The sequence below is a fragment of the Medicago sativa genome, chromosome 7 (assembly GCF_051527215.1).
Source record: "Medicago sativa cultivar Bolivia chromosome 7, Bolivia_mono, whole genome shotgun sequence".
Lineage (NCBI taxonomy): Eukaryota > Viridiplantae > Streptophyta > Magnoliopsida > Fabales > Fabaceae > Medicago > Medicago sativa.
In genome coordinates, this window is record NC_140755.1 from 69,004,273 (window position 1) to 69,076,361 (window position 72,089).

At 32.5% G+C, this 72,089-nt stretch overlaps 3 protein-coding genes across 3 annotated transcripts in view; 1 reads left to right on the forward strand and 2 right to left on the reverse strand.

Annotated features, from left to right (window-relative positions):
* Positions 1–22,276: 22,276 nt before the first annotated feature.
* LOC146908025 (trihelix transcription factor GT-3b-like) lies at positions 22,277–24,235 on the forward strand. The gene is made up of 2 exons (XM_085726742.1): positions 22,277–22,831; positions 23,329–24,235. The coding sequence occupies exons 1-2, from the start codon at positions 22,499–22,501 to the stop codon at positions 23,866–23,868; spliced, it is 873 nt and encodes a 290-aa protein (XP_085582868.1). The 5' UTR covers positions 22,277–22,498; the 3' UTR covers positions 23,869–24,235.
* Positions 24,236–33,757: 9,522 nt separating this feature from the next.
* LOC146908026 (omega-3 fatty acid desaturase, chloroplastic-like) lies at positions 33,758–37,100 on the reverse strand. The gene is made up of 8 exons (XM_085726743.1): positions 36,368–37,100; positions 35,946–36,035; positions 35,776–35,842; positions 35,403–35,495; positions 35,118–35,303; positions 34,939–35,019; positions 34,287–34,424; positions 33,758–34,190 (listed from the first exon to the last, which is right to left on the reverse strand). The coding sequence occupies exons 1-8, from the start codon at positions 36,859–36,861 to the stop codon at positions 34,005–34,007; spliced, it is 1,335 nt and encodes a 444-aa protein (XP_085582869.1). The 5' UTR covers positions 36,862–37,100; the 3' UTR covers positions 33,758–34,004.
* Positions 37,101–66,194: 29,094 nt separating this feature from the next.
* The window catches only part of LOC146908027 (uncharacterized), a 9,730-nt gene continuing 3,835 nt past the window's right edge, over positions 66,195–72,089 (reverse strand). The window contains exons 8-24 of the mRNA XM_085726744.1: positions 71,869–72,089; positions 71,350–71,688; positions 71,052–71,258; positions 70,717–70,815; positions 70,557–70,629; positions 70,180–70,307; positions 69,777–70,065; positions 69,272–69,513; positions 69,063–69,187; positions 68,680–68,797; positions 68,545–68,600; positions 68,354–68,447; positions 68,074–68,266; positions 67,886–67,957; positions 67,704–67,813; positions 67,550–67,612; positions 66,195–66,496 (exon numbers count right to left, since the gene is read on the reverse strand). The exon at positions 71,869–72,089 is cut by the window's right edge and continues 233 nt beyond it. Of these exons, the coding sequence (XP_085582870.1) occupies positions 66,389–66,496; positions 67,550–67,612; positions 67,704–67,813; positions 67,886–67,957; positions 68,074–68,266; positions 68,354–68,447; positions 68,545–68,600; positions 68,680–68,797; positions 69,063–69,187; positions 69,272–69,513; positions 69,777–70,065; positions 70,180–70,307; positions 70,557–70,629; positions 70,717–70,815; positions 71,052–71,258; positions 71,350–71,688; positions 71,869–72,089 (2,537 nt within the window). The 3' untranslated portion in view covers positions 66,195–66,388. The remainder of the gene's footprint in view (positions 66,497–67,549; positions 67,613–67,703; positions 67,814–67,885; positions 67,958–68,073; positions 68,267–68,353; positions 68,448–68,544; positions 68,601–68,679; positions 68,798–69,062; positions 69,188–69,271; positions 69,514–69,776; positions 70,066–70,179; positions 70,308–70,556; positions 70,630–70,716; positions 70,816–71,051; positions 71,259–71,349; positions 71,689–71,868) is intronic.

Sequence of the window (72,089 nt, forward strand, 5' to 3'; positions counted from 1 at the left end):
GTTGATTCAAATTCAATTCTTCATTTCTACCTTTCTTCTCAATTCCATAGACAATATGTATCTCAATTCTTCATTTCTACCTTTCATTTGAATCTCACACGACAATTTTCTACTTCCAAACTAAATTTCTTAACCCTAATTCTTTCTATATCTATGCTATGGTTGGTCATTATGCAATCAACTTGATGAAATTTACTAAAAATCGTTGGTCATTGTGAGAAAAGATCGACAAAAAGATAATTGGAACTCGCAGAATGATGTGTGGATGATGGTGATTCTTCTTTTGCTTTATGTTATAGCTCCATTTATTTTTAGGTTTCATCTTAAAACTTTGATTTTCATTTGTGTGTTGATGGTTTGAGAAATTATGTTGTGTTCTTAAGAGACACAAGGACACGCTAAATTAGTGTTTGTTTTTATTGATGTTTTTTTTTTATGTTAATCAATGATGGCTGTTTTCGTAAGCAATTTAAACTAATAGTAATTTTTTGTTTTGTTATTTGGTGTAGTTTCAAGGAGGATGTGTAGACACTGAAACATTGAGGACAATGGATCCTCATGCTAGACCGGTTACAAATTTTGATAATTCACTGTCTGCGATAGACTTCTAAGACAACACAACCCAAATCATCCATTATGTGTGTACTCCCAATGAAGATGGACTTTGTTTAACAGTTCAGTAATCTCAAAGTCTTGCTACTAATATGAGATGACTGGTGTTTCCAATTTGTGATCAAAGTTTGATGTTCGATAAGTCTTGAATCCATGATACCTATGTTATAGAAGTTTTTTGGTTACATGTAACAGTGTAATATACTCCAGGAGTAGTTAAATATGTAATACCAAAACTGCAGCTATTGCATCGCATCTGAACAATCTGTGATGCTAATTCAACAATCCAACATAATTTATTTATTTTGGTGTATTTTAGTTTATTTACAATTTTTCTATTGTGGGTTTGCTTTTAAATGAAACATGTGTAACTCAAAAAGTGCAACAATTATCAACATATGAAGATCGTGTATGATAATATCTATATTGATAGTTTAGATTACTTTTCATTTTGCGTTTAATACATCCAATATTGAACATGTGGGCAAATGGATTTTTTTTTTTTTTAAAGCGGGTGAAATAGTGCTTCATCAGTTCAATACTGGTGAAAATGTGATGTAATTGATATTCGATAATGGTATATAATTGAAATTCGTTATCCCAATATTTTGTCTCTGCTATTGTTTCATGTGCAATACGTTTGTACATTTTATACATTAATTTTAAGAAAAATAGGTCAGCTTTATTATTTTATTTTTTTGGTTTCAATGGTAGTTCTTTTGAAAGTAATTTTATAGACCATACTTCCTTTTCTTTTTGTCATCAAAGCAAGCTAATGAATGTAGTTTTTTTTAAAGTTTTTTTACAGAGCATACTTTTTTTTTATTTATCAAATTATGTCTCTTTTATATCAATGTCTTTGCCTTTTGCCGTTTGATTTGTCTAATTTCTTAGTATGCGATAAATAATTTTCACAGTGTATTTTCATTAACTTTGTTGTCTATATTATTTATTACCTTTGTTGTTTAAACTCTAATATAATTACTTTAAAACTTTTATACAATTTTTTCTTCAAAAATAAAATACTTTTATACAGTTTTGGTTGATAAATAAATAATAAATCTAACCATTAAAGCTTTTATGTTGTGATTAACCAAGCTATGTTGTGAAACGTGATACATTATACATGCTTGAACATTGAAAAACATTAAATAAGGCCATTGCACTGCCACGTTGAAAACCAAACAACTATCCATCTTGAAAACAATTCAACTATAGAATTTTGTAGGCTTTATGACTTTGTCTCTCACCTTCAAAATTTTCTTCTTTTTCCAAAGAAACAAATTAAGTCTCCACTTTCTCTTTCATTTCCTCACATAAATCAATTCAGTCAACACTCTTTCATTTGTTGATTCAAATTCAATTCTTCATTTCTACCTTTCTTCTCAATTCCATAGACAATATGTATCTCAATTCTTCATTTCTACCTTTCATTTGAATCTCACACGACAATTTTCTACTTCCAAACTAAATTTCTTAACCCTAATTCTTTCTATATCTATGCTATGGTTGGTCATTATGCAATCAACTTGATGAAATTTACTAAAAATCGTTGGTCATTGTGAGAAAAGATCGACAAAAAGATAATTGGAACTCGCAGAATGATGTGTGGATGATGGTGATTCTTCTTTTGCTTTATGTTATAGCTCCATTTATTTTTAGGTTTCATCTTAAAACTTTGATTTTCATTTGTGTGTTGATGGTTTGAGAAATTATGTTGTGTTCTTAAGAGACACAAGGACACGCTAAATTAGTGTTTGTTTTTATTGATGTTTTTTTTTTATGTTAATCAATGATGGCTGTTTTCGTAAGCAATTTAAACTAATAGTAATTTTTTGTTTTGTTATTTGGTGTAGTTTCAAGGAGGATGTGTAGACACTGAAACATTGAGGACAATGGATCCTCATGCTAGACCGGTTACAAATTTTGATAATTCACTGTCTGCGATAGACTTCTAAGACAACACAACCCAAATCATCCATTATGTGTGTACTCCCAATGAAGATGGACTTTGTTTAACAGTTCAGTAATCTCAAAGTCTTGCTACTAATATGAGATGACTGGTGTTTCCAATTTGTGATCAAAGTTTGATGTTCGATAAGTCTTGAATCCATGATACCTATGTTATAGAAGTTTTTTGGTTACATGTAACAGTGTAATATACTCCAGGAGTAGTTAAATATGTAATACCAAAACTGCAGCTATTGCATCGCATCTGAACAATCTGTGATGCTAATTCAACAATCCAACATAATTTATTTATTTTGGTGTATTTTAGTTTATTTACAATTTTTCTATTGTGGGTTTGCTTTTAAATGAAACATGTGTAACTCAAAAAGTGCAACAATTATCAACATATGAAGATCGTGTATGATAATATCTATATTGATAGTTTAGATTACTTTTCATTTTGCGTTTAATACATCCAATATTGAACATGTGGGCAAATGGATTTTTTTTTTTTTTAAAGCAGGTGAAATAGTGCTTCATCAGTTCAATACTGGTGAAAATGTGATGTAATTGATATTCGATAATGGTATATAATTGAAATTCGTTATCCCAATATTTTGTCTCTGCTATTGTTTCATGTGCAATACGTTTGTACATTTTATACATTAATTTTAAGAAAAATAGGTCAGCTTTATTATTTTATTTTTTTGGTTTCAATGGTAGTTCTTTTGAAAGTAATTTTATAGACCATACTTCCTTTTCTTTTTGTCATCAAAGCAAGCTAATGAATGTAGTTTTTTTTAAAGTTTTTTTACAGAGCATACTTTTTTTTTATTTATCAAATTATGTCTCTTTTATATCAATGTCTTTGCCTTTTGCCGTTTGATTTGTCTAATTTCTTAGTATGCGATAAATAATTTTCACAGTGTATTTTCATTAACTTTGTTGTCTATATTATTTATTACCTTTGTTGTTTAAACTCTAATATAATTACTTTAAAACTTTTATACAATTTTTTCTTCAAAAATAAAATACTTTTATACAGTTTTGGTTGATAAATAAATAATAAATCTAACCATTAAAGCTTTTATGTTGTGATTAACCAAGCTATGTTGTGAAACGTGATACATTATACATGCTTGAACATTGAAAAACATTAAATAAGGCCATTGCACTGCCACGTTGAAAACCAAACAACTATCCATCTTGAAAACAATTCAACTATAGAATTTTGTAGGCTTTATGACTTTGTCTCTCACCTTCAAAATTTTCTTCTTTTTCCAAAGAAACAAATTAAGTCTCCACTTTCTCTTTCATTTCCTCACATAAATCAATTCAGTCAACACTCTTTCATTTGTTGATTCAAATTCAATTCTTCATTTCTACCTTTCTTCTCAATTCCATAGACAATATGTATCTCAATTCTTCATTTCTACCTTTCATTTGAATCTCACACGACAATTTTCTACTTCCAAACTAAATTTCTTAACCCTAATTCTTTCTATATCTATGCTATGGTTGGTCATTATGCAATCAACTTGATGAAATTTACTAAAAATCGTTGGTCATTGTGAGAAAAGATCGACAAAAAGATAATTGGAACTCGCGGAATGATGTGTGGATGATGGTGATTCTTCTTTTGCTTTATGTTATAGCTCCATTTATTTTTAGGTTTCATCTTAAAACTTTGATTTTCATTTGTGTGTTGATGGTTTGAGAAATTATGTTGTGTTTTTAAGAGACACAAGGACACGCTAAATTAGTGTTTGTTTTTATTGATGTTTTTTTTTTATGTTAATCAATGATGGCTGTTTTCGTAAGCAATTTAAACTAATAGTAATTTTTTGTTTTGTTATTTGGTGTAGTTTCAAGGAGGATGTGTAGAAACTGAAACATTGAGGACAATGGATCCTCATGCTAGACCGGTTACAAATTTTGATAATTCACTGTCTGCGATAGACTTCTAAGACAACACAACCCAAATCATCCATTATGTGTGTACTCTCAATGAAGATGGACTTTGTTTAACAGTTCAGTAATCTCAAAGTCTTGCTACTAATATGAGATGACTGGTGTTTCCAATTTGTGATCAAAGTTTGATGTTCGATAAGTCTTGAATCCATGATACCTATGTTATAGAAGTTTTTTGGTTACATGTAACAGTGTAATATACTCCAGGAGTAGTTAAATATGTAATACCAAAACTGCAGCTATTGCATCGCATCTGAACAATCTGTGATGCTAATTCAACAATCCAACATAATTTATTTATTTTGGTGTATTTTAGTTTATTTACAATTTTTCTATTGTGGGTTTGCTTTTAAATGAAACATGTGTAACTCAAAAAGTGCAACAATTATCAACATATGAAGATCGTGTATGATAATATCTATATTGATAGTTTAGATTACTTTTCATTTTGCGTTTAATACATCCAATATTGAACATGTGGGCAAATGGATTTTTTTTTTTTAAAGCGGGTGAAATAGTGCTTCATCAGTTCAATACTGGTGAAAATGTGATGTAATTGATATTCGATAATGGTATATAATTGAAATTCGTTATCCCAATATTTTGTCTCTGCTATTGTTTCATGTGCAATACGTTTGTACATTTTATACATTAATTTTAAGAAAAATAGGTCAGCTTTATTATTTTATTTTTTTGGTTTCAATGGTAGTTCTTTTGAAAGTAATTTTATAGACCATACTTCCTTTTCTTTTTGTCATCAAAGCAAGCTAATGAATGTAGTTTTTTTTAAAGTTTTTTTACAGAGCATACTTTTTTTTTTATTTATCAAATTATGTCTCTTTTATATCAATGTCTTTGCCTTTTGCCGTTTGATTTGTCTAATTTCTTAGTATGCGATAAATAATTTTCACAGTGTATTTTCATTAACTTTGTTGTCTATATTATTTATTACCTTTGTTGTTTAAACTCTAATATAATTACTTTAAAACTTTTATACAATTTTTTCTTCAAAAATAAAATACTTTTATACAGTTTTGGTTGATAAATAAATAATAAATCTAACCATTAAAGCTTTTATGTTGTGATTAACCAAGCTATGTTGTGAAACGTGATACATTATACATGCTTGAACATTGAAAAACATTAAATAAGGCCATTGCACTGCCACGTTGAAAACCAAACAACTATCCATCTTGAAAACAATTCAACTATAGAATTTTGTAGGCTTTATGACTTTGTCTCTCACCTTCAAAATTTTCTTCTTTTTCCAAAGAAACAAATTAAGTCTCCACTTTCTCTTTCATTTCCTCACATAAATCAATTCAGTCAACACTCTTTCATTTGTTGATTCAAATTCAATTCTTCATTTCTACCTTTCTTCTCAATTCCATAGACAATATGTATCTCAATTCTTCATTTCTACCTTTCATTTGAATCTCACACGACAATTTTCTACTTCCAAACTAAATTTCTTAACCCTAATTCTTTCTATATCTATGCTATGGTTGGTCATTATGCAATCAACTTGATGAAATTTACTAAAAATCGTTGGTCATTGTGAGAAAAGATCGACAAAAAGATAATTGGAACTCGCAGAATGATGTGTGGATGATGGTGATTCTTCTTTTGCTTTATGTTATAGCTCCATTTATTTTTAGGTTTCATCTTAAAACTTTGATTTTCATTTGTGTGTTGATGGTTTGAGAAATTATGTTGTGTTCTTAAGAGACACAAGGACACGCTAAATTAGTGTTTGTTTTTATTGATGTTTTTTTTTTATGTTAATCAATGATGGCTGTTTTCGTAAGCAATTTAAACTAATAGTAATTTTTTGTTTTGTTATTTGGTGTAGTTTCAAGGAGGATGTGTAGACACTGAAACATTGAGGACAATGGATCCTCATGCTAGACCGGTTACAAATTTTGATAATTCACTGTCTGCGATAGACTTCTAAGACAACACAACCCAAATCATCCATTATGTGTGTACTCCCAATGAAGATGGACTTTGTTTAACAGTTCAGTAATCTCAAAGTCTTGCTACTAATATGAGATGACTGGTGTTTCCAATTTGTGATCAAAGTTTGATGTTCGATAAGTCTTGAATCCATGATACCTATGTTATAGAAGTTTTTTGGTTACATGTAACAGTGTAATATACTCCAGGAGTAGTTAAATATGTAATACCAAAACTGCAGCTATTGCATCGCATCTGAACAATCTGTGATGCTAATTCAACAATCCAACATAATTTATTTATTTTGGTATATTTTAGTTTATTTACAATTTTTCTATTGTGGGTTTGCTTTTAAATGAAACATGTGTAACTCAAAAAGTGCAACAATTATCAACATATGAAGATCGTGTATGATAATATCTATATTGATAGTTTAGATTACTTTTCATTTTGCGTTTAATACATCCAATATTGAACATGTGGGCAAATGGATTTTTTTTTTTTTAAAGCGGGTGAAATAGTGCTTCATCAGTTCAATACTGGTGAAAATGTGATGTAATTGATATTCGATAATGGTATATAATTGAAATTCGTTATCCCAATATTTTGTCTCGGCTATTGTTTCATGTGCAATACGTTTGTACATTTTATACATTAATTTTAAGAAAAATAGGTCAGCTTTATTATTTTATTTTTTTGGTTTCAATGGTAGTTCTTTTGAAAGTAATTTTATAGACCATACTTCCTTTTCTTTTTGTCATCAAAGCAAGCTAATGAATGTAGTTTTTTTTAAAGTTTTTTTACAGAGCATACTTTTTTTTTTATTTATCAAATTATGTCTCTTTTATATCAATGTCTTTGCCTTTTGCCGTTTGATTTGTCTAATTTCTTAGTATGCGATAAATAATTTTCACAGTGTATTTTCATTAACTTTGTTGTCTATATTATTTATTACCTTTGTTGTTTAAACTCTAATATAATTACTTTAAAACTTTTATACAATTTTTTCTTCAAAAATAAAATACTTTTATACAGTTTTGGTTGATAAATAAATAATAAATCTAACCATTAAAGCTTTTATGTTGTGATTAACCAAGCTATGTTGTGAAACGTGATACATTATACATGCTTGAACATTGAAAAACATTAAATAAGGCCATAGCACTGCCACGTTGAAAACCAAACAACTATCCATCTTGAAAACAATTCAACTATAGAATTTTGTAGGCTTTATGACTTTGTCTCTCACCTTCAAAATTTTCTTCTTTTTCCAAAGAAACAAATTAAGTCTCCACTTTCTCTTTCATTTCCTGACATAAATCAATTCAGTCAACACTCTTTCATTTGTTGATTCAAATTCAATTCTTCATTTCTACCTTTCTTCTCAATTCCATAGACAATATGTATCTCAATTCTTCATTTCTACCTTTCATTTGAATCTCACACGACAATTTTCTACTTCCAAACTAAATTTCTTAACCCTAATTCTTTCTATATCTATGCTATGGTTGGTCATTATGCAATCAACTTGATGAAATTTACTAAAAATCGTTGGTCATTGTGAGAAAAGATCGACAAAAAGATAATTGGAACTCACAGAATGATGTGTGGATGATGGTGATTCTTCTTTTGCTTTATGTTATAGCTCCATTTATTTTTAGGTTTCATCTTAAAACTTTGATTTTCATTTGTGTGTTGATGGTTTGAGAAATTATGTTGTGTTTTTAAGAGACACAAGGACACGCTAAATTAGTGTTTGTTTTTATTGATGTTTTTTTTTTTATGTTAATCAATGATGGCTGTTTTCGTAAGCAATTTAAACTAATAGTAATTTTTTGTTTTGTTATTTGGTGTAGTTTCAAGGAGGATGTGTAGACACTGAAACATTGAGGACAATGGATCCTCATGCTAGACCGGTTACAAATTTTGATAATTCACTGTCTGCGATAGACTTCTAAGACAACACAACCCAAATCATCCATTATGTGTGTACTCCCAATGAAGATGGACTTTGTTTAACAGTTCAGTAATCTCAAAGTCTTGCTACTAATATGAGATGACTGGTGTTTCCAATTTGTGATCAAAGTTTGATGTTCGATAAGTCTTGAATCCATGATACCTATGTTATAGAAGTTTTTTGGTTACATGTAACAGTGTAATATACTCCAGGAGTAGTTAAATATGTAATACCAAAACTGCAGCTATTGCATCGCATCTGAACAATCTGTGATGCTAATTCAACAATCCAACATAATTTATTTATTTTGGTGTATTTTAGTTTATTTACAATTTTTCTATTGTGGGTTTGCTTTTAAATGAAACATGTGTAACTCAAAAAGTGCAACAATTATCAACATATGAAGATCGTGTATGATAATATCTATATTGATAGTTTAGATTACTTTTGATTTTGCGTTTAATACATCCAATATTGAACATGTGGGCAAATGGATTTTTTTTTTTAAAGCGGGTGAAATAGTGCTTCATCAGTTCAATACTGGTGAAAATGTGATGTAATTGATATTCGATAATGGTATATAACTGAAATTCGTTATCCCAATATTTTGTCTCTGCTATTGTTTCATGTGCAATACGTTTGTACATTTTATACATTAATTTTAAGAAAAATAGGTCAGCTTTATTATTTTATTTTTTTGGTTTCAATGGTAGTTCTTTTGAAAGTAATTTTATAGACCATACTTCCTTTTCTTTTTGTCATCAAAGCAAGCTAATGAATGTAGTTTTTTTTAAAGTTTTTTTACAGAGCATACTTTTTTTTTTATTTATCAAATTATGTCTCTTTTATATCAATGTCTTTGCCTTTTGCCGTTTGATTTGTCTAATTTCTTAGTATGCGATAAATAATTTTCACAGTGTATTTTCATTAACTTTGTTGTCTATATTATTTATTACCTTTGTTGTTTAAACTCTAATATAATTACTTTAAAACTTTTATACAATTTTTTCTTCAAAAATAAAATACTTTTATACAGTTTTGGTTGATAAATAAATAATAAATCTAACCATTAAAGCTTTTATGTTGTGATTAACCAAGCTATGTTGTGAAACGTGATACATTATACATGCTTGAACATTGAAAAACATTAAATAAGGCCATAGCACTGCCACGTTGAAAACCAAACAACTATCCATCTTGAAAACAATTCAACTATAGAATTTTGTAGGCTTTATGACTTTGTCTCTCACCTTCAAAATTTTCTTCTTTTTCCAAAGAAACAAATTAAGTCTCCACTTTCTCTTTCATTTCCTGACATAAATCAATTCAGTCAACACTCTTTCATTTGTTGATTCAAATTCAATTCTTCATTTCTACCTTTCTTCTCAATTCCATAGACAATATGTATCTCAATTCTTCATTTCTACCTTTCATTTGAATCTCACACGACAATTTTCTACTTCCAAACTAAATTTCTTAACCCTAATTCTTTCTATATCTATGCTATGGTTGGTCATTATGCAATCAACTTGATGAAATTTACTAAAAATCGTTGGTCATTGTGAGAAAAGATCGACAAAAAGATAATTGGAACTCACAGAATGATGTGTGGATGATGGTGATTCTTCTTTTGCTTTATGTTATAGCTCCATTTATTTTTAGGTTTCATCTTAAAACTTTGATTTTCATTTGTGTGTTGATGGTTTGAGAAATTATGTTGTGTTTTTAAGAGACACAAGGACACGCTAAATTAGTGTTTGTTTTTATTGATGTTTTTTTTTTTATGTTAATCAATGATGGCTGTTTTCGTAAGCAATTTAAACTAATAGTAATTTTTTGTTTTGTTATTTGGTGTAGTTTCAAGGAGGATGTGTAGACACTGAAACATTGAGGACAATGGATCCTCATGCTAGACCGGTTACAAATTTTGATAATTCACTGTCTGCGATAGACTTCTAAGACAACACAACCCAAATCATCCATTATGTGTGTACTCCCAATGAAGATGGACTTTGTTTAACAGTTCAGTAATCTCAAAGTCTTGCTACTAATATGAGATGACTGGTGTTTCCAATTTGTGATCAAAGTTTGATGTTCGATAAGTCTTGAATCCATGATACCTATGTTATAGAAGTTTTTTGGTTACATGTAACAGTGTAATATACTCCAGGAGTAGTTAAATATGTAATACCAAAACTGCAGCTATTGCATCGCATCTGAACAATCTGTGATGCTAATTCAACAATCCAACATAATTTATTTATTTTGGTGTATTTTAGTTTATTTACAATTTTTCTATTGTGGGTTTGCTTTTAAATGAAACATGTGTAACTCAAAAAGTGCAACAATTATCAACATATGAAGATCGTGTATGATAATATCTATATTGATAGTTTAGATTACTTTTCATTTTGCGTTTAATACATCCAATATTGAACATGTGGGCAAATGGATTTTTTTTTTTTTTAAAGCGGGTGAAATAGTGCTTCATCAGTTCAATACTGGTGAAAATGTGATGTAATTGATATTCGATAATGGTATATAATTGAAATTCGTTATCCCAATATTTTGTCTCTGCTATTGTTTCATGTGCAATACGTTTGTACATTTTATACATTAATTTTAAGAAAAATAGGTCAGCTTTATTATTTTATTTTTTTGGTTTCAATGGTAGTTCTTTTGAAAGTAATTTTATAGACCATACTTCCTTTTCTTTTTGTCATCAAAGCAAGCTAATGAATGTAGTTTTTTTTAAAGTTTTTTTACAGAGCATACTTTTTTTTTTATTTATCAAATTATGTCTCTTTTATATCAATGTCTTTGCCTTTTGCCGTTTGATTTGTCTAATTTCTTAGTATGCGATAAATAATTTTCACAGTGTATTTTCATTAACTTTGTTGTCTATATTATTTATTACCTTTGTTGTTTAAACTCTAATATAATTACTTTAAAACTTTTATACAATTTTTTCTTCAAAAATAAAATACTTTTATACAGTTTTGGTTGATAAATAAATAATAAATCTAACCATTAAAGCTTTTATGTTGTGATTAACCAAGCTATGTTGTGAAACGTGATACATTATACATGCTTGAACATTGAAAAACATTAAATAAGGCCATTGCACTGCCACGTTGAAAACCAAACAACTATCCATCTTGAAAACAATTCAACTATAGAATTTTGTAGGCTTTATGACTTTGTCTCTCACCTTCAAAATTTTCTTCTTTTTCCAAAGAAACAAATTAAGTCTCCACTTTCTCTTTCATTTCCTCACATAAATCAATTCAGTCAACACTCTTTCATTTGTTGATTCAAATTCAATTCTTCATTTCTACCTTTCTTCTCAATTCCATAGACAATATGTATCTCAATTCTTCATTTCTACCTTTCATTTGAATCTCACACGACAATTTTCTACTTCCAAACTAAATTTCTTAACCCTAATTCTTTCTATATCTATGCTATGGTTGGTCATTATGCAATCAACTTGATGAAATTTACTAAAAATCGTTGGTCATTGTGAGAAAATATCGACAAAAAGATAATTGGAACTCGCAGAATGATGTGTGGATGATGGTGATTCTTCTTTTGCTTTATGTTATAGCTCCATTTATTTTTAGGTTTCATCTTAAAACTTTGATTTTCATTTGTGTGTTGATGGTTTGAGAAATTATGTTGTGTTTTTAAGAGACACAAGGACACGCTAAATTAGTGTTTGTTTTTATTGATGTTTTTTTTTTATGTTAATCAATGATGGCTGTTTTCGTAAGCAATTTAAACTAATAGTAATTTTTTGTTTTGTTATTTGGTGTAGTTTCAAGGAGGATGTGTAGACACTGAAACATTGAGGACAATGGATCCTCATGCTAGACCGGTTACAAATTTTGATAATTCACTGTCTGCGATAGACTTCTAAGACAACACAACCCAAATCATCCATTATGTGTGTACTCCTAATGAAGATGGACTTTGTTTAACAGTTCAGTAATCTCAAAGTCTTGCTACTAATATGAGATGACTGGTGTTTCCAATTTGTGATCAAAGTTTGATGTTCGATAAGTCTTGAATCCATGATACCTATGTTATAGAAGTTTTTTGGTTACATGTAACAGTGTAATATACTCCAGGAGTAGTTAAATATGTAGTACCAAAACTGCAGCTATTGCATCGCATCTGAACAATCTGTGATGCTAATTCAACAATCCAACATAATTTATTTGTTTTGGTGTATTTTAGTTTAGTTACAATTTTTCTATTGTGGGTTTGCTTTTAAATGAAACATGTGTAACTCAAAAAGTGCAACAATTATCAACATATGAAGATCGTGTATGATAATATCTATATTGATAGTTTAGATTACTTTTCATTTTGCGTTTAATACATCCAATATTGAACATGTGGGCAAATGGAATTTTTTTTTTTAAAGCAGGTGAAATAGTGCTTCATCAGTTCAATACTGGTGAAAATGTGATGTAATTGATATTCGATAATGGTATATAATTGAAATTCGTTATCCCAATATTTTGTCTCTGCTATTGTTTCATGTGCAATACGTTTGTACATTTTATACATTAATTTTAAGAAAAATAGGTCAGCTTTATTATTTTATTTTTTTGGTTTCAATGGTAGTTCTTTTGAAAGTAATTTTATAGACCATACTTCCTTTTCTTTTTGTCATCAAAGCAAGCTAATGAATGTAGTTTTTTTAAAGTTTTTTTACATAGCATACTTTTTTTTTTATTTATCAAATTATGTCTCTTTTATATCAATGTCTTTGCCTTTTGCCGTTTGATTTGTCTAATTTCTTAGTATGCGATAAATAATTTTCACAGTGTATTTTCATTAACTTTGTTGTCTATATTATTTATTACCTTTGTTGTTTAAACTCTAATATAATTACTTTAAAACTTTTATACAATTTTTTCTTCAAAAATAAAATACATTTATACAGTTTTGGTTGATAAATAAATAATAAATCTAACCATTAAATTTAATCGTAATATAGACCCATGCGATGCACGGGTCAAATATCTAGTTAAGACAATTAGAGACTTAGCCAAATTATGTGGTGACTATTTAAACACAACCCTTGTGAGAAAATTAGGTCATTACATTCATTCATTTTACAAACATTTTCAAAGAGGTGGAGAGAGAAAGTGAATCAAGAGGAGATAGAAGAGGAGCTAGAGAGAGAGAGAGAGAGAGAGAGAGAGAGAGAGAGAGCACTTGAGAGGAGGCTAGGAGCTAAAGTGAAGCTAGGGTTTGGATTCTTGAAGATTCGAGGTAAGGGGGATGGTTTCTTTTCATTAATTAAGTCATAATCTATTATTTTCAATTATGAGTTTAAGTGCTTTTGTGATATTTGTGACTTTTTGGTGGTTTTGAATGATGAAATTCATTCTCCTATTTCATGTGAAATTGTGGGTATGATAAACTTCATGAAATTGTTCTGTTAAGAGCTTAAACATCATAGTTGTTGTTGTTGTTGAGTTGTTTTGATGATTTTTGATTAATTAAGTATAAATCATGAATTGGTGAGTGATTGTTGTTGAAACATGTTTGAATTATCTTTATAAATGTTTGTTTATGTTTGTATGTTGATGGGATTTGAATTGGTGTAGTTGTTTATGAAGTTTGAATGAAAATGAGAAAAATGGTGGTTTTTGGTGAAAATGAACTAGATGATGAATTTGAGTTGAATTGATGTTACAATTCGATGTTTGTTGTTGTTTTGAATGTCTTTTGATGTTTATGAACTAGTGTACAAGTCTTGCTTTCGAATTTGGGATCAAGGGGATCAAAAATGAGGATTTTGAGTGAAAATTTGGAAGTTCCCGAGAGGGAACAACCAAAACAGGGTTGCCTGTCCTTGGTAACTCGCTGTGGCGAGTTGCACAGGAACAGAACCCCATGTTTTGGATGTTTGGGTATTAAGGGATCGATCCGGACCGTCCAAACTGATTCCTTTTACGTATTTAGCTGTATTTGAATTTTCTAAACCTTTGGGAACGTCAATTGAGTTAGATCGAACTTGGATTCGTGAAACCTTATCAAACTTTGTGAAAAATGTCAAGAACACAGAATTTTCCGAAAAACTCTTTTTCTCATGGAATAAAGGGTAGCACTAGGTTTGTCTACTGTGGTTTGATTTTTAAAAATATTTTGGATGGCAATCATGAACTTTAACTTAGTTTTACTTTGAAAACTAAAATTCTTTGGAAAATTTCAAAAAGATACGAACTTTGTGAAATTTTGGAATTTATCGGAATTGGCATATGAAACGTATATGTATATGCTACTGCACTCATATGTGAATTGTGTGTATACATGGTTGAGCCAATTGAACTTGTTTACTTTGATTTTGGTGGAACAATAGGAAAACGCTAATTTTCATGAACTTAGACGAACTTTATAGGAATGAGTTTTCTTGATCTAGTAACTTGCAATTTGCTTTATATTCGTGATGTTAGTATAGAATAAAAATGAATGATGATGAAATTGATGGTTAATGCATGTATGCCTAATGAAGGTGAAAAATGACGATGAATTTGTTGTTGAACATGTGCAAAGTGAGTCATATGTTCATGCATCATAAGTTTAGGATATTTATATCCAATGAAGATGTTTAGGATATTTATATCCAATGAAGATGACCGAATACTTTGTATTCAAAATGAAGATGATTATGATACATATGTATCTAAGGTGACGACCTTCAGTGTCTAGGCGCATAACATACATTTGATATTTGGTTAAATGTGTCATGTTGCTTATGTGCTTGATGAATAGTTGAATTGGTGAAACTTGGTGAAATTTGGCGAATTAGTGAAGTGTGGAAACGTACTTGTATTCCGTTATGCATGTATGTTTGTTGATTTGATAATGATGTTGAGATACTTTAGTGTTGTTTAATCAATGGAATTTAATTATGTCGTTATGTTTCATTTGATTATGTTTAATTGTGGATTGTAAACTAACCCTCAGTGGTCGTTTTTTTGACCGCCTACCTTATTTGTATGGATGGGTAGACAGCGTGCAGGACTAGTTTGCTTTCCTTTGGTGAGCCGCTTGAGGATAGCTTGGATGCTACCTCGTTTTACTGCTTTTGGTGTCTTAGATTTTAGGGCTCTAATTAGAGGTCGATCTTTGATGTTATCTTTATTATGTCTGTTGGAGATTTTAAGATTATGTATTGATGATGATACATGTAGTATGTTGACATGGTTATTTGGAGACTTATTTTATTATGGATGGTTGTTCAGATGATCAACTTAAATGTTGATGTAATGATGTTTTTATTCCGCTGCTATGTTTGAGAAAATTATTTATGCATGTTTGGTGAATTATTGAAGAAGTAACATCTAGATTCTTTATATGACTGTATCAAATGTGTTATAAGTACCAAATGTATTTTGTTGTGTTCAGAACCTGGTGTTCCGAAACCAACAAGTTGATTTCAGAGTCAGAATTTTACTTTTATGATCCTAAACACTTGAACAAACATTATAGTATCCAATTGTTCTTTCATACATTGTTATCATCAAAACCTTAGACACATTGCTCTAAAACTCATATCAACAGGGTCTACGGCCTAGCCTACGATACAATTGAGTTGAATTTGAGTTGAATTGATGTTACAATTCGATGTTTGTTGTTGTTTTGAATGTCTTTTGATGTTTATGAACTAGTGTACAAGTCTTGCTTTTGAATTTGGGATCAAGGGGATCAAAAATGAGGATTTTGAGTGAAAATTTGGAAGTTCCCGAGAGGGAACAACCAAAACAGGGTTGCCTGTCCTTGGTAACTCGCTGTGGCGAGTTGCACAGGAACAAAACCCCATGTTTTGGATGTTTGGGTATTAGGGGATCGATCCGGACCGTCCAAACTGATTCCTTTTACGTATTTAGCTGTATTTGAATTTTCTAAACCTTTGGGAACGTCAATTGAGTTAGATCGAACTTGGATTCGTGAAACCTTATCAAACTTTGTGAAAAATGTCAAGAACACATAATTTTCCGAAAAAACTCTTTTTCTCATGGAATAAAGGGTAGCACTAGGTTTGTCTACTGTGGTTTGATTTTTAAAAATATTTTGGATGGCAATCATGAACTTTAACTTAGTTTTACTTTGAAAACTAAAATTCTTTGGAAAATTTCAAAAAGATACGAACTTTGTGAAATTTCGAAATTTATCGAAATTGGCATATGAAACGTATATGTATACGCTACTGCACTCATATGTGAATTGTGTGTATACATGGTTGAGACAATTGAACTTGTTTACTTTGATTTTGGTGGAACAATAGGAAAACGCTAATTTTCATGAACTTAGACGAACTTTATAGGAATGAGTTTTCTTGATCTAGTAACTTGCAATTTGCTTTATATTCATGATGTTAGTATAGAATAAAAATGAATGATGATGAAATTGATGGTTAATGCATGTATGCCTAATGAAGGTGAAAAATGACGATGAATTTGTTGTTGAACATGTGCAAAGTGAGTCATATGTTCATGCATCATAAGTTTAGGATATTTATATCCAATGAAGATGTTTAGGATATTTATATCCAATGAAGATGACCGAATACTTTGTATTCAAAATGAAGATGATTATGATACATATGTATCTAAGGTGACGACCTTCAGTGTCTAGGCGCATAACATACATTTGATATTTGGTTAAATGTGTCATGTTGCTTATGTGCTTGATGAATAGTTGAATTGGTGAAACTTGGTGAAATTTGGCGAATTAGTGAAGTGTGGAAACGTACTTGTATTCCGTTATGCATGTATGTTTGTTGATTTGATAATGATGTTGAGATACTTTAGTGTTGTTTAATCAATGGAACTTAATTATGTCGTTATGTTTCATTTGATTATGTTTAATTGTGGATTGTAAACTAACCCTCAATGGTCGTTTTGTTGACCGCCTACCTTATTTGTATGGATGGGTAGACAGCGTGCAGGACTAGTTTGCTTTCCTTTGGTGAGCCGCTTGAGGATAGCTTGGATGCTACCTCGTTTTACTGCTTTTGGTGTCTTAGACTTTAGGGCTCTAATTAGGGGTCGGTCTTTGATGTTATCTTTATTATGTCTGTTGGAGGTTTTAAGATTATGTATTGATGATGATACATGTAGTATGTTGACATGGTTATTTGGAGACTTATTTTATTATGGATGGTTGTTGAGATGATCAACTTAAATGTTGATGTAATGATGTTTTTATTCCGCTGCTATGTTTGAGAAAATTATTTATGCATGTTTGGTGAATTATTGAAGAAGTAACATCTAGATTCTTTATATGACTGTATCAAATGTGTTATAAGTACCAAATGTATTTTGTTGTGTTCAGAACCTGGTGTTCCGGAACCAACAAGTTGATTTCAGAGTCAGAATTTTACTTTTATGATCCTACACACTTGAACAAACATTATAGTATCCAATTGTTCTTTCATACATTGTTATCATCAAAACCTTAGACACATTGCTCTAAAACTCATATCAAAACCTTAGACACATTGATCTTTTAGTTCGCTAGTTTATTTTATACTTAGATCATATTATCTTACGTTCATATGAAATATGATTTTAAACATGCTAGCATGTTTTGTCAAGCTTTTAAAATGTTAGTTGGTTTAGGCCTAAAGAATAAGCATATGAAAGGCAACATGCTTAGGCCATGAATTTTTTGACAGACCAGACTTAATTAGACCTTGCAAAGACTAACTCAATCTAACCTATTTTCCCCCTTACTCGGAAATACATAGCCTAAGTATCTTATGTTTTATTTCTAGCACAAAAGAAGTGCCTTACCTACTTAAATTCATATTCTCGTGGTTTCTTTGTTGGCTTGACCCATTAAACTGGATTACTCATTTCATCTCAAAATTTCATAGTTTATTCTCATACTTCCTTACCTTTGTTTAGTCTTGTATATCCAGCAACCTATTTGTCTCTTGACTAAAGTGGTTTCCTAATGTTTTTCTTAAGGTTTAATTAATGATTTGGTCCCTTAAGTTATTTGTTGGTTACATTTTGGTCCCATAAGTTATTAACGTTCCAATTTGGTCCCTTAAGTTACTTTTTGGTTTCGTTTTGGTCCCTTAACTATTAAAAGTTTCGTTTTGGTCCCTTAACTTAATTTTTGGTTTCGTTTTGGTCCCTTAACTCTTCCTCCGTCAACCACTTTGGTCCTTTACGTTAGGATGAATGTATTTGCGTTAAGGGACCAGAACGAAACCAAAAAATAAGTTAAGGGACCAAAACGAAACCAAAAAATAAGTTAAGGGACAAAGACGAAACAAAAAAATAAGTTAAAGGACCAAAACGAAACTTTTAATAGTTAAGGGACCAAAACGAAACCAAAAAGTAACTTAAGGGACCAAATTGTAACGTTAATAACTTATGGGACCAAAATGTAACCAACAAATAACTTAAGGGACCAAAAGAGTAATTAAGCCTTTTCTTAAATATACTAAAGCTGAATTAGGGTTTTGAATTCCCTTAACAAAAGAAAATAGAGGATTATTAAAAGCTCATCATAGGACTACTTTCGATGATCTTAAGACAGAGAGATTACTCACTCCTCATAGTAATAAACTTCATAATAAAAATAAAAATAAAAACGAATAAATTAAATCAAAGAAACTTTTATTGAAAACAAGAGCACAATATTATATTTCTATGTAGGCATGACAATGGAGCAAGGTAGGGATGGGTTTTACCTTCCTCGTTTCCATACCGTACTCCTAAATATTTACCCATTACCCTGCCTGTACCCAATGAGGATGAAAAATAAATTGATTTTTTTACATTCGGGACATGTTTCGGGTATGAATTCGGGGTAGATACTTATATCCTATTACCCGTCCTATACCCGTGTTTTGAAATTGGGGAAAACCCAAACACATACCCAAACTCAGTCAAAGCAGGGAAAACCCGTCAATTTAGGTTTGGTTCGGGCAAGTACCCACGTGTATGAACTTTGTTGCCATGTCTATTTCTATGGTGCAAAATGGTGAGTAATAAACCTTAGCCTTATCCTATTTATAGTATAAGCTCTCTAATATCATACATAGTCAGAAATTACAAGGTTTCAAGGATGATATTAACACAAAATCATCCAATTTCTACACAGAAAAACCAATAAATTTAATTTCACATGCTGTTACGGTCGTAGCCAAGCATAATGAGTGATCGAAATAGCCATTGTTTCATTGCTTTGATCTTTTGGCTTTCTTGCTTCTTTGGGGGACGGTTTTGGGACTGGCCACAAATTTTAATGTGTTAGTGAGAAATTTTTCACTTCTCTTGGTCATTGAAAGAGATCTACTTTGCTCCATGATTTTCCTTGATCAACAAGTCTTCAATCTTTGAAGTGTTTCACATCTTTATGCTCCATTTCCTCATATTCCTCTGGGGTTATATTTTTATTCAAAACACTAAGAATATTTTGCAAAATACAAATAAAATTAAATAAAAACATTAATTTATTAAATAAAACATAACTAAAAATATAGTAAGATATCATGTTACCAGAAAGAGAGGAAATAATTTTTTTTGATATACGTATTGTTAATTCTTGGAGTGACACAATGACAACGAAAGAGGTATAGAGAAATATTAATTATTGCTCCATCAGTTCTAAAATAAGTTCTTAGCGACCACTTCACACATATTAGGAAAAGAAGATAAATGAAGAAAAAAAGAATGATGATTTTATCGAATTGTCCACATTAACTATTGATGTATTTTTATGATCATAAATGGAAAGTGAAAGAAAAATAATTTCGAACTGATACACATAACATTAATTAGATGGTACAATAAGAAAACAAACAATTAAAGTTACAATAAAAACTTTTTTTTTTTTTAAAGAATGTTACATTGAAAACCTAAGATGACATTCTCTTTGGAACAAATTATTTTTACAATTACCTATCTTAAAACGGAGAGAATGACATTTAATATTTATTCTTTAAATAAAAAATTGATATTTCTCTATTCTCTATTAAAATTATATATGACATTAAAGTTTGTTTAATATGAAACTCTAAAAATTGGTCCAAATATATATATATATATATATATATATATATATATATATATATATTTTTTTTTTTTTTTAAAAGAGATGGTCCAAAGTTGAAAGCCTATTACATTTAATAAAAACTATTTTTGTATATAAAATTGTAAAATCCCATTTCTAGATGAGATTTATATTAGACAACCTTGAAAATTTATTAAGAACTTTAAATTTTGATCAAAAAATAGTAAGAACTTCAAATTCGTAAAAATATATTGAAAGGAAAAAAAAAAAAAAAAAAAGGAATGATTGGTATCCAGGTGGGGGGGATTGGTTATACGTAATTTCGTACGTGTACAGATAAGTACAAAAACGAACCGCGGGGTTAGACTTTTGACGTCAGCATGATGGTATAATGACGCAATGGGAACACAATAAATAAATAATTTGAAGAGAGAGAAACTGAGAGCGAGAGTGTTTCCGCGTAGAAAGATGAGACTATGGGTCTCGCTGGTTTTTTTAAAATATATTTAAAAAGTTGATTAATGATAGTTTTGTTTTCTCTAAATAAAAAACAGCAATTTATTATGGCTTATAATCCTTCCCTTTTAAAATAATTGTCATTTCTTTTATACATAGAAAAAATATCAATACTATGAAAATTCATAAACTTAAATTTTAAAGTTTAAGTTTAAACTCATATTACAATGCTCGATTTAACAATTTCTGCATTCCAACAATTATTAATATTAGTTTTTTTTTACCGAAACAATTATTAATATTAGTTTAAAATATATAATAAACTTATTAAAAAATACTACATGTTTATTAAATTAATATTATTAATTTATGATGTGCTTTCCACAATCATAAATGTAAAATGAAAATGAAATACAATGTTTTGTGAGAAATATAGATAGTATTAATTTGAAGATGAAAAATGAACAAATAGTTGATTATATATTAAAAATTGAAAATCACATTCATTTTAATACAAACATTCTTTGTCAAAATAACACTTGTTATATTAGGAACAAAAAAAAAAAACTTGTTGTGATACAGAGAGAAAGTTGTCACTCATTGCCTAGCATGTCCTATAAGCCATAGACTAGTTATAGATGAAATGGTCCCTCAAAAAAAAAAAATTATAGATGAAATGGAAATTTTTGGTTCTAAGAATCGTGTCTACAATTCTTTTTATATCAAAAAAGGAAAAGAATTATTGAATCACCGATTTAGTTTATAGAATGAAATTGTAGAGCATTTGTTAATTTAATTTCCAAAATTATTAGTACATGAAAAGAGTCTTTTAAATTTGAAAAACTTTGATGTTATTAATTATTTTGTATTTGTCAATTTAATCATTAAAATTATGTAAAAGGAACTAATGTGCTTAACTTTCTTAAATTTTCTAAAATACATATATAAATTTAGTTTATTTTATTATCCAAATTGATATTTATTTTAAACCCATACTAAATTGATAGTTTAACTATTTATTATTATATTTGACATCATTTCTTTTTACATAAATAGTTAAAAACATTATAGATGAAATAATATATAGTTAAATTATATCAAATTTTTAAAATTAAAAAATAGTAACAATATTATTTTTAGAAATATGATAATTAATTAAAAAGGATCCGAAGAAGTAGAAAAAGAAAAGAAAAAGAAAATTATGATGTATAGAAATTTACTTGGATAATTTAAGTCCTTCTATATGTAAGCAAAAGAAAAACTTACTATCAATATTTTTCCTTTCTCTTGTGTGTTAAGCAATTCACACCTTCTGTTCACACCATACCCTCCACCTACATATATATTCTCCCTATCTTTTTCTCTCTCATCTTTTCCCTCTCTCTCTCTCTCTCTCTTCCTCCTCCATAACCAAAATCACCAAAACTTTTTCTATAAGCCTCTTCTTCTCTTCTTACACGATTTTGCAACAAAAATATATTAATTGAATCACTAGATTTAAGTATTTAACCTTTTGCTTTTGTTTTTTTTTATTCAACTTCAATGGAGGGTCATCATCTCCAACATCATCAACAACATCAACAACAACATCATCAACAACATCAACAGCAACATCAACAAAGACAACAACATGCTCATAACATCATAGGTACTAGTAGTGTTAACGTTGATGTCACGGATAGATTTCCTCAATGGAGTATCCAAGAAACAAAGGAGTTTCTTATGATCCGTTCAGAACTAGATCAAACTTTCATGGAGACAAAGAGGAACAAACAGCTTTGGGAAGTTATCTCTAACACTATGAAGGAAAAGGGTTATCATAGAAGTGCAGAACAGTGCAAGTGCAAGTGGAAAAACCTTGTTACTCGCTATAAGGTACTTCTATTCATTCATATATACATATATAAAAAAGAAGTACACTATCAACCAATCATTAATAATTCTATGTGCATAATAATAAAATCTTTCATATAATATATTACTAACCAATCATAAATCATTCTTGTTTCAATAAATTTGCTTATAAAAAAATCTAATTAAAATTATTGCAATTAAGCAAATCATGTATTTTGTTAAACTTTTTTTTTTGGACAGGTTTTTGTTAATCTTATACACATACATAGATATATATATACATACATATGCCACTTTTTATTTATTGCCTTTTCAATTTGTTAGGGGGTAAACTTTTCTCTCTCATGAATCAAAGGGTACTTTTAAAAAAAAATAAAAGTTCATATTTAGTTCTATATATTAATATGTAACACTTTAACTGAATATATGATTTTTATATTGTGAGCTTTTCATGGCTGTTTGTTATATATATATGTATAGTAAAACTATTGTTTTGTTTATGTTTTTGTGATATAAAGGGATGTGAAACAATGGAGCTAGAAGCCATGAGACAACAATTTCCATTTTACAATGAGCTTCAAGCTATTTTTAGTGCAAGGATGCAAAGAATGCTATGGGCTGAAGCAGAAGGAGGGTCAAAGAAGAAAGGGGTGCATGTATCTTCTGAGGATGAAGAAGAGTTAGGCAATGAAGAAAGTGAGGGAGATCACAAGGGCAACATTAAAAAGAAGAAGAAAAAAGGTAAAATGATAATTGGTGGAGGAAATGATAATAGTGGTAGCAACAATTTGAAGGAGATTCTTGAAGAGTTTATGAGGCAACAAATGCAAATGGAAGCTCAATGGATGGAAGCATTTGAGGCAAGGGAGAATGAGAGGAGATTGAAGGAGATGGAGTGGAGACAAAGAATGGAAGCATTGGAGAATGAGAGGATAATGATGGAACAAAGATGGAGGGAAAGGGAAGAACAAAGAAGGATTAGAGAAGAAGCTAGGGCTGAAAAGAGAGATGAATTAATCACTGCTTTGCTTGATAAGCTTACAAGAGAAGACATGTAGTAGTTTCTTTGGTTAGTTGCTAATAGAGCTAACTATTGTATTGTTTCTTCCTCTCACATCAAGCAATGCTTGTTTTAGAGGTTTGTTCTATGAACTCTCAATTTAATTTGGAGATAGCTTTATGATCATCAATTTAGTGGTAATTTTGACATTTTTGAATTTGGATCCTGCACTCCTATATAACTGTTGATTTTTTGAGTTAGATATGAGTTTAGAATTTCTATTTCTTAGATCTAATGGCTCTGCAATAGTCATATAGGATGTGTAACATTGCAAATGACCTGAATTAATATGTTGTTATGTTCTTCTTTTTGTTCTACAAACCAAGGGTTTGTTTGGCCCATGCAATAAAAATTCACATAGAAAATAGCTTCTATTATATATATATATTTGGCATCTCATTTTTTTCAATTGACACTCATCATTGTCATCCAACTCTCTTATCATTGAGAGAGGAATTGCTAGTGTTTTTGGATAGAAAAACCGTAAAGTGCCTCCTTAATTCCGTTACTAAATTTTGTGACGAAGAAATTAAAAAATGAATTTATTGTTTCCGTCGGTAATATTTTTTAGTAGTGTAAACTTTTATTTCATAGAGATTATAGTACTTGGTGTGATAGAGAGAGGTCTAAAATATATAAAAGAGCACAATTTGCCATGCCTAACCAACAACCAAAATGAGGTAAAAATCCACAAATCATTGTGCACATGATAATGCTCATATCATAATGTCTATCCATATATGGAGACGCACAATTTCAAGGTTAATGGAGCATTTACTCAAATGACTCACTACACACAATGTGATGTTATTTTCACTTTTATTAATTATAGGTACGTGCAAGAAAGAAAATGGAAGAATTTGCTATGTGTTATGTGTATATATGAAGGGTTGCTGTGTATATATGACTACTCATCTATATACTTTAAATATATGTATATATTTAGTTATGAATTTGTGTGTGAATTCAATACAATTATATGACTTGTGTATTGCTAGGTAAGGTTATAGATTGAGCTCTACATTGAAGAGAGATAATGATTTTGTGTGCAGTATGTGTAATTTTGATTATATGACATATTGAATTAACTAAAAATATTATGTGTGTGTGAATATCTGAAATGTGGACAAGAGAGAATTTCAAAGATAAATTTGTATTGGATTACGAAATAGTTTATTTAAATGTATATAATTAAAATGATGTGTGTATTTGTATATATAATTAGTTTTCATTTTAGTGAACCGTATGAAGCTTTTGATGATAGCTTGCTGATTTAGATTTTTCATGGAAAAGTTCTTATTCGAAATGATTATTGGACATTGATACGTGCACGTGAGAGAGCTCATCAATGTTAGGGATCTTAAAATGATGTGTGTATCATGATTATTGTTATTGATTGATGCTTCCCGAATAATTTTGTCTTTAATTTTTTTTGTTAGGCCTATGGTTCCAGGTTATATGCATTATTAGATTTATTATTTTTATAATTGTTTTTAAGGCATAATTGTTTTTACCTATAAGTGAATATATACTAATTATTGATATGATTAGGTTTCATTCTCACACACATCTCAATTTATGGATAAAATTTTGCTTCGGCTTTGGACCTTTTAAAAGGTGAGGATGTTCAAACAAATTTATACACTTAACAATAGTGTGAAACATCAAATAAACTGCAAACGACTTTAATAATTATTTGTTTACTTTTTAAAAAACACTGATGTACTTGAGAAGCTACTCCAAAACATTAATATTGCTCATATGTACATGAGAAGCTACTCCTAAACAATCTATTACTCATTTATGATATCCCAAACATATATCCACTAGAATTACCACTTACATGTAAAAAAAATTCATGTCTTATTCTTGACGAAATTTTGAAAGCACATTCCATTGGTCTCTAAGTACATGAAGTTACAATTATAAATACCACAATCAATTAATATTCACTCGGATAAGAAAAGGAAATGCATATAGAAAAATAATGAGATGGTACAAAATAACTAGTATATATAAAATAAAAAGTTTTACATACATACTCTTATGTTCCATAACTTCAATTCAAGTATAGCTATTTTGCGAAGAAGGTTGTATATACATTTCGACCAGACAAACCTTAATACTACCAAGACTAACCAACTTCTGTATCAAGTGTTTTGGCCTTTATACATTTTGATCAACAAAAAATTGAGGAGGAAATGAAGTCTTAAGAGTGTGAGACTCAATCATAATTTATATCTATGCATGAAAGATTAACAAGTGAAAATAAATATTAGAACCATACAAAAATAGACAAGATGCATGTGAGTAAGATAAATCAATTATCTTAGCTAGGTTTTAGATATGTATAAAAAAATATCTTAGGTTGTAGATCAAAAATTGAATATTTTTGACAATAAAGTGACACACATAGGCTATCCCCACACAAAGATGAGACACATTACACGATAAAAGAAAGAATTTGTTGGTATTGAAACAAATAAAACAATTCGTTTCAATTATGGAAATGGTGTGTGATTCTAAAAAAAAAGTTGGTTCCAATTGTGATTCCATTATTATGAATGGCTTAGAATCATATATGTTGGACCCCAAATTAACGACATTGGTCTATGTGCTACATGCTCACCGACATAAAACTATATACCTCAAACGCGTTAAGGTTGAACTTAATTAAATTTACAGCAACACTCATGTCATGTGTCATGATAACTCATATCGTGTCTTAGCAATATGAATATGGCAGCTAAGAAACTGCATGTTCCCATCCATTTGCTTGTTGTGTATGCAGATTTATTTCTTCATTAGTGATCACTGAGTTTTATATTAACAAACAAAACTAAAGTTTTTACATAAATGTTGCTTTTTATTTTAGATTTAATTTACACACTCTTATAAAAAAAACTAATTAATATACCCAAGATAACAAAGATAATATACACATGTGTTGTTCACATTGATCATTTAAGTAGGACAATTCATATATCCAATAGCGTTTAAATGAGATGACACGAGTCTCTTTTAACTTAACCAAAGTTCTGAGTCCGAATCCAGTCTTAGACATACAGCAACGTTAAAACTTGTAAGGAGAATTTGCTGCACATTTGAGTCCCAGAAGACTCGATAGGTTAGTCTTTGCATTGTGTGGGCAGATGATACACGGTCTTCATAAAAAAAAACACGATAATTCATTTATACCTATGGTCAATTTTTTATTTAATTTATTATTAAATTAAGATTATGTCCATCACTTAAAATTCTTATAGTCAATTTTTTTTTAAGGGTTCTTATATAAAATTAAAAAAAAAAAAAAACTAAAGCTCCAATGCAAACGCGTTTTTGTCAGGAAACATTTACCAAGTACCAAGACGACACACCGATTCTGTTAAAATGAAAAACAAATTAAAAGTGAAATTTGTTCTTTTTAGTAAAAGGGTAGGGTTAACTTATGTCCTTAGGGCATAAGTAAAGAAACCTAAAAGAAGAAATTTTCTCTAAAATTTTGTGCATTTAAATGATTAAAAAGTTAAATATTAAATACAATGCACACATTCCAATAAGTTTTTTTCTATATTTGAATCATTAATTTGTGTCTCGAGGGCAGAAATTAACATTTCCTTTAGTAAAATAATAACTATGGCCATTTTTTTCTTCTCGAATATTCTAAATAGTCAACCAAGTTCAGGACCGATCATGACATGACATGTTCAAGAAAAATTCTTTAATCAAACAATTTAATAATGAAATAAAGCAAAAAGGTTGAGATCAACTTGGTAGATCACCCGAATCTGTCTGACCCACAATTTCAATTTTTTTCCAATACTTTTTATTCCTTTTTTTTTATCAAACTATAATAAACTTTTCTAGTAAAATAATTTGTTTGATTCTGTAATAGTTTGGACTTTGGAGGAACTTAAGATGCTGATCACTCTATTTGTCCCATGATGTTTACTCCCTCCGTCCCGGAATAACTGACCCATTTTCTAAAAAAAAGTGTCCCAAAATAAGTGACCCATTTCAATTTTCAATACAACTTTCATCATTCCCAATACAATATAACACTAAATAATACTACTTTTATCATTCTCAATACAATATATTCCATTTTCCCCTTTATTTATATATTTTTCTTAATATGTGTGAAAAACAAAATTGTGTCAATTAAATTGGGACGGAGGTAGTAATAGTTTAAGCTTTTGAATGGTAATAATAATAATTAACATGGGGCTCCAAGTTCAACCATTATTTGCATAATGTCTGTTTCCAATACTTGCATAAAGTCAATTAGAGAGCTCATAGGGATTGAATATAAAAAGATTGATATAAAAATCAACAGATGATAGTTGAAAATGGCTAGCAAGAAGTTAGATTTTCTTGGTTAAGTTTTATATTTTTTAATATAAAGTTTAGAATTTGGGAATGAAAATTGGCCCCATTCCGAATTATAAGCCTAGGACATTATTATCTTTTTGCAAAAGAAACCCTACGTTATGGTCCAAGAGAAAATAAGAAGAGATATTGGAGGCCAAAGGCTGACGAGGGCGGGGAGTGGTCGCCGGTGCACAAGGCACGATAATGAGCGGCTCCCGACAGCTTTAGACAAACCGAATCACATCAGAATGAGAAGGATCCCGAGGCCGTGCAGGTATGAGACTGCATGGTTGAAGGAAGGCTTATAAAAATTATTTGGTACTACCTATAACAACAAGATGCATCTTCTATTTGGTAGCCCATTCCATAAGAACTCCACAATTAAGCGTGCTTGACTTGGAGTAGTCTTTGGATGGACGACCTACTGGAAGTTTCCCGGTAAGCGTGCGAGTGAGGACAAAATACGGTGAAAAGACTCGTGTTGATTTGTAGGGTCAGTCGGCAATGCTTAAAGTCGTCTCAGATGTTACAGAAACCCCAAATGAATCGTTGAACCGAGAGAGGTGAGCTCTCTCATGAGCCACTAGATGAGGTGGAGCAAAAGGAGGAGGCATCACCACATCCTGAGGAGTAATATCCTGGTGGTCAAGCGGAATATCAATCATGTCATTGTATGTGGACCATGTGGCCAAATACATATGGGAAGGAAGAGTTAAGAACCGCCCACATTATTTATTCCAATTGATTTTCTTATTTTATAGTGCTTCAGATTTATCCTCTCTTTCATTCTAGTTTTGTGACACATTGAAATGTGTCAACAACATGAAGAAGATCCTTAAGTTGAACATTTTTAGGAGAGGTGGTTCACAGTTACGATCAATACCATTGGGCTGGAGGACCTTGCTAGTACAACTTATGCCCTGATTGGCCACGACCTCCTGTGAACATTTTCCAAAGGTGGCAACATATTTCATATCCTTATTGGGGATATTACTGTAACATTGGATGACATGCCATGTCTTCTGCATCTACCCATTCTGGGTTTTCTGTTGAACCATTGCCCACTGACCAAGCCTAATGCAGTCGATCTGATTGTGGAGCTTATCATTATTGACCTGGACGGGGATGACCATGAAGTGGAAAAGACAAATGGGACAGTTGAATGGTTTAGTTTCTTAAAGTGGGAGTTCCATATACATTTGGAGGCAACAGAGGATGGTGATGTGAATGACGACAAAGTGAGCATATGGTTGCACTGAAAGTATGCCATCACAGTGTACTTACTTTTCTTGGTGGGCAACACCATCTTCATGAATAAGAGTGCCACATATGTTGATATGGTGTACTTGGAGTATTTCCAAGATCTAGAAATCATGTATGATTTCTCCTTGGGGATGGCTACCCTAACCTAATTATACAAAGAGCTAAATAACGTGTGTTAGTATAGGACGAAGCTACTGACTAGTTACATGACACTACTTGAGATAAAACAAAAACACGATTTATTAATTAATTGTACAAAATGTTAAATTCGATATTATTTACTAATTAGTATATATTGATGCGGTCATGAATATTTTAGCACATCCAGGGTTCTGGTGGTCAGACTTATGAGCCTGCATACAAAGAGGGTCGAGACCTATGAGCTAATATGTTTGTTCTGACTAAGGGTCGCCCAGTTACATACCCCTATCGAGAATGGTAACATTGGTTTCCCCATCAAGATTGTTTCTTCTACCCCCCTGCGTCAGTCACTACAACACACACCCATTTCATAACATACACATTTACTATGAATTGATTAGAGGCGGGCCTCACGTGGCCTGGTATATGATGAAGCGCGTGTTGTGGAAGTTCTCCTTCGTCCAAAGAATTCTCAAGCATCCAACCATCTTTCCTCCACCTCCGATGACTCGAGAGAAAGTATCACATGCCTGTGTTGAGTATATGGATCACGTGTCGATGACGGAGGAGCTAGGAGGTATTTTTACGCTCAAGTGAGATTCAACCTTAAGTTATATGAGGCTATCACATCTGCACCTGCTCTCCGCACTTTCAAAAGACTTTCCTAGACCAGCTGGAAAAAAAAAGCCCTTGTAGGCATCATGGTATAAGAAGAGGGAAATCCCTCTAATTTCGACTTTATCTCACGATGCGGCAATATCAGATCCTTGGCAAGTAGGTTACTAGCCAGTCGGAGGATCAAGTAGTCTTCCTGTATCGATGGAGGCAGAGGATGAGAGAGAATTCGCCGTGTTACCCAATATGATATTTTGATGTACTCCCTCCGTCCCTATATGTAAGCACCCTTTTCTTCTAATAAAAGGGTGCTTAGATATAGGGACGGAGGGAGTATATTTCTTGATATTTTTCACACTGTTATAATTATGTTTGGATATTGAGTTACATTTGTGATGTATCATTATGTTTAGATATTAGATATTACGGTGTATACTATTTTGTGCTCTATTTTGTTATATTTTGTGTTTTTGTTTTTTTGAGAGGTGTTATATTTTGTTTTATATTTTGCTAAATTATTACAATACAGGTGTTTGGGTGTGTGTATCTATGCAGAAACTACACAACCTGTGGAATCGTGATTTAGACTCTAAAATTTGAATATGCATTTTACAAGCTTGGTTTATAGGATTTGAAACATACTTGAAAACATTGGTCAAGTGTGTTTTAAAACCGATCAATTAAGCGTTTGATACAATTTAAATTCTATTATTTCAACTATGAAATATAAGTAAATTACATATTCAGATTATAACATGTAAAATAGTAAAACACAAGAGTTTATATGTTCAACAACACACCGACAATTTTTGTGGTCCGTAACACACAAAAAATTCTATAAATTGGCGTGTTTGATTCAATTTTTCACTACACAAAACAATGAATGATTATCTAATTGAAATAAACTCAAACCAGCTACAATGTACTACAACATGGAGAATCCAATCTAGGATAAGTGTTGATGTTACATTGTCTGATTTGAAGGATCAACTGGACTAACTCAATGGTGGTCTCAACCACAGTGCACGAGAAGGGTGGTCAATGTTGAGTATCATTGTCCATCAATCAGCTCAAAAGGACACATTCCATTTACCTCGATGAATCTTCAAAATGAGAATGTAAGAACATGTTCTCCTTATTTGGTAAGTATAGTTCCAATCAGTGACCAAGATAGACACTATCTTAGCAAGATATGTTCAAGCTATTCTTCATATTTAGGACAAGTTTGATTTTTCCTAGGATATACAAAGAAATGCGGGTGTGTATGGATGAACTCGATGAACAAGTTAATTTGGTCCATCCATGGTTTTGTTAGTATTTTAGTTTATGTTGCTAATGTTGCTGTGATTGGATTATGTTGTTGTAGTACTCGCTCCGTCTCAAATTATAAGTCGTTTTGAAAAGAAAAAAATTGTCCCAAATTATATGTTGTTTTACAATATCAATGAAACATTTCCTTCAAAAAAAATATTAATGAAACATTAATGTTACTTTTCTTGTTATACCTTTAACTATTTATTACTCTTTCTTATTTCAATTCTTTAATTTATCTTTCTAATACCATTTATTAAGGACGATTTTGTAAAACAACTCAAAATATTTTATTTTCTAGAAAAAATTAATTAAATTTCTTAATACATGTGAAATATCCAAAACATCATATAATTTTGGACGGATGAAGTATTTAAATTAATGCAAAATTTGCTCCATAGTTTTCATGTATTTTTCCGAGCTACATTATCAATAACGATGCCCGAACTTTCAAACTGTCTTTAAAACGTAGGTAGAGATACTCCCATTTAATTGGAGACATAGGCATAAAAATCAAATAATGGTATGATCAGGAAGACTTTGGTTGAGTCTTGGATTCCTGCTAACATCACTAATTTTGGGAGAAAAAAGAAAATATTAAAATATCAATAGAGAAATGAATGGAGGGGTAGGCGGTAGCGATCAATCCCCATTGATCAAGTGGGCTAAACCTTATTTGTTAGGCTTTAATATTTGGGATTGGCTTTTTTCACCCTCTAATTTGGCTACTACACCGTGGTTTATTTTTATTTTTTCCCTTCTAGATTGTACTTTTTGTTTGGAAGTATTAATGTGGACTGTGAAGCTAATATCACCAAAAAAATAATAAAAATAAGTGTTGAGTGAAGCTAGGTTGGGATTGTATACTCGACTTTCTTACTAACGTAATACCAAAAAGAGAAATGATATTTATACAACATTTTATGATAATTTTTGTTACAATTTTCTTTCTCATATTCACATTATGTTTTTGTTTTATTTCTCTATTACTTTAATTTTCGTGTCAATACTTACTTTTTCTTTGTAAATCTATGGTTGTTAAATAAGTTGTCAACCAAATGGTTATTCAAATAACACATCTCTATAAAAATTCTATTAAGAAATTCGGCCGAACCTACAACGAGGTCTCCCCCCATAACTATATTTATTCCATCACAACATTCAAACTTAGACTAATTAAAAAAGTCTACTTAATTAAACTCGTACCAACATGGTGTTTTATTTTGGTAGTATGTACTATTTATATCCTTTGTCCTCAAGCATCACCCCTCAAAAAAATTTTAAAAAACTACAGAAATCAAAGAACTGGACCTTGCAAAAAGTGACAAAATGAATTAAAATATCATTTACTTGTCTATTGCATTTTTTTGACGAAATTTACATTTCTATTTTTTTATTTTCTTAAGAATACATTTCTATTACTTAGAAGCAGTTTCAATACGGCTTCCTATAAACACTTGTGAAGAAGTAAATATGGAAAAAATTGCAATAATTTTTTAAACAATGAGGTATGTTAAAAACAATGAACTCAATTGAACTATAAAGCTCTTGAACCAAAAACTAATCCAAAGTGAACCTAAATCATGTACTTGATTTTTTTTTTCTCTCACCAAACATAACACAAAGTGACAACGATGAAAAACCCATCATGGAAAACATGACAATAACAAAGCATAAAAGAACAAACTTATGTTTAATCTATTCATAATCATAGAAAAGCATAAAGAACAAACTTATGTTTAATCTATTCATAGAAAGAACCAAATGATAAAGGGTGTGTTTGTTTCAAGTGTAGCAAATATATTCTTAACATTCCTTGGAATATAAAGATAGAAACCTTATTCGAAGGTATTTAGAAAAAAGATGTTTGGTTAACATTATAATATTCCAAGGAACCTTAAAAATAGGGAATATAACAGGTAATTACATATAATTTTATTCCCATCTCCATGGGTACTTTATTCCCACCATTTTCTTTGGGAAAACTTTTCTATTCCGAGGAACATTTTATACCCGGGAATAAAATTTAGTAAACTTGTAACAAACGTAGGCATATGCATTTTTATGATTTTATTCCCGGGAATCTACAAATATAACTTGAAACAAACACACCTTGACAAACTAACTATGTGACCACATTTTTAAGAAACTTTCCAAAACATTACTTAAAAATACATAGTGACAAATTATTTTCAAAATTATCATTGAACCAAAGTGCTTCAACTTAAGCCAATATATAACAACTTGATCATAATTTAGGATATCACTTCCTTCATGAAAAATATAATATAATCAATATACAAAATTCACTTGTTAGGAAGGATAATCTTATACCCTACACATTCTTTAATTTCCACCAATCACTTTCTTTTATGAAGTGGATTCTACAAATTTTCAACTTTATGAGAAGTTCAAAAGGGAAGATCTTAAATTTCATTCTGATTTGGAAGAGCCACTAATTTCAGAATCTGTTTGGTAGTACACAATATCACCAGTGTCACTAACATAATGATCTCTCTTCAAACTCCTTATAAATTCTCCAATAAGATGAAAAGGAAGAGGAGCTGATTTCTTTGGTTCTTTGTAATATTCTCCAAACACAGGTCTTGCTGCCTCAGTCTGCAAACAAAGCAAAGAAAAATTCAAACTCCTGACTCTAAAAACAAATCACTATATATCCATTGTTTTAACTAAGATAGAGATAGAGATACTCACAGCTTCAACTAGGTGATAGTGTGGAATTTGAGGGAAAAGGTGATGAACGACATGAGTTCCAATGTCATGGTGAATGTTATTAATCCATCCATAATCGCGGTCAATAGTAGTAAGTCCACCTCTAAGATAGCTCCATTCCTAATCAACAGATAAAGATTAAATATGTAAACTAAAATCGGATTACGAAAACATTAAAAAAGAATTGCAGCCGTCCAACCAATGCGGCCATATTTCGTCTGTTGGATTAAAGTACAATCTTAATCCAACAGTCGAAACTTTGACTAAATGGACATGTCAACAAATCAAAAAGTATATCTGTCGTCCAGTTAGCGATGCCCGTCTCAGTGCAGTAAAGTCATATTTGGCCTCATCAAACAGTCAAGATTTGACTGAATGGACAAACCAAAAAACACATTGGTGGTCTAGTCTGTACAGTCATATTTGGTCTATCGGATCAAGGTACAATTGTAATCCAACGATCGAAATTTGATTGATCCGACACATCTACAAACCAAAAAGACTAGCAGTCATCCGATCAATGTAGCCATATCTCGCTTATTGGATCAATGTACAATTGGGATCCAATATCTGATATTTGACTGAAAAAGACTGTACTGCTACAGAGGATTCAAGTTGAAGTATATAAAAGTACCTTTCCACGATACCAAGGTAATTTGTCTTCATGACCATGATGGTGCAAGTAAGTCACCAAATCCAACCACATCACAAAAACCTTCAATTTAGAGCAAAGTCAAATTAGGACTTCATTCATGACTGATTCCAAAAACTAAAACCATGCTAATTGATCAATGAAAAAGAGATGAAACTTACGACATACGGAACTCCATAAAGCATGAGTAATGGAATTGGACCCATTGCAAATCCCAATCCTACAAGCAATGCCACCATAGCAGTCCAACAAGCAGTAGAAGTTATCACATCCTTTTTCTCACTTGGACCAAACAAGTCACTGCTGGGATGGAAATGGGAACCAGTCTTCCCAGGACTTCTGGCCCACTTCATTCAAAGAACAACAACAGTTAAGTCAATTCCTCTACCAGAACTAATTAATATTCAAATTCTAGTCAAAATTTGTAGGCACAATAAATAACTTACAAGGTACACAGGATATGCAAGCAATGGAAAAGGAGCTGTAAATCTTAAAGAACGTGTCACATTGTCCAAGCTCTTAAATATTTTTTCTGTCAACTGCAAAATAAGCAAATACATTTGTATTAGAATTTTAAAGAAAATTGAAAACAAACAATACTCTCAAATGAGAAAATGGCACATGCACGGTTTTAATTCTACACCGACGTCTAATGAAAATTAAAACACTTTGCCTTTTTTAAATTGCGTTTACAAAGTACGCTTACATGGCAATATCATGAATTTTCATTAGATGTCGGTATAAAACTAATTTACACTGATAGTGCATCTCTAGTAAATCTATTCTTAATAACTTAAATAGAGAATGTTATCTTCTCACCGGATGCCAAGACTCGTCATTTTCAACATGGCCATGATTCTGGTGATGAGTCCTATGACTAATTCTCCTGTATAATCAAGGTAAACATATTAGTTTCAAATATAAATTTGAAACTATAGTGAATCAGAAAAATGAGAAGTATATTTTTATATTTTAAGAGCATAACATACCATCCATGATAGGGAACAAGAATTGAAGAATGTAACAAATGTCCAACAACACTGTTAAGATTAGGATTACTTGAAAAGCTTCCATGACCACTGAAAATTCCAAAACAACAATCAAAATCAAACAAAAGACACAATTTTAAAACCAAATTCTACAACCCAAAAGTCAACCATAGCAAAAAAATTAAAAGTAATTCAAAACATTGTTATATAGTGCATATAACGTAGCAGAATTTGAACAAATCGTTATTATTCTGCAATACACTATTTAGTATAAAATATTGTCAAACGGTAACTATAACAGCGTTATAGCACTCCTGCATAGCAAAATTTGAACAAACCGTTATTTTCTACTATCGACAACAATCATTAAAAGTAAAAAACAAAATGAAGTAAAAAACAAAAATTGTAGTAGTAATATTTACCAATCATGACCAAGAACAAAAAGGGCCCAAAACATAGTTCCTTGAGCAGCCCAATAAAGAGGCCAAACCATCCAATTATTAAGAAAAGCAGCAGCAGCAGCCAAACCAAAAACAATAACAACATCTCTCAAAACATAACTCATTGACTTCCATGAATCTTTCACCCAACAATGCTTTGGAATTGCTGCTCTTATATCAGCCAATGTAAATGGTGGTGGTGAACCAGGATCAAACTCTGGTAACTCCTGTTCCTGTTCATGTTCTTGTTCAATTGAATCAACCCTCAAAGGAGTACTCACATTCAAACCCCATTTTCTCTTCTCCTTAAAATCAAAACTTTTTGGTTGAAATTGAAATTTCAGATTTGTTACTTCTTTGTTAGTGCCTAAAAATTTAGCCTTTGAATTGTTGGACACAACAAAACCTGTTCTTGGTTTTGGAAATACTGGAGCAAGTGGCTTTAAACCACATTCTGATAAAACCCAAGTTGCCATGGAAGATTAAGGGTCACAGAAGAATGAAATATATGAGAATCAGAAACAAAATATTTTGGTGTAAATACTTCAAAAATTGGTCATAAAAATTGGAATGAAAAACTTAAGAAATTTCAACTTTCAACAACAACAACACAGAATTTTGATGACCCTTTTGAATTCTGTGAGTTGGGTTGAAGAAAGTTGATGGCTTTAAGAGAGAATGAAGAAAAGGGTGCGTTTGGAATTTGATGAGTTATGGCTTTTAGAACTTGGAAATGAGACTCTTTAAATATAGTGTTTGGTGATGAAGGGGTATGTGAAGTGGTGTGTGGGGGTGCAATTAGTGATTTTGTGTGAAAGTAAGCGACACCATCAACTATGACCAAACCAAAACGTGTTTACTTTTACTACTCCATAGTTGAATGGAATTTTTTCTTTCTGTTATTTAATTCTTGGAATTTATGGAGTAATAAAAAACTGAAGAAATAACAAAAAGATTGGAATTTTTTCTTTCTGTTATTTAATTCTTGCCGTCTATTTGACCTATCGTATGGTTAGTGGAATATTTCTTTTGTTATGCATCTAATTTTTACTAATTTTTTAATCTATTTTGTAATTTTCTTGGTGTTGATTTGGTGGCGGCAAAAAATGAAAGATAATTCGATATGGGAAAAATGACGAGATTTGATTCATTGATGGGTCGGTGTGGTATTAACACCAATATTGTTGTTGGGGATGTGAATGGGAAATTTAATTGAGCAGCCATTCATGTGTCACACATGTGATATTATCTTCATATATGTTTGTTTTCTTCTTATTTGCATTTTGTCACCGGCCTACTACTTTGTCGGAATGAAAGCAGGTGAAAAATGTGTACCAAAACATTAGTTGTTTCAAGACGGGTTATTTCAATAACATACACTTTCGGGTCATTATTGTAAACAAAAATAAATATTTTATATTCACTAATTAAATGATGTATGAGATCTATAACAAAGATTATATACATCGTTAATTAAATGAATTTAAAATGTAGATTTTTACTTATAATAGTGATCGGATGTTGTACCTCTTAATTTTTTTTAAAGACCTCCTAAAATATTTATATTTCCCTACTACCTATGTCCCATAATCAATGAACCATTTGTAAAAAAAAAAAGTGTCTCAAGATAAATGACTCATTGCACTTCTTAAAACCATTTTTCTCTTTTTCAATTTGGAATTAATCTTAAAGATATGGTTGGTCAAACGATTACTTATTCTAAATTTGATACACGTTGTTGAAAAAACTAATGTTATTGATTTTGTGATTCATGGTGTTCTAACGTCACATCAAGCATTCCCTTAAAAAAAACGTCACATCAAACATGATATGGTTAATTATTTTATTTTTCTATGAGAAAAATTGTTTTTGTGTGATGTTACTTCTGAATTTTTTGTGAGCTATTTATTCTTATATGTATATTAGAGAAAATCACATATACGCTTAAATGTTATCACACATGTCCCTGGATCGACATAAATTAATAAAAAAAACTCCCTAAATGCTAGTTTTGTTAGTTAAATGAGTCTGAAATGTTATTTTGATGTTAACTTTGACGATGTGTCCCAATTTTTTGCCACGTCAGATGCTTACTGGAATGTCCAAATAAGCAAGGGACCAAAATAAACGCAATGACTCTTTCATCTTATGGGAAAAGATGAGCAAACTTCAAACTTTATCTTCTTCCTCCTCCCTCTCTCAAACCTCCACCAAGCATCATCTTACCCAACAAAATAACAACAACAAAATCCAAAATTTCAAATCTAAATAGTCAAAATCGGTACTTTTATATTTCTTTCCTTTATAAGCATATAATAATCAAAATCCAAAAGTTCGAGATGCAAAAAACCTCTACAAAATCCCACTGCTAACAATATCACCTAATTCGTGCTAAAAACCCCAAATCATAGATTAGAAAAAGAATTGGAACAATAAAGTAGGGTTAACCTTTGAACAAAAATCATCAGTTTCAACACAATGCCACCAAAATAAAACCTGAACAGCTAATCAACACCACGTGTTTTCCCCGATTTTGATTTCATAAACTCAGTTCAAACTCAATTCAATTTTGACTTTGCAACTGTCCATGGTGTTCATGTGCATCGCTCCACCTCCCGCCACATTTAAACTCGATTCAATTTGGTATTAACTTCGAAAATGAGAGAGGAGAAATTGGGAACGAAAATGGGGTTTTAAGGTTTGGAATTGAGGTTGCATATTGTTTGTTTAATGAGGGAGAGAAGGAGATGAGCGAGATTAAATGAGGGACACAAATGACCATTACGATGTTTGTTAATCTATGCCATTGTGGGAGGCAAACAATGCAGTTGTAGTGGCAAGTGTAACATAAACATCAGCACTGTTAACACCAAGTTATTGTTTTGGATGCATTTGACTAACATAACATACATTGAGGGAGTTTTTTATTCATTAAATTGATTCATGGACTAGTCTGATAGCGACATATACTTTCAGTGATCCAAATGAGGGTTTACTCAAACGTAAACTCATTTGTGAGTGTTATTTAAACTCTAAGGTATTTCGTACATTGGATTGGGAGCACCGTCCTTTCGCCCTAAAAACTCTACCAAAAAAATTATAATCAAATCACATTATAAATGATAATTTGATCACAAAATCAAATGTTAGTAAATGTTGTCACCATTACTAATGTGAAAGAAACTACATAGATTTCTTCGAGGAAACATATTTATATTGATTTGGAGAACGCCGCAATGACCTACTACTACAAATCCTACACTTGTTACAATCTTTGAGGAAACTTTACTTTGTTCAACAAAGTACCCATCGGAGAATAGATTGCTAGAACACCTTTGGATAAATTATGGAAGCAACCCAAATTTAGAGATGCTTTCTTTAAACTCGGAACACCACAATGGCTTACTACTACAATTCCTACACTTTTCAGAGGAAACCTTAATTTGTTCAACAAAGTACCCTACCAAGAATAATTGTTAGAATGTCTTTGGATGGGGTAATACACGAAACTTTGATATAGATTATATGAACAAATTATGGAAGCAACGCAAATTCAGAGTTTTTTTTTAATATGCCAAATTGCAGAGTTACCCAAATGTAAGAAATCTCAACCTTATGATAAGATCTTTGAAACTCGGAAAGAAACATTTTCTATCGCTCGTGCTCGTACACAACCATCTTTTAACCATGGAGAGAGAACCTTGCATAGAGCATTTATGCAAGCATGTTCTGATAATTAATAACATGAAAAACTCTATTTCCCTTTGTTTATAGTGCAAAAAGTACAACACATTTATCTTGACAACTCAATGAAAAATGAGGGACACATTCCCACGTTCTCAAACATTTAAGTCAATTTTAACTTCTTTCGTAATAGAGGTAATCAAGGGTGGCATTTAGGGTGGGTAGAAGGAACTTTTTTCCATCATGGGAAAGTAAATTTTAACTGTTGGATTAAATGAGGAGCACACAATTATCATACTACATTAACACTAGATTATTTTTTTCATTATCTTCCACACCACCCTCTCTCTTTCATGTCCCACTCACCCACAACCACCACTGTCATCACCACCACCACCAACATCAAACCCACTTCTCAATTGCCCTGGTACTGTTGATCCAATTCAACCGGCATGTTGAAAACTAAGAAAATAAACCCTTAAATGTCTTGCTTCCATTCTTGCTTCTACCTTTTTTTTTTAGCACGGCTTCTACTTCTTCAAATATAAAAATAAATCCTTAATTAAATATTAAAATTCAGAAGCAAAAAACAAAGTAAGAAAAAGTATAAGATCAACAAAAGTTTTTTTATTTTAGGTAAAGATCTGCATAAGTTATGCCGCCAAAACTTATTCTTGATTTCTCTCTATAAATTGAAATTTTTCGCAAACCCAGATTCCATAAACATGTATTATTCTCTTTTTTGTTAGATTTTGTTTCTCATTTTTTTTCTTTGAAAGGGGATTAGATCCGTGATTTCAATAAAATGATTTGAAAAATGAGAGAATAAGCCATGTTGTTATGGGAATTAAAAAATTTTAATATTTTAGAAATTTGGAGTGATGAGTATGAAATGAAATTGAGGAATATGCTTCATATGATGATGAATGTTGTTGTTTTCAGATTGTTGATGTTAATCATCCACCGTTTCCCAAATTTTTTTCCTTTTTTCAACTATAAAAAGTGTTTTATTTTTGTTTTGAAAAAAAATCTAGTGATGAGGGTCCATGATAAAACTGTGCTCTCTATTTGATCTAGTGGTCGAAAAGTAACTTTCCTATGGTGGGAAAGAATTCCTCCTACCCACCCTAAATGCCACCGTAATCAAGTACACTACAAATATTTTCGAATAATGAAGCATTATAACATTGGAAAAAGATATGAAACAACTTGGCACTTTTACGAACACTTTGGTTAATGTGAGATTTTTACTTGAAGTGTATGAAACTCTTAAACAATTTCCCGGAATAAAATTAATGTGAAGAGCTTCTAAAGTAACATTATCTTCAAGGACATTTTAAGATATGTTTAGAAACCTAACTTCAAAATCTATCATAAAATGACCTTTGGAGATACTAGTCCTTTAGAAACTCCAACCATGCGTAAGGTCATTTCTTTGCAGGGAATCGCTTAAGAACTTTGTACATTTTGGATAAGAACCACACATTTAAAAAAGTGACTATAAAAATACTTTAGATGCTTCTTTTCTTTTTTAACATTGCAGTGCTTTATTTCTTCAAAAATACATTCCGTGTATTTGATTAGCGGTAGCCGGTTATTACGACAAGCAAATAAAATTGCCCTAAATATTTAAGAATAAGGAATGAGTGTCTCATTTTTCATTTAGTTGTGTGTAGGCGTGTCTATTAATGAGTGCGTTATAAGTGAATATGTTTTTTGCACCATACCTAAAGAAATTAGAGCATCTTCGTGATAACAACTATCACAACGCAACAAGTTGCAGACACACATGTTCTATGAAAGATTTTCTCTCAAAAGTCCATAAACCCTAAGGGGGGCTGTGTACGAGCTGTATAAATTATCTCATTCTCTATTTTTAAGATATGATTAGAAGGTCAAAAATGCTTACATTAGGGCAACTTTACAATTTGGCATATTAAGAAAAACTTCTCCAAATTTGTGTTATCTCCTTAATTTAAACAGTCAAAGTTTTTAAATAGAGAATTATTATTATTATTATTATTATTATTATTATTATTATTATTATTATTATTACTACTACTACTACTACTACTACTACTACTACTACTACTACTACTACTATTATTATTACTATTACTATTATTATTATTATTATTATTATTATTATTATTATTATTATTATTATTATTATTATTATTATTATTATTGGAAAGAGTGATATCTTACTTCTATGAATCACTCGCTACGATAGAAAAATCAAACTATGTATTCTTTGAGTAAAAATTAATTGTGGGTTGATTTTAAGAAATGTTTGTTGTTGCGATAATTTGATATATATATATATATATATATATATATATATATATATATATATATATATATATATATATATATATATATATATATATGGGATATTTTGACTCCAAGAGTAATTGTGTTTACTTACTCCAAATCATAACATTTAATTCTAATATTGATTAATGGCTTAAATTAATTGATATGGTAGGCTTTAATTTCATTCTCTATTGGAGTCAACCCGCATCACCACAAAATAACAAAACAATTAATGTCTTTTTATTGATTTTTTTTTTTTATTCTTCTCCCTTTGGCAAAGGCTTATTTATAAACAAAACTTGAAAACCCTATCACGGAAAAAATGCAGAGGATGTAAAATTGTTTTCCAAAATGTACAAAGGGGTATATATATATATATATATATATATGTAACCAAGAATATTTTGGATGTAAATTTCATTCTCTATTTGGAGTAAGTAAACAAATTTACTCTTGGAGTCAAAATATCTCATATATATATATATATATATATATATATATATATATATATATATATATATATATATATATATATATATATAGGGTTATGATAGAAGACACCTTTTGTGAAGGTGTCTTTTATCAAGTTACTCTATAAGCATTTGCGAAAAGACACCAACTTACTTTTATGAAGGTGTCTTTTAGCAAAGTTATAACTAAAAAGTGAAAATCACACCTTAAGGTGTGACTTGATAAAAGACACCACCAAAGGGTGGCCTTTATTTTAATCATTCATTCACCATTCTCTCTCGTCTAAAATGAACTAAAGACATCCAATAACAACAAAGCCAATGGCCAAAGGCATCAAGTATTTTCCACCAAACATGAGGAAAGGCTTTAGAAACCATACGAGTTCACGCATGAAGGTAGATTCGTAAGGGAGCAGGTGGTGGTGAAGGTGGTTGCTGGAGAAACAAGGGTGTTCTTCTTCCTCTTCAGTTTTCACTACTGTTTTTTGCGGTTTTTTTTTCCTTTATAGTTTCTGTATTTTATTTCTAGTTGTATGAGAAGGTTAGTGGAAAATGGAGATGAAGGTGGTTTAATGGTTGTTCTAAAGGAAGTGGTTTTGATGTAGGAGCATAGTGTGGCTTGCTGATTTTTTTACTATTGATGAAAATTATTGGAGTTGGTTGTAGTGTGGATTGAAGTCCTTGATCTGATGTTTGTTCCTATTTATATTCAAAACTAGGTTAAGATACGGGGAAGATGACAAAATTGCAAGGTGGTGGGTTGCAACAAGATGTGTTGTTTGGAGCACTAAAACGGAAACATGAAAAAGCAAAAGGTAAAGGAAAGCTATGACTATACTAAAATGGTTGAACACCCATTAGAGTTTTTTCTGTTGGTTTCTTGTTGTGTTTGCATTTGGTGATATTGGTTAGAGAGGATATTAGACACTAAGAGAGAGAGAGAAGAGATTATTATTCCTCTTGAGTATAAAATTGAAATACATTGTTCTTCCTCTTGAGTTCCTAAAGTGTGCATGATATTTACTATTTGTGGAGATGACTTGCAAGCTCTAGTGTTACCGAAAAAAAGAATTATGCAAGAAGATGTATAAAGTGCAACTAACCTTAATTGAAATGGAAATGACCAACTCATTGCAATCACATGCCATCTTGTTTCTAACTCTTAATTTCACCTTCATTGTAATTTTGATTTGTTTTTCTTTCTATTTTTCCATTTGGTTAAGAATGGGCCAAAACAAATGATAAAACTTTTTTTTAGGGAAAGTTGCTTATAGCATTTCATTAATAATAATAGTTTCAATAAAATGTATGATAAACCTTAAAAATGCATGTATGGACGGACCATATGGACTTTTTTTATTATTTTATTTTTTGTATCAAATATTACCACAAAAATGCAAACCATAGTGTAAATGTATGATGAAAATTCTTAATATTTGTGTGTTCAAAACTGAATTGATCGGATAAAATTGGGGTACTTCATTAAAGATGTTTCCTTTCTAGTTCATAATTGCTGAAATTGCAAAGATGAAAGTTCATATTCTTTTTTGGCTTATTTATATCTTTAGTCCCTGTAAATAGGGCATTTGAAGTTTGATCCCTAAACTTACTAATCTTTTCAAACAGCCACTGCAATTCCTAATCACATAAAATTTGATCCCTCAACCCATTTATTTAATTACTGCCACGTCACTAATCTGATAAGGTGGCAGTCTAAGTCAGCAAAACTTGGTGTGAATGGACGAAAATACCCATGACTTTTCAGACAAAAGCAAAAGGACAAAAATACCCATTATTTCATCTTCTCTTGAATTGCAAAACCTCTAAGAACAATAAACTCACAAGATTTTGATCCCACAAATAATTGATTCACAAATTAGTACAACCTTAGAAGTATTTGATTCAAAAAAAACCCAATAAAACTTTTGAACCTAGAGAAAACAAATCTAAAGAAAAAAATTTAGAAGTATTTGATTCCAAAAAAAACCCAATAAAACTTTTGAACCTAGAGAAAACAAATCTAAAAAAAATATTATTCGAAAAAAAAAAATTAACAAGAAAGTCAAGGGTACTTTTGAAATTTTGCATGTGCATGAAAGAGTCATGGGCATTTTTGTCAGCACACCCTATATTGTTGTGTGTCAGCAACTGTTTAGTCTATTCAGCTATGCCACATCAACTAATATATGACATGTCATCACTTAAACTAGTTGAGGGACCAAATTTTAAGTGATTAGTAATTGGAGTGGCTGTTTGAAATAATTAGTAAGCTCTGGGACCAAACTTCAAATGAGCCTTATTTGGAGGGACTAAAGCCTTCTTTTTTAATCATTTTGCAAAATATTGTTGGTGGGATTGATGAAACTTAGGGGACATGGTGTTATTGATAAGAACCATGAGTCGTCCTTTATTGTTTGTTGCATGTTTTTATGCGTAATCTATACACGATGCCATGAATGAGATTTAGTAGGACTTAATGGAAAAGATGAAGGTGAGAGAGAGAGAACAATTTGTCAATAAAATAGTATGAAAGATGTTTGAGAGGTGAGACAAAATTGTGTGCGGAAGGGTCTAGAGGTTCTCATCATTATTTCAAACAAATCTAAACCATTGGTTAAAGCCTAAAGATTTTTGTCTTATGAGGCTTATGATCTGTCTTATATGGACCAAGCCTAAGCCTAAAGAATGTGATTTCCAATCGTTAATGTTTGTTTTGATTATGAGAGGTCAATGTTGGTGAAGCATGTTCTTCGACCATGCCAAGAGTTATGTATTTCATGGTCTAATGAAATAGGTAAACTAGAAGCATACTTATATAAGATTGATTCAGTGACCTTCTAATGAAAATTAACTGAATGTGATTCTAATGGGAATAAATCTACAATGATTATTTTTCTCACTTAGAAATCATCTAAGTAGACTTTTATAGTCCAATATAGATTACTTCTCAATTACACCTTCATCTATGTTCCTTCGAAGAGGATTACACTTAGCGCTTACGCTGCTACAAACAGATTTAGGAACAAGACTTTACCTTCTTTTGGTCGAGATAAGTCAGTCGACTGTAATAACACCTGCTTAAGTTGGGTTATTGTTTCTCGCATTCTCTCATCCACTCGAATGTGGCATCCTCTCTAAAACAAAAAATAGCCGTTCACCACAACAAGAAGGTCATCAAACGAGAATTCGAAGTTGGTGACCTCGTCCTTCGATGAAACCAGAAAGATTCTGAAGAAGGGAAACTCGCTGCCAACTGGGAGGGACCCTACAGAATCCGAATGAAAACTGGAACGGGAGCTTATGGTCTCGATGATCTCATAAAAGGCCCAGTTCCAAGATTGGAACGCTGAAAAGCTCAAAAGGTATTACACTTAGAAGGCAAACAAAGCCAAACAAACTCTAATGAACATACCTAGTTCAATACAACGAACTTAATGCTCTCCATCAAACGAGCAATTACAACGGAGGAGGAAAGTCGTGCCACTTCAAATCCAAAACATTCAAAAAGGATAAGTGAAATCTACACAATAGAATCACTTAATCCTCAGTATGTTCGCTTACAACTGCGACATCTGATGACAGTCAATTATTCGCTATTTTTAGTGTCATTTTCATCACATTTTGGAGTTCACAAGCAAGATTAAGCAGCAAGAAAAGCAAGAAAAGCAAGAAAAATAGAAGATTTCGAAGAAACAGTTGTGTTGATGTTTTTATTGAGTCTGTAGCAATTTTAGACAGTCTGGGGGTGTGAAAAGCAGAAATTCTGGAAGTGCTGGAAATTGCAGAATCGTGGCGCGATTTTTTATGAGGCGTGGCGCGATTTTGGATGCAGAAAATTACAACATCCCTGTTTGAGTGAAATCGCGGCGCGATTATTAACACGGCGCGGCGCGATTTTGCAACTTCAGGCCCAAAACTTCTATAAATACTGCACTCAATCTGAAGAATGGGGGTTACGATTTTGGAGAGCAAAGTGCGATTTTGAGACATCGGAGACGGCTAGAAGGGCGATTTCTTCAACCTTTTACCAATTCATGTATGTTTTAATTATTTCATTGATTATACTATTTGTAAACTCGATTATGAGTAGCTAAATCTCTTAGAGATTAGATCCGAGATGAATCTTTGTAACCCTAATTGACACATGTTGCTGTGAAACTCTATTTTGTTTATGAATTCAATTCTAGTTTATTCAATTCAATTGTTCTTAATGCTTTTTATATCTTGATCACATATAACTTGATTTCGTGAGAACGAATGACCACTGACCATGGCTTTCGACTTAGACCTAATTGAATTGTTCTAATAAACAGGGTTAGTCTAGGAATAGATAATCGTTTGTTAGTGATAATAGGTTAACGTTCGGTAAAACCTTCAAGAATTATTAGACCACCTAAGGAATTAGGGGCTGTAGTTTAAGAAGAGGGTCCTAACTCAAGGGATTGATTAGGGCTATTTTGTTAATCATCGTAAATTAGAAGAGGATTCATAACAAATAGGTGCAGTAGACCAATTAGGGGAACTTAGAGGATTCGACGGATCTGATCTCATCTCTCCCATATTTTCTTAACAAATCTTTATTTTCTGATTCTTGATTTAATTAAAATCAAGTCAAATCTACTGCCTAGTGGCAAAACAAAATAAATTTTATACATCCTACTTTTATAACGTAATTGAATTATTGAAGTTAAAAACAGTCCTCGTGGGATCGATATTTTTACTACTTCGATAGTATTTGGTGCACTTGCCAAACATCTATCAAGTTTTTGGCGCCGTTGCCGGGGACTGTTGAGTCATTTCAATTTGGAAATTACGTTATTATTTAGGATTTCTGTCTTTTATATTTTTGTATATATATATTAAAAAAAATATTATGCTCTTTGTTTTCTTCTCATTGTACTGTGCTACTGAAAAGTTTATCCAAGTTTTGCAGCTATGATAGACAGGGTACTCCTCTATGACACAGAAGAGATTGCTAAGTTGCAGTATGAAAAATATATGCTATCTTTTAAGATCAAAATTTTGGACAACAAAATCTCGAGTTGTGATCATCATGAGGCAAATCAACCAGGTAGTGATGGTGAAGGGAAGAAAGAGGTGATCAACATCGATTACAATACTCAACTTCAGAATATTTTAGATGATTTCTTGGTGTCAAATCAAGTTTTATTTGAAAAGTTTGATGTTCAGTGTGGTGATCTTGTTGAGAAAGCACATGAGTCTCAGAGGAAGCTGGTTCAGATGGAGATTGAGTGTCACAAAGTTGTGGTGGAAGAAAATCCAAAAGTGAGGAGTGCTGACATTTTTCCGAAGTCTGAACAAACAGGGGTTAAGGAAATCACTCGTGTGCAAATGGATGAATGTCCTTCTCTAAGGTGGGAGAGTTCAAACTCTAAATGTTTAACAATGGGTGCATGGAAGTATCTGATTCTTTGTGCCAAATTCATGGAATTCCTATCAAACAAGAGGAAGAAGAAGGATGATGTGTTCTTTTTGACATATTTGCCACCCTAACAGTGGTTGAAGCGTCGAGCTCAATGACGTAAAAGAAAGCGCTTGGTGGGAGGCAACCCATCCTTTTTATTATGTCTTTATTTTCAGTATTTTATTTCTATTGTTGAGTCAAACAATTTGTCTTTAATTTTCATTTTGGATTAACTCGGTAGTTCCCCCCCGTTGATGTAATTGTTCTTGAACTTGTTTATTATTAATGAATTTGCTTGTTTGTTGACTTTTTCCAGTTTAGTAACAAATATTTGTTCAAGTGGTATTCCAAAAGTTCAAAAGGAGGAGTGACTTGTGTTTCAAAGGCGAAGTGTACGGCGTTAAAGATAGGTAGTCACAACTCCCAGATATCTAAACTGTAAGGATTCATGGCCAAATTTTGTTTTTCAATTTACTTATATTAGAGTGTTCCATGCATTTACATTTCTAGAACTTGCGATTTTTCTCTAATGTTGATTGATCTTTGTCATTAGCACACTGAGGCAAAAATGCTTGGTCATGTGAGCCTTTTGAAGCCTACCCTGATTATAACTGTTATATTTTATCCTTTTCTTAACCAATTTGAGCCGGTAGGATTAGAACTTTTTGTTCGGTGACAAACTACATTACAAGCTTAGAGACTTTTAGGACTTGTCCCATATTGCTTTTCTGAGTTAGGCATTGTAGAATGTTGCTAAATAATTAAGTTTGGGGTTGCTATTGGAATTTGCAACCAACTAAGTTTGGGGCTGGGGGTACTAGAGAACAAAGAACATTATCATGAAAAATACACACAAAAATGGTGTATCAAAAAAAAAAAAAAGGAAGAAAAGAATAGAATGAAAAAGGGACAAAACATTGAAAATCCGAGTAACTTTAAACTCGATTGTCCCAATAGTTACAAGTGTTCTCTAGTACCTTTGCAAGAATTGTTGTTCCATAAGGTGAATGAATGATGGATTGAATTTTGTGCTTAACTTCCGTAGGAATGCCTAACTCAAATTTTGTGTAGCCTACTTATCCAAATATTATCCCACCTTCACCTAAGCCCCGTTATAACCCTTAAAGACCTCAAAGTGTGCATTGACATTGATTTTGATTGACGTTTAGAAACTTTTCAAGCGTATGGTAATATGTAGATTGCATGTCGACTATGTGTGAACCCTTTCATATTTTTGCGTGGAGTTGTGAATTGGTGGATGCGTACAAGTCAAACTAGCTCATCTTTAGCTAGTAAGGTGTTGAACTTTTGGGTACTATCGCTTGATCAGGTAATTGTTATTTTACTGTCGATTGTCAATATTGCAAGTAGATTCCTTGAGGACAAGGAATCGTTCAAGTTTGGGGCTGTGATGACAGTCAATTATTCGCTATTTTTAGTGTCATTTTCATCACATTTTGGAGTTCACAAGCAAGATTAAGCAGCAAGAAAAGCAAGAAAAATAGAAGATTTCGAAGAAACAGTTGTGTTGATGTTTTTATTGAGTCTGTAGCAATTTTAGACAGTCTGGGGGTGTGAAAAGCAGAAATTCTGGAAGTGCTGGAAATTGCAGAATCGTGGCGCGATTTTTTATGAGGCGTGGCGCGATTTTGGATGCAGAAAATTACAACATCCCTGTTTGAGTGAAATCGCGGCGCGATTATTAACACGGCGCGGCGCGATTTTGCAACTTCAGGCCCAAAACTTCTATAAATACTGCACTCAATCTGAAGAATGGGGGTTACGATTTTGGAGAGCAAAGTGCGATTTTGAGACATCGGAGACGGCTAGAAGGGCGATTTCTTCAACCTTTTACCAATTCATGTATGTTTTAATTATTTCATTGATTATACTATTTGTAAACTCGATTATGAGTAGCTAAATCTCTTAGAGATTAGATCCGAGATGAATCTTTGTAACCCTAATTGACACATGTTGCTGTGAAACTCTATTTTGTTTATGAATTCAATTCTAGTTTATTCAATTCAATTGTTCTTAATGCTTTTTATATCTTGATCACATATAACTTGATTTCGTGAGAACGAATGACCACTGACCATGGCTTTCGACTTAGACCTAATTGAATTGTTCTAATAAACAGGGTTAGTCTAGGAATAGATAATCGTTTGTTAGTGATAATAGGTTAACGTTCGGTAAAACCTTCAAGAATTATTAGACCACCTAAGGAATTAGGGGCTGTAGTTTAAGAAGAGGGTCCTAACTCAAGGGATTGATTAGGGCTATTTTGTTAATCATCGTAAATTAGAAGAGGATTCATAACAAATAGGTGCAGTAGACCAATTAGGGGAACTTAGAGGATTCGACGGATCTGATCTCATCTCTCCCATATTTTCTTAACAAATCTTTATTTTCTGATTCTTGATTTAATTAAAATCAAGTCAAATCTACTGCCTAGTGGCAAAACAAAATAAATTTTATACATCCTACTTTTATAACGTAATTGAATTATTGAAGTTAAAAACAGTCCTCGTGGGATCGATATTTTTACTACTTCGATAGTATTTGGTGCACTTGCCAAACATCTATCAAGTTTTTGGCGCCGTTGCCGGGGACTGTTGAGTCATTTCAATTTGGAAATTACGTTATTATTTAGGATTTCTGTCTTTTATATTTTTGTATATATATATTAAAAAAAATATTATGCTCTTTGTTTTCTTCTCATTGTACTGTGCTACTGAAAAGTTTATCCAAGTTTTGCAGCTATGATAGACAGGGTACTCCTCTATGACACAGAAGAGATTGCTAAGTTGCAGTATGAAAAATATATGCTATCTTTTAAGATCAAAATTTTGGACAACAAAATCTCGAGTTGTGATCATCATGAGGCAAATCAACCAGGTAGTGATGGTGAAGGGAAGAAAGAGGTGATCAACATCGATTACAATACTCAACTTCAGAATATTTTAGATGATTTCTTGGTGTCAAATCAAGTTTTATTTGAAAAGTTTGATGTTCAGTGTGGTGATCTTGTTGAGAAAGCACATGAGTCTCAGAGGAAGCTGGTTCAGATGGAGATTGAGTGTCACAAAGTTGTGGTGGAAGAAAATCCAAAAGTGAGGAGTGCTGACATTTTTCCGAAGTCTGAACAAACAGGGGTTAAGGAAATCACTCGTGTGCAAATGGATGAATGTCCTTCTCTAAGGTGGGAGAGTTCAAACTCTAAATGTTTAACAATGGGTGCATGGAAGTATCTGATTCTTTGTGCCAAATTCATGGAATTCCTATCAAACAAGAGGAAGAAGAAGGATGATGTGTTCTTTTTGACATATTTGCCACCCTAACAGTGGTTGAAGCGTCGAGCTCAATGACGTAAAAGAAAGCGCTTGGTGGGAGGCAACCCATCCTTTTTATTATGTCTTTATTTTCAGTATTTTATTTCTATTGTTGAGTCAAACAATTTGTCTTTAATTTTCATTTTGGATTAACTCGGTAGTTCCCCCCCGTTGATGTAATTGTTCTTGAACTTGTTTATTATTAATGAATTTGCTTGTTTGTTGACTTTTTCCAGTTTAGTAACAAATATTTGTTCAAGTGGTATTCCAAAAGTTCAAAAGGAGGAGTGACTTGTGTTTCAAAGGCGAAGTGTACGGCGTTAAAGATAGGTAGTCACAACTCCCAGATATCTAAACTGTAAGGATTCATGGCCAAATTTTGTTTTTCAATTTACTTATATTAGAGTGTTCCATGCATTTACATTTCTAGAACTTGCGATTTTTCTCTAATGTTGATTGATCTTTGTCATTAGCACACTGAGGCAAAAATGCTTGGTCATGTGAGCCTTTTGAAGCCTACCCTGATTATAACTGTTATATTTTATCCTTTTCTTAACCAATTTGAGCCGGTAGGATTAGAACTTTTTGTTCGGTGACAAACTACATTACAAGCTTAGAGACTTTTAGGACTTGTCCCATATTGCTTTTCTGAGTTAGGCATTGTAGAATGTTGCTAAATAATTAAGTTTGGGGTTGCTATTGGAATTTGCAACCAACTAAGTTTGGGGCTGGGGGTACTAGAGAACAAAGAACATTATCATGAAAAATACACACAAAAATGGTGTATCAAAAAAAAAAAAAAGGAAGAAAAGAATAGAATGAAAAAGGGACAAAACATTGAAAATCCGAGTAACTTTAAACTCGATTGTCCCAATAGTTACAAGTGTTCTCTAGTACCTTTGCAAGAATTGTTGTTCCATAAGGTGAATGAATGATGGATTGAATTTTGTGCTTAACTTCCGTAGGAATGCCTAACTCAAATTTTGTGTAGCCTACTTATCCAAATATTATCCCACCTTCACCTAAGCCCCGTTATAACCCTTAAAGACCTCAAAGTGTGCATTGACATTGATTTTGATTGACGTTTAGAAACTTTTCAAGCGTATGGTAATATGTAGATTGCATGTCGACTATGTGTGAACCCTTTCATATTTTTGCGTGGAGTTGTGAATTGGTGGATGCGTACAAGTCAAACTAGCTCATCTTTAGCTAGTAAGGTGTTGAACTTTTGGGTACTATCGCTTGATCAGGTAATTGTTATTTTACTGTCGATTGTCAATATTGCAAGTAGATTCCTTGAGGACAAGGAATCGTTCAAGTTTGGGGCTGTGATGACAGTCAATTATTCGCTATTTTTAGTGTCATTTTCATCACATTTTGGAGTTCACAAGCAAGATTAAGCAGCAAGAAAAGCAAGAAAAATAGAAGATTTCGAAGAAACAGTTGTGTTGATGTTTTTATTGAGTCTGTAGCAATTTTAGACAGTCTGGGGGTGTGAAAAGCAGAAATTCTGGAAGTGCTGGAAATTGCAGAATCGTGGCGCGATTTTTTATGAGGCGTGGCGCGATTTTGGATGCAGAAAATTACAACATCCCTGTTTGAGTGAAATCGCGGCGCGATTATTAACACGGCGCGGCGCGATTTTGCAACTTCAGGCCCAAAACTTCTATAAATACTGCACTCAATCTGAAGAATGGGGGTTACGATTTTGGAGAGCAAAGTGCGATTTTGAGACATCGGAGACGGCTAGAAGGGCGATTTCTTCAACCTTTTACCAATTCATGTATGTTTTAATTATTTCATTGATTATACTATTTGTAAACTCGATTATGAGTAGCTAAATCTCTTAGAGATTAGATCCGAGATGAATCTTTGTAACCCTAATTGACACATGTTGCTGTGAAACTCTATTTTGTTTATGAATTCAATTCTAGTTTATTCAATTCAATTGTTCTTAATGCTTTTTATATCTTGATCACATATAACTTGATTTCGTGAGAACGAATGACCACTGACCATGGCTTTCGACTTAGACCTAATTGAATTGTTCTAATAAACAGGGTTAGTCTAGGAATAGATAATCGTTTGTTAGTGATAATAGGTTAACGTTCGGTAAAACCTTCAAGAATTATTAGACCACCTAAGGAATTAGGGGCTGTAGTTTAAGAAGAGGGTCCTAACTCAAGGGATTGATTAGGGCTATTTTGTTAATCATCGTAAATTAGAAGAGGATTCATAACAAATAGGTGCAGTAGACCAATTAGGGGAACTTAGAGGATTCGACGGATCTGATCTCATCTCTCCCATATTTTCTTAACAAATCTTTATTTTCTGATTCTTGATTTAATTAAAATCAAATCAAATCTACTGCCTAGTGGCAAAACAAAATAAATTTTATACATCCTACTTTTATAACGTAATTGAATTATTGAAGTTAAAAACAGTCCTCGTGGGATCGATATTTTTACTACTTCGATAGTATTTGGTGCACTTGCCAAACATCTATCAACATCACTGCTCGGCATGTCAGGTAGAACCCGAGCTCGCGATGGGAGATTCACGCCTCGGTGCATTGAACTTAAATTGATTTTTTTCGTTCATCCGTTGTTATACGTCCGAAACACAACTTTGGACACACATTCAGATAAACGATATCTTGGATGTGAAATGTTTATAACAAATACCCCGCGTAAAAGTTAGGACTCTCACGCTCGGATCCCCTTTCTTTGAAAAACAATGCAGAAGGTATTCGTTTCAATCGAGCAACGATATCGGGGGAGGAAAAGCAAACCTTTAATTCAGAACAACGAGTTAAAGTACCAATTCACCGGAGAAGGTCAAAGACGTAAACTCCCCAGTCCTTGTTTTTTTTTCATCAAAACAACGACTGTCGAGGGGTAGACCACCTCGCCTTAGCGAATCTATTTTTGATTCATTGGTCTCTTAACAATTCAAAAAAAGCATTAAGAAACAAAAATAGATTTGAGCATACGGATTGTTATTCTTAAAACATACAAGACTAACAGTTCGCTCTCAAAAATACTTCAAACAATATAAAAACCTCACGCAACGAGCACTCGGTTCGAATATCATACTTGAAAATAAAAACAAACATTTTCGAGACAAGTGTGATAAGAGAAAACGAGCAAAGTAAACAAAGCAAATGTATTATAAGGGTGCTAAAACCACGAAGGGCGCACAGTGTTAGTGGCGCAAAGGCCGGTTACAAAACAAAGGTTGTTAAAGAACATATTAAATTACAAGGCCTCCTCGGCCTGGGCGTCATCAACATGCCCTATATCTTCATCCACAGCTGGGGGGGACTTAATCACTCCATCTTCAACAAAATTGAGGTGATGAATTCCCTCAACACATAAATCAATTCCGGAGTTCGTCACCTTCAACTGAGCCACTTCACGGTCAAAACCAAGTTTGACGGCATCCACCAAGCTTCCTTCCAGCATGTTGACCCTCTCAACCAGGCCAACGCGATTCATGTAACACCCCGTTTTCCCAACATAAAAATTTCATAATAAAAATCAGAGTTTCTCAATCATAACGGAATGTCACATTCTTTTCTTAAAATCATAAACTGAATAAATAAATATTTATCCTTCAAAATCCAACAACGTAATTATTTTAAAACTTCGCAGCGGAATAATTCAACATCTTAAATAATCTTTGGCACAAGGGCCTCAACATAAAATCTCATAAAATCTTAGTTCAACAATAATTCTTGGAAACTTCTAAAATAATACGTAAGGAACAGAAAGCAACAACAAAATTCTCATCCCGTTACGTATCAGAGCACCTAAGACACACACTTGTGAGGAGTCCACTCACGACCGCAACTAGTCTTGGTTACCTGCAAGTTACCCATACGTAGAGCAACATTTTCAAGCAGAAGGGGTGAGATTTCACAAACAACAATATTAAGCATATAATTAATCAATTACATTTAACAACATAAACATCATCAACATATCATAATAATAATCATGTAACATCATATCATCATCATAAACAACTTCATATTCAACTTCGTAAATTAGGGATGGCAATGGGTACCCTATGGGTAGGGTATTACAGTGTCCTTCCCCATACCCGCATTTGTAAAAAATACCCGTACCCGTTCTCGTACCCTCGTGGGCAACAACTTTAATCCCCTTCCCCATACCCTATGGGTACCTAAGTGCCCATACCCGCACCCATTACCCGCACTTTAACTATGAAAAGACAATAAAAACATCACAATTGAAATAAAACTACATTCCAAATTTTTTAAAATTAACTCATAAAATAGTACGAATCTTAGTATTTAGTCAAATAAAAAACATCCAAAATATCCCTAAAAAATTGTACACCGGCATGATGGAGTTTAGGTTTAGGCTTAAAGAGCTAAATAAATTAATTAATTATACACCAAAAATAAATAAATTATTTTATGATATTATATAGATAAGTATATGCGGGGTTGCGGGTCTGGGCAGTATAGTACCCTTACCCGTGCCCATACCCATTCAAATTTGTGGGTATTACCCGGGCTCGTGCCCAAACCCATAAATGCGGGGTTTTACCCTACCCATTGTGGGTATTTTTTGCGGGTACCCATAGGGCCTGGGTCCAATTGCCATCCCTATCGTAAATTAATCTTTAACAACTTGACGACTTTGACTCGACTATGCAACTTCAACTCGACTATGCAACTCTTAACATCTTAAATCATCTTGACAATGCAAATGCATGTGGTACCAATCAGGGCATCAAGCCCCCCAACATATTTGAGCGTAAAAATACTCCAGGGCATCAAGCCCCCAACATATTTGAGCAAAAGCTCCAGGGCATCAAGCCCTCAACTTTGAATGAGTATGCATGGACTCAACATCTTACATCTTAAACATCTTGAACATCATGAACATCTTATATGACTCCAATAATTTGGACGACATCTCACAACTTTACAACTTAGACCGACATTTACAACTTTATGACATTAATGGTCAACAATAGCAAAATAGAAACATATGCAGCAAATAACAGCTCTTATACATCATATAATCATTAAAGAATGAATCGCATCAACATGATCATCATAAGTAATACTTAAGGTGCATATTTAACAACATCACATTACTATTAATATTAATCATCTTAATTCAGGTCTTCTGGACAGCTTCTAACATCATCAACAATTTTCATTTCCTACCCCAAGGTCATCTCAAGACTACACGTGCGAAAAGGATCGCAAGACAACAATTCAAGGCAACCTACCACTAGTTAGACTCGTCACAGCATATTAATTAAAATCATAGTACACAACCTTTGAAGTTTGGAGACAATCCATAAGTTTTGGTTTAACTTAGAAATAGTTATGCCGAATTTTCATAAAGTTTTACTAAGACCCACTTGGAGTATTTTCATCATAACTCAAAATCTAAAAATCATTTTTGAGCCAAACCAAGACCATTAGAAAGCTAACACAATTATCTAAAATTTTAATGTTTACACCGAAGGCAAATTCAAAACGGAAAAGGGTGAAAATGTGAATGTTTTCTAGATTGGCCCGAGAGAAAATCGGTGGCCGATTTTGACAAATCGGGGGCCGATTTTTGCATAACTAAAACTGGAAATTCATATCAGAAATTGGTGGCCGATTTTGACAATTCGGTGGCCGATTTTGGGCTTCTCAGCAGTTCAAAAATCAGTTTAACAATGAGTTTTTAGTTAAGAATCACTCTTAAATCCCAATTTTCATCAACCCAAATTCCAAAATTGATAAAAAAAACTCTACTTATGATTATTCTATGAACTGAACACCAACTGGACATGAATTTGATAGACTCCTATTCAACTAACAACCTATAACGACTTCAACCCTAATTCTCAAATTCTCACAAACTTAACCTACAACATGTTAAATCTAATTATCAGAATTACAGACTTAATAATACTGAATGTTAGTCTCACCCTTACCTTAGAAAGTAGAAATCGCAGCACTTCTAGGTCTTCTCCTCTTCTCTTGACTTTTTCTCCCTTTTTCACCAAAAACTGATCGTTCGCGTTCTATGTCTTTCTTACCTAACTTCTCTTATTTATAACCCCTCATCTAATTTATCTTATTCCTCTTTCTACCACTAAACTTTCTAAATTCACAAAATAACCCCACAACTTAATATTTATTTTATTTTCGAATCTTATTTTATTAAACAATAAAATAAGTCACAACGTCTCATAAATTTCTCTAAAATCATATAAATCACATAAATCTCATATAAATCACGCCAATCATATAAATATGATCTAAAACTCATTAAAATAATTAAATAATTGAAACGGGCATTACAATTCAGCAGAGCTATGTCCTCCGTTTCATCTTTTCCAGGAAGGTCCACCCTTTTCAGAGACTCCTCCAGAGGCTTCGGCTGCCTCCTCTAGTGTCGTTCGAGCATCCGCCACTTACTTTTCCAAAGCAGTGATGCGACGTTCACGCTCCTCAGCAATTGACCTCGCAGCAGCACCACCACCTTCAAGTTGGGAGACCTTGGCCGCAAGAGCGTCCCTTTCCTTCTTCAGCACGTCCACCCGGACCTCGCCTTCCATCGAAGCATTGTTCAAGACCATGGTGATCTCCAAAGCCTTCATCGCAGCAATAACTCCTTCTGTTATTGTTGTGCTCCGGCCAGCAGGACCAAGGTCTTGGAGTGAGGGCTTCAATTCAGAATCAGCAAGGAAAAAGGACGAGTGATGGCCACAACGGTCTGGCTCCGACCATACTCTAGGGAGCTGGAAAAGTTCCCCACTCTCAGAGCGACAGGAACAACCTTGATGGGCGTGATTGGATCTCGGGAAGGCGTCTCCACCCTCTTCCTTTTCGCGGGCTCATGCACCCTCTCCTCAAGATCGTCCTCTCCTTCTAGATTCACAACCGGACGAGAGGTTAAGCCAAGACTGGCCCCGACCAGAAGGTGACTAGCAGACTGAACGTTCTTGCGCCGGTTCTTGGCGGCGACCTTTTTGCTCGTTTCATTCACAAGCGCTTGAAGATCTTTCATTTTTCCTGCAAACACGAAGTACGGAAAATAAGTTAATCATGAAAGATTATAAACAAGGTTAAACTGAAAGAACGAAAGAAGATATAGCTACCAAGGCAACCATTTGGGTCCTTAGACACCACCAACTCATGAGTATTCTGTTACTGGTTTTCCTTCGGCATCCATCACTGGGTTTCCTCGTTTATCAGTCTTAATCCACCGCGAAAAAGACTGAACAAACGCCCAGAGTTTTCGGTGGGCGTCCTTCTCCTCCTCCTTCAATATAGAAACACTCCGGCCAAAACCTTTCGATTCATAGCCAAAGTGGTCCTTACTCCAACAAAGAGGGAAGAAAAGGCGCCGAACCGGGGCTTCACCCTCCACCGCCTGCAAAAGAGTGTTCAAAGCTGCTCCACTCCTCGGCCTTACCAAGCAGAATCACTCTTTGAAACTCCGTACCTTCCCTGCAAATATATCAAACATCTTTTTGTTTTGGAGGAAAGATACTTAAGCAGTTCCCCGTTGAACAGTGAAGATAGAGAAAAAGACATTTTTGGAAGCGGGAACTCCCAAGTACTGACACACCAATTCAAACGCCCTCATAAAAGCATAAGTATTGGGGTGGATTTGGGAAGGAGATAGATTCGTCCACTGGAGTACATCCCTTTGGAAATCAGAGAAAGGAAGACGGAAATCCATGTCTTTAAAAACCACCTCATACATGGAAAAGACATGGTCCTCATACGATGAACACACTCTATATGATGTGCTCAGAATTATAACTTCCCAATCTTTGATTTCGCCACGGAACTAAAAGGGATCTCTCCTGGTTCAGCCAAAGCAAAGGACGAATCCGTTTCCAGAGGTTCGTCTCCCATCCAAGAAGTGTCTTGGGCGGCTATCTCTTCTGTGTCGGAAGTTCCAACCATGGAAAACATGAAAGATCAAGGAAAAAATGAATTTAACATCCAGATACACCCTTCCTTCACCTATCAAATCGGCCACGGCGAGGAAGGGATCGAACATCTTCGCAAAACTAACGCGAAAAGGAAAGCGTAAAATTAACGCCTTCACGGTATTTCCTCTCGGGTGAGAAAAAATCCAATGGAGGAGCTACACATGTTACGGCGGAGAAACCTCTTTTCAGTGGCCAACAGAACTGAAGCTTATGAACCAAACTACAGCTTGTCGCCATCGTTTTCTCTCAAAACATAGAAAACAGACAGCAAACACCTAAGAACTCCTTACGCACAGTGGAAACAGCCATAACAAACAGCAGCAACCACCATATCCGAGTAACATCTACCCTAAAACATGCACTTCTACCGTTTTTTAAACAAAAAGCTAAAGAAATCAAGCATGAAGACAGAGGAAAAGATGTTGCAGAACAAGTACCTGTTACAACGGATGAAGAACAGGACTTGGAGATGAAAAATGAAGGATCAGAATGTTTCGTCTCTGAGAGAAATCTTAGAAAAAATTCTGAGTTTCTAAAAAGTGAAGTGATGAAGGTGTTCCAAACAGGCGTTTGAAACTACTTATACCCACTTCACAACCTTTCAGAGTCATACAGTTACAATCCGGTGTGGTCCTTCACGTACAACTTTTCACTCAATAACAAAATCACGGTCCTGATCAAATCTAATCACACATCCAACGGTCCTGATCAATAGTAGCGGTTCATGAAATATCAGGATTAAAACAACGGTTCTGATGATACCTTGGAAACACAAACCAAGAACACTCTTCAGGCATTAGGTACTCGAGTATCATAATAGCCTTTACACGTGTCACTCAGAAACCAAAGGTCATGTCTCCTCGGTATTTCCCTCGTGACGTGGGCGTTAACTGTTGAATGACAAACGACCAACTTCATGACGAGGGAATATTTCATTTGGTCAAGACCCAGCGAACACCTGTATGCCGAGCATAAGCTACTCAACTGACGAACTTATCTGGCTATGAAACATATGTGCAAAAAATGTGACGTGTGCATCCTCTCACACGCCCGCCCAACCTTGACGATGACATAGCCGCCAAAGATAACTAATTCAGAGGTTCTAAAGGTATTTTCATACCTCCCACAAGCTCGACCCGACCATTACTGTAAACCTGATAGATGTTCCCATAAGAACATACGTTCTTTATCACGGAATATCTAGGAAGCTTCAACATAATGATGAGCTTACCCCTCACCTTATTCACTTGCTGAATAAGCGAGCAATCTTCATTGTGCATCCACGAGCAATAGCCTCACCCCGCCTTAAGTCATCGCTCTTTACCAAGAGCAACGCCTTGGGGGGCTACTGTTCTGGACCAATCAAAAGACCTAAGGCCCATTTACTTAGGCCCAACACTATCCAAACCCAAATACCGCATTTGGCAACATTACTCGCGACACACCTCTTCCCCGCGAGGGGGTGCATAGAGCAAACAAGACCAGTTCAAACGAACTGCAACGTCTCTTCCCACGTTCCCGCGAATCTCTCTGGCAGTTACACTTCCCACGATTTCGTAACCGCCGGACACACGTGTGCCATTACAACGGCTCTGCAGCCACCCACCTCTATATATAGGGGACTCTTAATAGTCCCCAAGGTAGAATCTATCTTTTCTCTAAACCCTCATTCTCTGATCTATACTGACTTGAGCGTCGGAGTGTATGCAGGTACCCCCCCCCCCCCCCCCCCGTTCCAAGAAGCATTCTTGAAGCATCAACCACCACTTAAACCACCGCATTCAAAGCACCGGCAGTCACCTTCTGATCAAGTACGATCACATAGTTTCTCCGATCTCGAATATAAACAAAAAGGTCAAATAAAGTAGATTTATCCGGTTTAACTTTTTAACCAAATACATCAATCTTGTTTGACCCCTAAAAAAAATCAATTTTGTTTGACTTTTTGCTTATATTTGAGATCAAAATAGTAGTAGCAGCACTAGTTAAACTTACCTAAAAAAAACTAGTTAAACTAAAAATAGACACGTCCTTACATAATGTAAAATAAATCTAAGAAGTTTAATTTTAATTAGGGATCCAACTTTGATGCTCATAAATAATGATTAAATTTTGAACTTAATCTAAAATTGAGATTATTAATTTCAATTTAGAAGTTTAAGTGTTACGGATATTAATTAAGGAAAAGATAAAAATGTGATTCATATATCATTAGTTTTATATTAAAAAAATAATTATGAATATTAAATAAATCACGCACAACTTATGTATCCTCATTCTCGTGAATTAAACATGACTCTTAAGTCATGCATTTCAATCACAAAGAACACCATCAACTACAATTTCTCATTCTTCAACTATTAAATATGACTCTTAGAGTCATGTATGTCACGTGCGAGTTAATATTATATTATGTAAGAAATGCAAAGTGATAGTAAATTTTAACTCATATTATATTTATGTATTATGTATGTATTATCTATCAAATAATTGATTTTTTAAATACTCACATAAATTTTTTAGTATTCAATTATTTTAAAAACAAATTATTAATTACATCAGTTATCATTTTGAACTTAGATGAATAACATCATCAATTCCCTCAAAAAAAAAATGAATAACATCATCAACATTGATTTCTGCACCCTAAAAATTGAACATACAAGTTTTACCAAATTCATACTATAGATCGATTTCTGCATCCTAAAAATTTATATTGTTATTCATCATTGCATTCTTGATCTTGATGAAAGTCCAAACAAAATAACAACTCAAGGTTCATTTCTTTTTTCTTTTCTTAATTTGTTAGTCTTTGTATATATGGTTCGTGTTTTTGAATTTAGATATGAAACCTTGTAAAACGATTTGAATTAATTATATTCCATCTTTCTTTGATATAAATCAATTGGAACTAGATCGGCACAAGCAGAACCAATTTTTATCTTTTTTTTAAGAAAGGATCGTAAGCAAGTTTGGCGATGGTGAACAATATTGTGTGTTCATTAGCATTTTGTGAAAGAACCAAAACAAAAAGTGGAACAAGAAAAATGAGTACAATCTCATTGCAGTTAATGCAACTTATGGTGTTATGTCAGTGCATCGCACAATTTCTTTGAACTAAATTAAAAATAAAATACAATATAATTCATGTTTTTTTTTTGGTTACCAATATAATTCATGTTTGAATTCGTTTAATATTTTAGAAGTGTAATAATTAATCAATGGTTCACAACTATATATTTTATTTTTTTTTAAAAAAAAGAATCAAGCTTTTAAAATTATTTATACATTGATATCTATACTATATATAAAGAAAACAACTTGTTCTATAAAAAAAAAATAAAGAAAACAACTTCTTTCAGTTCTTTTGGACTGACTTTTTCTCTTTCTAAAAATGGCCTCAATTTTCAATACAAATAACACATATAACAAATAGATAAAAATAAATTTAAATATTAAAAAAAATATAACAAACACGATATGAATTTGTATATGTCTGTTTTTTTTCCTTTATCATTTAAAAAATATAACAAACTAGATAAGTATATTTATACTTACTTTTTCATTATCTCAATTATACTCTTAAAGAACTTTTTCTTTAATAAAGATTGTTGTTCCTGTCATTAAAAAAAGAATTTAGATTATATATTTTTGTTATATTGTTGGTGTCATCGAAATAGATAATCATGGTTAGTTTAGTTTGTTATAACTTGAAAGCAACAAGCATTTATATTTTTAGTTTTAATCAAAATTTCATAAAATAAAATAAAAAAACACCATTCATAATTTTCAAATGTTAGCGCAATAAAAAGAGCCGAAAGACGGACACGTGAGTGCCCGTCTTTTCGCTAGCGAGTTATATAAATTAATGTGACGTGACCATGGAAATTTATGTTACGTTGTTATAATCACTTTTTAAGCAAAGAGATTTCTTATTAAGCAAGAACTAAATTATTCATAGAATAAAGACATAAAAATAAAATTTAACGTCACCATCACAATTGAAAAAGAAACGTAAAATATAAAAAAAAAATTAATGATATAATTATATAATAACTGATTCTAGCGGCAAAGCTAGCTAGCAATATTTTCATGAGGTAGCCACATATAAATTTTTTTTATTTAAAACTAATAGTAAATTTAACCAATAAAAGAATTAGAATAACTATTAGTAATACAAAATATACTTTATAAAATACACTTAAAGCAATAAGAATGAATTATACCATCCTTCAAAAAAAGAATGTATTATACCCAAAAAAAAAAAACAACAACATATTGTACCAAAAAAAAAAACAAGAATAATATAGAGGATTGTATCAAAAAAAACAATACTATGTTTTTGGATGTTAATCCTTTGGTTTTTGGTAGACGGGATCAAGTAATCTGAAGTGAAAGTAACCTAAGTCACACAATATCAAAGAGTTGGAGTTTACTGTTCCGGTCCAAAGGAATAGGCAGATGCAACTGATAGAACAAATGTCTCAAAACCATGTTCTCGTAAAAAAAAAAAAAAAAAACTCCAACTCTTTGATATTCGAAGCAAAATAATGGCACAAGTCAGGAAGATTGACATGTTCAAGCGAGAGGATCCGGCTATTATTTTCTACACAAAAGAAAATTGTTTCTTACTTTCACAGATCAAAAGGTTTATGTTTGGAACTATCAACGAAACTCGTTATCTCACGTTTTCTGGAACAGTCACAATATACCATACAGCGAAGATTTCTATGTGTTCTACGATAACAAGGTTGATTCACAAGGATATGTAATTTCAACTATCTATGTTAACAACATCGTGACCGGCAAGTGTGTATCGAAAATCAATCTTTATATTACCATAAATAAAAATCTATTAATTTTTTGTTTTATAACATGTACTAGATTTGAAAACCAGCCAACATACCTTGCAAGTCAAATTGTGTTGGTTTCGAGTAGTCTTTTAATTTCTGCTTTGATCTTCGTGATAACCTCAGTTACAAATCTTCTTAGTCCTTGCTTGATGGGCTTCTTTCCAAATTTTAAAGGCAATTTGCGTTCCACTGATTTTCGATCCAAACCATGCATGTATTTGTAATCCCAAGCAAAACAAAAATCTTTATACTCTCGAAAGATTTGAATGATTTCTTTCTTGAGATATTCGTCTAAGAGTGAATTGACATAAGTAGGTTTATGTTTTTCTCCTTCGTCAGGTAAATCTACTTCATTGAGAGGATCTTGAGCTTTTAGTTTACGTATTTCATCATACCAACCATTTTGGTATGTTAACTTGTTCTTCAAGATTGGCTATTAAAGCCATTTTATTCTCTTCGTCCTCGAAAGTCGTTCTCACTTTTTTTCCGACCACATAAGCCGAAATCCAAACAATGAAACTCGAGTAGATGATTTAAGGATCAGTGACAACCATTCTGTTGGGGTACTAAATCTTTCTCGATTTTGTTGAACTTCTTTAGAGAAATCTCTAGCATCAGATTCATTGTAGCCCCACCATGTATTAAAACTATGTTCATCATTATTCACTGTATCAAAATAATGATTCAGAGCCATTATATCAATTGAATAAAACAATAAAATAAAAAATAAAAAAATTAAGACGACTTTCACCTTAAAGAAAATAAAAATAATGCTAACTACAAGAAAGAAGTTGTTTGTTGCATCTGGGAAACAAAATAACGCTTTAAAATTTCACCTTAAAAAGTGAAATTCTAGCCAACTACTTATAAAAATAAAATAAAAAAATCGTGTAAGTAGACTTTTATAGTCCAACATGGGTTACTTCTCAATTAGAGACCTTCATCTAAGTTTCCAAGAGAATGACGACTACGCTTAGGAACAAGACTTCGCCTTCTTTTGGTCGAGATAAGTCAGTCAAATGTAATAACGTCCGCTTAAGTTGGGTTAATGTTGTCTCGCATTCTTCCGTCCCCTCGAATGTGGCATCCTTTCTAAGTAATTTGAAGACTGGTAGGGCATGCCTAGCAGATCTTGCCACCAACCGGGAAAAATAATCTCAATACATATTTGAACTTCATACTCTTTTTTTTTTTTTTTGGTCGAAAAACTTCATACTCAAAAGAGGTGTAAATGGTGATAACCTTCCAAACAAATTCTTTCAAACCATAAGTCTGGTAATTTTTGTGATGGACAAACCAAACCTAGATCTAAAGAAAGTGTAGTGGCAATGTAGTTTCAAATAAAGTGTACGAGGAATCTACTGTAACACTCGAGTGATAGCTCTGGTGGAAGAGATAGACACAATTTTAACACAATATATATGACAGGAAATCAAACATATGATGAGATATTTGATTCTAGATATGCTGATCAAACATATCCAAGAGATGATATCACATTACATGGTATTTTATTATGTAAATAATATAATATACTCTTTAGATGTAAGGCCAACCAAAAAATGAACAATTTACGTTCATTTGAGTACAAAGTAAAAAGAATATGAAATGTAATTTTGCTGTTTAAAGTTTATTCTATTTATTTTACAAAAAAAGCATGCAAAAGTAGGACATCCCAACTATCTTAAATTCTTGCACCTCCTGCATTTTATTGTGAAAAAATTGGAGAAATATGATTAATTTTTGTCATTGATTTAAGAGCTTCTTCAAAATTGATATGCCAAAAAGAAAAGACAATGCTACAAAAAGGGAGGAAATCTTGATAATTCGGGGAAACAGAAATAAAAACAACGGCCACAAATATATAACATAATATACAAGACAATAAATACACACAATTTATAAGTATATATCTTTTTCACTATTTTGTATGTCTATATTTGCCACCATTTCCTCCTTTCCATTGTCTTGACAAGCTCATTTGCTAATGATGCAAAATTTTCAGCTCCATTTTGCAGGTCTGCCGTGCGCTGGCTTATTCTCTGAATCACAATGAGCATAAAAAATATAGTTGAGAACCATTTAGACTCATGGTAACGACAATTTCAAACGCAAGAATTTGATGACCTTATGTACTATGCATGACAATAACTCAGTAACTTAACTGAAGAAACAAACAATAGCCAAGACTGGTGGAAGAACTTATTGGAACTTATCTTATGGCATAAACAATTATGCAAGTGTTTGAAAGAGCTTATAAAAATAGGTTATTACATATTGTTTTTACCTTATTTCTATAAGCTTCTCTACATAGCTTATGTCATAATCTATTTTCAGCAAATGCAATGTTTACCCTTATTCCCTCTTTGATTGTAGAAATAGTTTACACATAAGCTCTTAAGTTGTATGTAATGAATTAAGATAGGCCCAGTAGAATAAAATAAGCTCAAGTTATATTAGGTGATGAGTCATGGTATTCTATAAGGATCTGGAGAGATCCATTATGATGAGTCATTGGTTAAGTTGTTAGAATGTCAGTGCTATAAATATTGGAATGATCATTGTAATCTTTATCAAATGAATGACATGAAGAATTTCAATATTATCTTTAGTTTCTTAGATAGGAGTAGTTAGAGAAATTTAGTACTGAGTGATATTCATCACCTCTCAATGAAAGCACCAATTGATAGGTGATGAACATCACTTAGTACTAAATTTCTCTAACTACTCCTATCTAAGAAACTAAAGATAATATTGAAATTCTTCATTTCATTCATTTGATAAAGATTACAACGATCATTCCAATATTTATAGCATTGGCATTCTAACAACTTAACCAATGACTCATCATAATGGATCTCTCTAGATCCTTCTAGAATACCATGACTCATCACCTAATATAACTTGAGCTTATTCTATTCTATTGGGCCTATCTTAATTCATTACATTGTATATCCAGACACTCCTTAGTGCATCATATACTTTCTATTTGTGTTTTTCATGATTGTCTTGAAGAATTAGGTGCGACAATTTTTTCATAAAAGCTAAGAAAATTGGCATGTTTCAAGAGATATCTATATCAGAAAAATATCTACCTCCAATTTTTCCTGCCTCTCCATAAGCTTGTTTCTTGTTTGAGAGGCAACGGAAGCAGCATCCTGAAATCAGACAATAGTTTATATATTTAGCTCATTGAAATCAATAGAGTATGAAAAGTGAAAACAGAAAGAATGGACAATTTAACATTACCCCAGTTTTTCTGTAAGCAGCCATAATTTCTTCAGGTGTTCTGACCCTTGGCTTTACATCATCATTAGTTCCGCCTTGAAACAATTTCTCCCTATCACTTTGTGACTTATCTGCAAGCAAAAGGAAGAAACTATTACTAATCTTTGTAGGTAAAATATGATACAAGTTTTGAATTTATTTACCTTTCTGTTTGTTTTTAACATCAGGAGATGAAGTAGAAGCTGTAGTTTGAGGCTCGTCTATTTGAATGTCATCTGAATCAAAATAGAGCATGCTTTTAGGTTTCCATTACAAAGTGAAGAATTATTCAAATTATAAGAAAAATAGAAAGATAGCAAAAAAAAAATGAAGAAGCATTTCAACATAAAACCTATATCAAGCGCCACTTCCTTTTCATCGGCCACTACTACCACTGTTGGAAGTGAATCTGACAAAGAGGGCTTGAAAAAAATATGTTCCAAATGACCGAAATTGGAGGTTGGAATTTTTGTCAGTTCTGCATGAGAGGTTTTTCCTCCTTTCAACCCTTTGACAATACCGCCTAGAATCGCTGGCACAGTCGTCTGTAGCAAAATAGTTTAGCTTATTAAACTGTTTTTTAATGGCGGAAACTTTAGGATAAAAAATAAGAAAATTAGAAAAACTAAAACCTGTTTTTTCTTCTGATTTGAAGAGAATGAAAATGCGGCATCAGCAGCGGCTGCAAGAACGTTGTCGTGAAGACAAGGTAAACGCTCGAGACTCCTGAAATAAAATAGAAATGTCCGTTCAGCCTTTTCTTTTATCCATCTTAACCAGTAGTTTACACTGTTATCTCCTCATTAAAGAATGGCAAAGATACCTGAATTCATTTTCTCCAGCTAATAATGAGATGAATGCCAATTCAGAACCATTAGCCTGGAAATTATCAACATAAGATAGGCACATAAAGAAATGGAATTCCTCACAAATTTGAAAGTATTGGAGAGTATTTTACCAGCACAATCTGTCCATAATCATCGGAACACATGGTTTTATCCATGTTCACTTTATAATTCCACCTTAAAATCGACAATAAAGAGCTTTCCGCCACCAGTTCCAAATCTGGTAAAGATCTGTACACAGCCATTTGCCAATTTATCAATTATACATAATGGACAAAACCAATAAATTTAGTAATTGTTGTAAATAACATATATCTGTGATAATTGTATCCGTTTTTTAAAATAATTTATTTAAACAAATTAGTGTCTGTACTCTGTACTCTTTTTAATGCCCGTTGTTTTTCTACAGCAATGCAAAGTGAATTTAATTTGCTAGAATCCGTATTTTCTTATCAAGCATACACTTCAACCAAAAGAACAAAACCAGTGCTTTCACCTTATTTCAAATGTTCCAGTCTGAAGCAATGATAGAATCCCACAAAATTTGTCATCTTTCTTCAAAATTGTAGTCCAATAGCAAGATTTTGAATGTTCCACTTTTCGTATCGGTTTCTTATTTCCCTGTAAGAATATATCATATATGTCAAATTCATTTACAATGTGAATACAAATTTTAGGCGATAAACTGGTAATGGATTAGAAGACCTGTATCAATGCTTTTGTGGACAACAAGTGCAATGAATTTTCACAGCAAAGCAGGACAAGTGGATCCAAATGGATATCCCCAGAGTGTGTGGTTTCTGAAGAGAAATGTTCAGCCTCTGATGAATTTACCACAGTTGAGCTGCTTTCTTGCACAGGCTCTTCAGGGTGAGTTTCAGCAGTACTCTTCAAGGGTTCCTCGTGCTGCTTGTCATTTGATACTTCCGAGGTTGTGATGCTATCATCTGGAGCACAAAAATCTCTTAGAATCTATGAGGCATTGACACAAACATTGGACACAACCCTGACATTGACACATCGACACTGGAATTCATTTGAGAAAATGGAAGTAATTGAATATAATCACATGTGTTTGTGTCGTGTCAATGTCTGACACGTGACACCTTTAATCTGTAATGTCAGTGCTACATAGCTTAAAATTTCCAATGATATGCCAGGTGCGATAAAACTGAATCCATATTGTGTTCTTGATGAAATTTGTACTTGCCTATAACATACATTGAAATTGCAGTTGATTCCTTTAAATGTAATGGCCGGTTGGAGACCGTTTTACCAGTATCACCCTCAACTACACTAATTTTTCCATCCCTCGATAAGATAAATAGTATCTCCTCATGAGAGTTTCCTGAAGGTGTTTCTGGTTTCCTTGGACTATTTACATCACTTTGAAAACATGCTTGTTGTCTCCAAACCAATGAAGTAATTGGTGAGCTTGAGCTAGGTACACCGTCAATCAAGAACAAAACAGACAATGATTTCATATCGCAGACTCCAACCTGGAAAGAAGTAATTGATCCACATTAATCAATTGAGAAATTTGAAACTTCTAATTCTGATCAATTTTGCTAACAAGAAAGGAAATATGAATTAAATAGTCAGACGATACCCACACGACCACTTAAAAATCCAATAGCAAGTTTGGTTCCAGAGTTTGCAAAAGATAATGCTTGTACTGGAGAATCGAGAAGAGAAAAAACAGCACTAAAATGAGGTCCTTTTCCTTGTGGAGCGTCATGGACTGCATACAAGTTTAACAATATAAGTCAAGGGTAAAACTTCTCTTTTATTTTATGCACAAATATCATGGTTTGCAATGCATGCTTCACATATGGGGAAAAAAAGGAACAAGAATGAAGAAGGTAAGCATTCTACGATGATGACAGAATAGATAGTTTGGAACACAAGCTACAAAAAAATAAAAAAATAAAATAGAACTCGAATTCGAACGAAAAATCTAGCCTTCTACAATGGTGACAGAAGAGATCACCTTCATTTTTTGTTTCTGTGACAAACTGGAACTTTTTCCCATCAGAGCAGTCTTTAAGATCATACACGCGAACCTACAAAAGTCATCACGGCCAAGGATTAAATATAGAATAATAATGCATTGCCTTAGATAAAGTAACCAATTAAGAAAGATTTCTGACAAGACCACATTCATTGCCCACAGCCAGAAGCAAGGAAGCAGAACAAAAGTCCAATTTTGTCACTGGAGCATTCGAACCTGCCACTTTTACACCATTAACCTACAAAACACACAGGAAATTTGTGAAAAAAATAAGAGTTTAACTTTGATACACTGTCAGTGTAAAAAGTTTTATATTGTCAATAGATCACTCAATCATATGTTTGATTTTTGAAATAGTAATTATGTCAAACATATATAATGATCTGACGATTGACAATATAAAAAATCTTTAAACTGAAGGATATTGTTTTCATTTCTATCTATTTTGAAACAACAATATTGTGGAATTCATACCTCTCCTTCTATGTAGCAAATATAAGACAAGATTGGATGTGTGGCATCACACAAAAGGACAGATCCATTAGAATAGCCCACAAAATAAACTCTTTCAATTCCAGCACCTTTAACCATGGACAAGTGGCTGGGAACACCCCCAGTTAAGGGCCAATTTGAACAAGAAGCTGAACCAGGTGTTGAGCTAGTTTTCAGAACTGCGGCTACCTAAGGTAAACGAAATAAGTTGAAAAACCATAATATGAACAATGATAAGAGCCAGGTTTAGCAGAAAGTACTGAAAAACAAAAGAAATTACCTCAGCTAGAGTTTTCGATGAATTTAACTGACTTGGCAACTTGATAAGTTTTGCTACAGTTAAAGATGGATTATTCATAGGTATTAGCACTGGAAACTCCTGCGCAGATACAGAGGATGTCCTATTCTGCTCAGACATTAATGCAGACAAGCTATCATTATCATAATAGTGTATTTGTCCAGGGTTTGTCAGTACAAAAAGATCATCTTTGCTATTTAAACCCCTTGCTCCTATACTTGGCAGTAAAATCAAGTCTGCGAAAGTGCCATTAAGTGTAAGGTCTGCACGACCAATGCATTTTAATGATTCCATCCCCGATGACCATTCAAGAGTTAAAACCTGTAAAGGAGAGACACGTTAAAGTTTAGGGAACCAATGCACGCAAACTAAGAAAAGTTTCAACCACGTAGAAACAATTCGTTGATTTAAAGCCTTCACTTAATATGAATATTTAAGTGAATAAACTGAACTTTATCAATTCAAAATGAAATGAAAAATAGAAATGAACAAAGAACTTACAGTCAAAACTTCTTCCGATCCAATTTCGTCACCACCATACACAAACAACTGACCAGTGCAATCATTATGAGATTTGTGACTACTGGACCATTGTAAGACAATGACCGGGATTCTTCTTTCTGCATTGGACAGTTGTAGCCTAACAACATTTTTAGATGAAGTGGTTTGTTGGCCTTTAGAAGGTGCTGCAGACGACAAGTTCCAAAACAGGATATCTCCAT

Coding starts and splice junctions, on each gene's coding strand:
- LOC146908026 (XM_085726743.1), bottom strand. CDS start 36,861: ATGGCAACTTGGGTTTTATCAGAATGTGGTTTAAAGCCACTTGCTCCA. Junction 35,843..35,945: donor CTTGTTCCCTATCATGGATG/GTATGTTATGCT, acceptor TTGATTATACAG/GAGAATTAGTCATAGGACTC. Junction 35,496..35,775: donor ATGACGAGTCTTGGCATCCG/GTGAGAAGATAA, acceptor CTTATTTTGCAG/TTGACAGAAAAAATATTTAA.
- LOC146908025 (XM_085726742.1), top strand. CDS start 22,499: ATGGAGGGTCATCATCTCCAACATCATCAACAACATCAACAACAACAT. Junction 22,832..23,328: donor ACCTTGTTACTCGCTATAAG/GTACTTCTATTC, acceptor TGTGATATAAAG/GGATGTGAAACAATGGAGCT.